This window comes from Vicia villosa, unplaced genomic scaffold, assembly GCF_029867415.1.
Source record: "Vicia villosa cultivar HV-30 ecotype Madison, WI unplaced genomic scaffold, Vvil1.0 ctg.000843F_1_1, whole genome shotgun sequence".
In the NCBI taxonomy this organism is placed as follows: domain Eukaryota; kingdom Viridiplantae; phylum Streptophyta; class Magnoliopsida; order Fabales; family Fabaceae; genus Vicia; species Vicia villosa.
This window is the reverse complement of record NW_026705373.1, coordinates 582,633-654,721: the sequence shown is the minus strand read 5'-3', so window position 1 is coordinate 654,721 and position 72,089 is coordinate 582,633. Positions and strand designations below refer to the sequence as shown.

Sequence of the window (72,089 nt, the reverse complement as noted above, 5' to 3'; positions counted from 1 at the left end):
TGCATAAAAGTCACGAAGTTCGTTAAACTTACATACAATGGTATTTTTGAAGATTTTCGTACGCTATAATACATAAAAATCATGAAGTTTGTTAAACTTGCAAAATTTGGTCTTTTGGAAGATTTTTCGTGTGCTACTACATAAAAGTCACGAAGTTAGTTAAACTTTCAAAATTTGGTTCTTTTGAAGATTTTTGTGTGCTATACTACATATAAGTCAAGAAGTTTGTTAAACTTGCAAATTTTGGTATTTTGGAATATTTTTCGTATGCTATAGTACATGAAAGACACAAAGTTCGTTAAACTTGCAAATTTTGGTATTTTGAAGGATTTTCGTGTTTTATACTACATAAAAGTCACAAAGTTCATTAAACTTGCATACATTATTATTTTGGAAGATTTTTCGTGTGCTATATACTACATAAAAGTCACGAAATTTGTTAAACAGGCAAATTTTGGTATTTTGGAAGATTTTCGTCTGCTTTATTGCATAAGAGTCACGAAGTTCGTTAAACTTACATACATTGGCATTTTTGATTATTTTCGTACGCTATAATACATAAAAGTCACGAAGTTTGTTAAACTTGCAAAATTTGGTCATTTTGAAGATTTTTCTTGTGCTATACTACATATAAGTCACGAAATTCGTTAAACTCTCAAAATTTGGTCTTTTGGAAGATTTTCGTGTGCTACTACATAAAAGTCGCGAAGTTCGTTAAACTTGCAAATTTTTATATTTAGGAAGATTTTCGTGTGCTATACTACATAAAAGTCACGAGGTTCGTTAAATTTGCAAATTTTGGTACTTTGGTAGATTTCGTGTGCTATACTGCATAAAAGTCACGAAGATTGTTAAACTTTTAAACTTTGGTACTTTGGAAGATTTTTGTGTAATATACTACATAAAAGTCACGAAGTTCGTCAAATTTGCATATATTGGTATTTTGGAAAATGTTCACGTTCTATACTACATAAAAATCACGAAGTTCATTAAACTTGCATACATTTTTATTTTGAAAGATTTTCATGTGCTATATACTACATAAAAGTCACGAAATTTGTTAAAGTGGCAAATTTTGGTATTTTGAAAGATTTTCGTGTGCTAGATTGCATGAAAGTCAGAAAGTTCGTTAAACTTACATACATTGGTATTTTAAAAGATTTTTGTGTTCTATACTACATATAAGTCACGAAGTTTGTGAAGCTTTCAAAATTTGGTCTTTTGAAAGATTTTCCTGTGCTATACTATATAAAAGTCACGATGTTCGTTAAACTTGCAAATTTTTAATATTTTGGAAGATTTTCGTGTGCTATACTACATAAATGTCACGAAGTTCGTTAAACTTGCAAATTTTGGTACTTTGGAAGATTTTTGTGTGCTATACTACATAAAAGTCATGAAGTTCGTTAAACTTGCATATATTGGTATTTTGGAAGATTTTTGTTTTCTATACTACATAAAAGTCACGAAGTTCATTAAACTTGCATACATTTTTATTTTGGAAGATTTTCGTGTGCTATATACTACATAAAAGTGACGAAATTTGTTAAACTTGCAAATTTTAGTATTTTGGAAGATTTTCGTGTGCTATATTACATAATAGTCACGAAGTTCGTTAAACTTACATACATTGGTATTTTTGATGATTTTTGTACGCTATAATACATAAAAGTACCAAAGTTTGTTAAACTTGAAAATTTTGGTCTTTTGGAAGATTTTTCGTGTGCTACTACATAAAAGTCACGAAGTTAGTTAAACTTTCAAAATTTGGTCCATTTGAAGATTTTCGTTTGCTATATGACATAAAAGTCAAGAAGTTTCTTAAACTTCCAAAATTTGGTCTTTTAGAAGATTTTCGTGTGCTATACTACAAAAAAGTCACGAAGTTCGTTAAACTTGCAAATTTTAATATTTTGGAAGATTTTTCGTATGCTATACTACATAAAAGTCACGAAGTTCGTTATACTTGTAAATTTTGGTACTTTGGAAGATTTTTTTGTAACATACTACATAAAAGTCACGAAATTCGTTAAACTTGCATATATTGGTATTTTGGAAGATTTCTGTGTTCTATACTACATAAAAATCACGAAGTTCATTAAGCTTGCATACATTTTTATTTTGGAAGATTTTCGTGTGCTATATACTACATAAAAGTCACGAAATTTATTAAACTGACAAATTTTGGTATTTTGTAAGATTTTCATGTGCTATATATTGTATAAAAGTCCCGAAGTTCGTTAAACTTACATACATTGGTATTTTGAATGATTTTTGTTTTCAATACTACATACAAGTCAAGAAGTTTCTTAAACTTCCAAAATTAGGTCTTTGGAAGATTTTCGTGTGCTATACTACATAAAAGTCATGAAGTTCGTTAAACTTGCAAATTTTGGTATTTTGGAAGATTTTCGTGTGCTATACAACATAAAAGTCACGAAATTTGTTAAACTTGTTAATTTTGGTATTTTGGAAGATTTTCGTGAGCTATATTGCATAAAAGTCACGAAGTTCGTTAAACTTACATACAATGGTATTTTTGAAGATTTTCGTACGCTATAATACATAAAAATCATGAAGTTTGTTAAACTTGCAAAATTTGGTCTTTTGGAAGATTTTTCGTGTGCTACTACATAAAAGTCACGAAGTTAGTTAAACTTTCAAAATTTGGTTCTTTTGAAGATTTTTGTGTGCTATACTACATATAAGTCAAGAAGTTTGTTAAACTTGGAAATTTTGGTATTTTGGAATATTTTTCGTATGCTATAGTACATGAAAGACACAAAGTTCGTTAAACTTGCAAATTTTGGTATTTTGAAGGATTTTCGTGTTTTATACTACATAAAAGTCACAAAGTTCATTAAACTTGCATACATTATTATTTTGGAAGATTTTTCGTGTGCTATATACTACATAAAAGTCACGAAATTTGTTAAACAGGCAAATTTTGGTATTTTGGAAGATTTTCGTCTGCTTTATTGCATAAGAGTCACGAAGTTCGTTAAACTTACATGCATTGGCATTTTTGATTATTTTCGTACGCTATAATACATAAAAGTCACGAAGTTTGTTAAACTTGCAAAATTTGGTCATTTTGAAGATTTTTCTTGTGCTATACTACATATAAGTCACGAAATTCGTTAAACTCTCAAAATTTGGTCTTTTGGAAGATTTTCGTGTGCTACTACATAAAAGTCGCGAAGTTCGTTAAACTTGCAAATTTTTATATTTAGGAAGATTTTCGTGTGTTATACTACATAAAAGTCACGAGGTTCGTTAAATTTGCAAATTTTGGTACTTTGGTAGATTTCGTGTGCTATACTGCATAAAAGTCACGAAGATTGTTAAACTTTTAAACTTTGGTACTTTGGAAGATTTTTGTGTAATATACTACATAAAAGTCACGAAGTTCGTCAAATTTGCATATATTGGTATTTTGGAAAATGTTCACGTTCTATACTACATAAAAATCACGAAGTTCATTAAACTTGCATACATTTTTATTTTGAAAGATTTTCATGTGCTATATACTACATAAAAGTCACGAAATTTGTTAAAGTGGCAAATTTTGGTATTTTGAAAGATTTTCGTGTGCTAGATTGCATGAAAGTCAGAAAGTTCGTTAAACTTACATACATTGGTATTTTAAAAGATTTTTGTGTTCTATACTACATATAAGTCACGAAGTTTGTGAAGCTTTCAAAATTTGGTCTTTTGAAAGATTTTCCTGTGCTATACTATATAAAAGTCACGATGTTCGTTAAACTTGCAAATTTTTAATATTTTGGAAGATTTTCGTGTGCTATACTACATAAATGTCACGAAGTTCGTTAAACTTGCAAATTTTGGTACTTTGGAAGATTTTTGTGTGCTATACTACATAAAAGTCATGAAGTTCGTTAAACTTGCATATATTGGTATTTTGGAAGATTTTTGTTTTCTATACTACATAAAAGTCACGAAGTTCATTAAACTTGCATACATTTTTATTTTGGAAGATTTTCGTGTGCTATATACTACATAAAAGTGACGAAATTTGTTAAACTTGCAAATTTTAGTATTTTGGAAGATTTTCGTGTGCTATATTACATAATAGTCACGAAGTTCGTTAAACTTACATACATTGGTATTTTTGATGATTTTTGTACGCTATAATACATAAAAGTACCAAAGTTTGTTAAACTTGAAAATTTTGGTCTTTTGGAAGATTTTTCGTGTGCTACTACATAAAAGTCACGAAGTTAGTTAAACTTTCAAAATTTGGTCCATTTGAAGATTTTCGTTTGCTATATGACATAAAAGTCAAGAAGTTTCTTAAACTTCCAAAATTTGGTCTTTTAGAAGATTTTCGTGTGCTATACTACAAAAAAGTCACGAAGTTCGTTAAACGTGCAAATTTTAATATTTTGGAAGATTTTTCGTATGCTATACTACATAAAAGTCACGAAGTTCGTTATACTTGTAAATTTTGGTACTTTGGAAGATTTTTTTGTAACATACTACATAAAAGTCACGAAATTCGTTAAACTTGCATATATTGGTATTTTGGAAGATTTCTGTGTTCTATACTACATAAAAATCACGAAGTTCATTAAGCTTGCATACATTTTTATTTTGGAAGATTTTCGTGTGCTATATACTACATAAAAGTCACGAAATTTATTAAACTGACAAATTTTGGTATTTTGTAAGATTTTCATGTGCTATATATTGTATAAAAGTCCCGAAGTTCGTTAAACTTACATACATTGGTATTTTGAATGATTTTTGTTTTCAATACTACATACAAGTCAAGAAGTTTCTTAAACTTCCAAAATTAGGTCTTTGGAAGATTTTCGTGTGCTATACTACATAAAAGTCATGAAGTTCGTTAAACTTACAAATTTTGGTATTTTGGAAGATTTTCGTGTGCTATACAACATAAAAGTCACGAAATTTGTTAATCTTGCAAATTTTGGTATTTTGGAAGATTTTCGTGAGCTATATTGCATAAAAGTCACGAAGTTCGTTAAACTTACATACAATGGTATTTTTGAAGATTTTCGTACGCTATAATACATAAAAGTCACAAAGTTTGTTAAACTTGCAAAATTTGGTCTTTTGGAAGATTTTTCGTGTGCTACTACATAAAAGTCACGAAGTTAGTTAAACTTTCAAAATTTCGTCCTTTTGAAGATTTTCGTGTGCTATACTACATATAAGTCACGAAGTTCGTTAAACTTGCAAATTTTGGTATTTTGGAATATTTTTTGTATGCTATAGTACATGAAAGACACAAAGTTCGTTAAACTTGCAAATTTTGGTATTTTGGAAGATTTTCGTGTTCTATACTACATAAAAGTCCCAAAGTTCATTAAACTTGCATACATTTTTATTTTGGAAGATTTTTCGTGTGCTTTATTGCATAAGAGTCACGAAGTTCGTTAAACTTACATACAATGGTATTTTTGATTATTTTCGTACGCTATAATACAGAAAAGTCACGAAGTTTGTTAAACTTGCAAAATTTGGACTTATGGAAGATTTTTCGTTTGCTACTACATAAAAGTCACAAAGTTAATTAAACTTTCAAAATTTGGTCATTTTGAAGATTTTTCTTGTGCTATACTACATGTAAGTCACGAAATTCGTTAAACTCTCAAAATTTGGTCTTTTGGAAGATTTTCGTGTGCTATACTACATAAAAGTCACGAAGTTCGTTAAACTTGCAAATTTTTATATTTAGGAAGATTTTCGTGTGCTATACTACATAAAAGTCACGAAGTTCGTTAAATTTGCAAATTTTGGTACTTTGGAAGATTTTGTGTGCTATACTGCATAAAAGTCACGAAGTTCGTTAAATTTGCATATATTGGTATTTTGTAAAATTTTCGTGTTCTATACTACATAAAAATCACGAAGTTCATTAAACTTCCATACATTTTTATTTTGGAAGATTTTCGTGTGCTATACATAAAAGTCACGAAATTTGTTAAACTTGCAAATTATGGTATTTTGGAAGATTTTCGTGTGCTATACTGCATAAAAGTCACAAAGTTTGTTAAACCTACATACATTGGTATTTTGAATAATTTTTGTTTTCAATACTACATACAAGTCAAGAGGTTTCTTAAACTTCCAATATTTGGTCTATTGGAAGATTTTCGTGTGCTATACTACATATAAGTCACAAGGTTCGTTAAACTTGCAAATTTTAGTATTTTGGAAGATTTTCGTGTGCTATACTACATCAAAGTCACGAAATTTGTTAAACTTACTAATTTTGGTATTTTGAAAGATATTCGTGTGCTATATTGCATAAAAGTCACGAAGTTCGTTAAACTTACATACATTGGTATTTTTGATGATTTTCGTACGCTATAATACATAAAAGTCACGAAGTATGTTAAACTTGCAAAATTTGGTCTTTTAGAAGATTTTTTGTGTGCTACTACATAAAAGTCAAGTAGTTAGTTAAACTTTCAAAATTTGGTCCTTTTGAAGATTTTTCGTGTGCTATACTACATATAAGTCACGAAGTTCATTAAACTTGCAAAATTTGGTCTTTTGGAGTATTTTCGTGTGCTATACTACATAAAAGTCACGAAGTTCGTTAAACTTGCAAATTTTAATATTTAAGAAGATTTTAGTGTGCTATACTACATAAAAGTCACGAAGTTCGTTAAACTTGCAAATTTTGGTACTTTGGAAGATTTAGTGTGCTATAATGAATAAAAGTCACGAAGTTCGTTAAATATGCATATATTGGTATTTTGGAAATTTTCCATGTTCTATACTACATAAAAATCACGAAGTTCATTAAACTTGCATACATTTTTTTTGGAAGATTTTCGTGTGCTATATACTACATAAAAGTCACGAAATTTGTTAAACTTGCAAATTTTTTGTATTTTGGAAAATTTTCGAGTCCTATGCTGCATAAAAGTCACGAAGTTCGTTGAACTTACATACATGTGTATTTTTGAAGGTTTTCGTACGCTATAATACATAAAAGTCATGAAGTTTGTTAAACATGCAAAATTTGGTCTATTGGAAGATTTTTGGTGTGCTACTGCATAAAAGTCACGAAGTTAGTTTAACTTTCAAAATTTGGTCCTTTTGAAGATTTTCGTGTGCTATATATAAGTCACGAAGTTCGTTAAACTTGCAAAATTTGGTATTTTGGAAGATTTTTGTGTGCTATAGTACATAAAAGACACGAAGTTCGTTAAACTTGCAAATTTTGGTACTTTGGAAGATTTTTGTGTGCTAGATTGCATGAAAGTTAGGAAGTTCGTTAAACTTACATACATTGGTATTTTGAAAGATTTTTGTGTTCTATGCTACATATAAGTCACGAAGTTTGTTAAGCTTTCAAAATTTGGTCTTTTGAAAGATTTTCCTGTGCTATACTATATAAAAGTCACGAAGTTCGTTAAACTTGCAAATTTTTAATATTTTGGAAGATTTTCGTATGCTATACTACATAAATGCCCCGAAGTTCGTTAAACTTGCAAATTTTGGTACTTTGGAAGATTTTTGTGTGCTATACTACATAAAAGTCATGAAGTTCATTAAACTTGCATATATTGGTATTTTGGAAGATTTCCGTTTTCTATACTACATAAAAGTCACGAAATTCATTAAACTTGCATACATTTTTATTTTGGAAGATTTTCGTGTGCTATATACTACATAAAAGTGACGAAATTTGTTAAACTTGCAAATTTTAGTATTTTGGAAGATTTTCGTGTGCTATATTACATAATAGTCACGAAGTTCGTTAAACTTACATACATTGGTATTTTTGATGATTTTTGTACGCTATAATACATAAAAGTACCAAAGTTTGTTAAACTTGCAAAATTTGGTCTTTTGGAAGATTTTTCGTGTGCTACTACATAAAAGTCACGAAGTTAGTTAAACTTTCAAAATTTGGTCCTTTTGAAGATTTTCGTTTGCTATACGACATAAAAGTCAAGAAGTTTCTTAAACTTCCAAAATTTGGTCTTTTAGAAGATTTTCGTGTGCTATACTACAAAAAAGTCACGAAGTTCTTTAAACTTGCAAATTTTAATATTTTGGAAGATTTTTCGTATGCTATACTACATAAAAGTCACGAAGTTCGTTAAACTTGTAAATTTTGGTACTTTAGAAGATTTTTGTGTAACATACTACATAAAAGTCACGAAGTTCGTTAAACTTGCATATATTGGTATTTTGGAAGATTTTCGTGTTCTATACTACATAAAAATCACGAAGTTCATTAAGCTTGCATACATTTTTATTTTGGAAGATTTTCGTGTGCTATATACTATGTAACACCCCATATTTTCTAAATTTAATTTAATTGGAAATTAAATTACTATTTGGAATTATTCGGTATTTTGGTGGAATTATTTGGAAAGAATTATGAGATGGGCTATTGGGCCAAGTGTGGTGTTAGTAAAGAGGGGGGTGCTATGTTGGTAAATCCCTTTACTAATTAAAATGTCATTTTCATAAAACATTTTGGAATTTGGGAAAAGAAAGAAGAAAGAACGTGAAAGAACAGAGGTTCTGGGGAACACGAAGAACCGAAGGAGAGCTGAAGATGGAGAGACCAAAGATTGAGCACTCTTGGCTAAGGTAAGGGGGGACTCTCCGGTTACCATCTATTATTGTGTTATTGGATAATGATGTTGATTAGGGATGTTGTTGAGTCAATTGGGTCGTATGATAGATTTAGGGATTGGGATAGAATTGTATGATGTTTGATCCCTATGTTTGAATCCATGATATCTATGTTGTTATGATCTCAATTGATGTGTAATTGATGTATTACGAAGTGGTTTTTGTGTTGTTTGTGCATTCTAATTCTCCATGTTCGCACCGGTATGTGTTGGGGTGTTTGGGATATATGGAATGCTGTTTTTCTGCAGATTGGGGTTTTTTTTAGAATCGCGGTTCGCGCCGCGTACAAAGAGGAGGCGCCGCGAACCTGAAGGTAGAGTTCAGTACGCGCCGCGAACAGGTGACCGCGCCGCGAAGGCGTTGTTCCGATTCGTCCCGCGCCGCGAATGTGTGATGGCGCCGCGTGCTGTGATGTTTTGTGATATTTTATGAAAGTTTAAAGAGGCATAACTTTCTAACCGTTGGTTCATTTGATGCGCCGTTTTGGGCTAACTGAACCTTATTAAACGATCTAAGTGATGATGATTTGATTGGTTTTAGAATGATGATAAAAATATGTTGCTATTCTTGATGATGATGATGATTGTAGCAAATATGTGCTTATTTATATATGATTATTGTTACATGTTTGTATTGGTGATGAGATTATGATATCCATTGGGTGATGTTGGTTTATAACATGTCGTAAATGAATACATGTTTTGTGATTATGTTGATGAGTTGTTATCAATTTATTACATGGTGTGTAATGATGATAGATGTAACAATGTATGACGATGGTAATGATTGATGATTGTGAATATTAATATGTTGTTAATATTAATATGTTGGTTATGGTGGCAATTAACATTACTATGATGTGTATGTTATTGTGATGATGTGGTGTATGTATGCGAATGATTGAATGATGCTTAAACATGTACATACTTGTTGTGACCTTATTGGTAAGAGGTGTTAAGCGATGTTAAGCATCGGAATGATGATGATGTATGAAGATGTAAGTATGTGTCATGTGTGCATTATTCATAAATCATTTGCATTGGAAGGCTAATTCCCATTGTGCGGAGATTAGCGGGAAGTCATCGTGTGCCCATGTGGGGTGTGAGCGATGAAGCAGTAGTCGTGTGCCCATGTGGGGTGTGAGCGAATAGAGGGCAGTATCGTGGAGAGAAGTCCTGTGAATATGATTCACGAATTTTGGTACCACATGCATAGTGTCAGTTCATACATATGCATACTTTTATAACATGATTGGATGTATTCCAGTGTTATAAATATTGATGATGTGTTGTTTGTGTGTTTTGTTGGATTAACGTCGAGTATGATTGTCTGCTTGAAAGATGTGTTCTGTTGATGTTTGTGTAAATGATAGATGTTCCTGATAATCTGAATATGATGAATTGGGTGAATAATATAACTATGATGTGTTGTTATTTAAGATGCAATAATATTTGTTAACTGTGATGAGACTCACCCTTACTTTGATGATTTCAGATTGGCGAGTAGCGGCTTTTGGCTCGGTGAGGATTAGCTCATGAGTCAGTTTGTTTAGTATAGCGTCGGTGTCGTGCTCTGATATTGTAACACTGGGGGAACGTTAGATTAGAGTTTTATGATGATACTCTATATGTTGTTGTATTAGATTATGTGGGATATTGCATAGATGATGTTATGCTTATCCGTATGATGAATTCTCCGCTGTGTAAACATGAGATGTTTGTGTATTATGACAGATTGTTCCTTAGTGAAAGCATGACAATGAATTTGTGATAATTTGTTTTTTAATTAATTGTGACACCCTTGTTTTCATGTTTTACTCTGAATTATTTTATTAATTTCTACGGGGTTTAGAAGGGTGTTACATGGGGCATGGCTAATGGCTAGAAAATCCTACTTACTGACGAAGTAGCTTTAGAAGCTCATCAAAAGAAGAAACATCTCTTACACATGACTGAGATAGCTAAGGTGTACGCGGGGCATAACCCGTCATTATCCCATTTATATGGGGCAATCTAATCAAGATCCATAGAATCTCTCAAAGACGTTGAATAGCCCATGGGGCAAGCCCATTACCTGGGGGCACGTTGCGAAGGTCGCTCAGTATCAGATGATGTTAATGCCACTCTCACACCCTTTCCAGGAACCTTTATAGGATATTTTTCAATCTGTCCATACAGTCTTCTCTAAGACATATTCAAATACTTTTTACCCTTTCTAGGAGCTTTTTCAAACAGTCTTTTAAAGATTCACCTTCTTATCCTTTCTATTTTCAAACCCTTTCAGACAGTCTTCTCTAAGACATATTCCTTTCCAAGAACCTTTTTTAGGTAGTCTTCTGTAAGACATCTCTTAACTTTTTCCAGTTAGTCTTTTAAGACATATTCAAACTTCTCTTACGCTTTCAAGGACCTTGTCAAACTTTGTTTAAAGTACAGAGTCTTTTCTAAGACAGTTCACCATCCTTTCTAGGGTGATCTTCTTCAAGATGTTTTTCCTAAGTTTTGTTTAAAACCCCACGTTCCTTAAAACAGTCTTTATCCTCTATAGGAACATTTTTGACCCTCTGCACAAACACATCCCTTTGAGCTTTGTTTAAAGCGCAATATTATTTAAGACAATTTCCCACTCTTTCCAAGGACCTCTTCAGGTAATCTTATAGAAGACATCATCTCATTCTGAGTACTCAGCAAATCACTGTCCGTCAGGATGCGACCTAAACACATGACTCATTCTGAAAAGCATCTGCTTCACATTCAAATCAACACTTAGCATCAAGGAGACCTCAAAAGTGGTCTAATCAAAGACGATCATTCCTGATAAAGACTCTTGAATGGGGAAAACACATCCAGAGGGTTTTCCTAAAACAGGGACATACAACCAAGGACCCTGCTGACTAGGGGTATATCTTTCAAGAATTCAAACACTGGGGCAATGCATATCAGGCAAGACATGGTGAAACTCGAGTTCCCTTTAAAGGTCCCTCCTTCAGATTAAGGGGCACGTCTCTCAAAATTTCTGATATTCGGGAAGTCACACTAGTATCACACAAGGAGCATTGTTACGTAATTGATATTCCCACGTCTGTGCTATTTACATCCCGCAGTGTGGGATCGGCATACATGCATAATTCTCATTTATTTTGAGAATCTCATTACATGACACATGCATCATGACATTGCATAAAACTAACGCTGCCTTTTCAGGTCACTTCATATTCAAAAGGATGTTATCATCCAATTACAGTGCAAATACGATCGTATCAACGATTCAATCTTAACAGATACATTTCTAATACCTCACTCCAAGTCTTTCTTCAAAGACAATCCAGAAGCAATCTAAGAATTTCTCACCTCTCCAGGTAGTCTTGTCCAAGACAATTATCCTAACCTTTCCAAACAGTCTTGTTTGAGACATATCCTAAACCTTTCTACGTAGTTTTGTTTAAAGCGTATCCTTTATAGGAACCTTTCTAGTCAGTTTTGTTTAAAATGTTTCACGAACTTTATAGGAACCTCTCTAGGTAGTTTTGTTTAAAACTCTTCATGTCCTTTATAGGAACCTTTCCAGGTAGTTTTGTTTAAAACATCTTTTGCCCTTTATAGGAACCTTTCCAGGTAGTTTTGTTTAAAACATCTTTTGTTCTTTATAGGAACCTTTCTAGGTAGTTTTGTTTAAAACATATCGCGCCCTTTATAGGAACCTTTCTAGGTAGTTTTGTTTAAAACGTATCGTACCCTTTATAGGAACCTTTCTAGGTAGTTTTGTTTAAAACACATAATTCCCTTTATAGGAATCTTTCTAGATAGTTTTGTTTAAAACGTATCGTTCCCTTTATAGGAACCTCTCTAGGTAAGTCTTGTTTAAGATATCCTGTATCCTATCTAAGAGCCTTTCCAGGTGAGTCCTGTTTAAGACGTACCATAACCTGTCTAGGTAGTCCTGTTTAAGACGTTTCATATCTTTTTAGGAGCCTTTCTAGGTGAGTCTTATTTAAGACATATCATGCCTTTCTAGGTAGCCTTTTTAAAATGTTTATCCAATCTTTTCTAAGACACACTTAGTTCTTTTAAAGAACCCCTCAGTTAGTCTTCTCCAAGACATTCTTCCTAAGCATTGTTCAAAGCCTAAGCTTCTTCGCATCAACCGTCGATATACCCTATTCAGGAACCTCTTCAGGTAGTCTTATGTAAGACATTACTTTCTCTCTCCTCAGATACAATCAAATGATCCAGGTCTGAAAAGCATATGCTTTAGACAAGTATCTTGTCAAACAACTGGATGGCATCTATAAGCCCATCTCCCACAGAACTCCTTCCCTACGCAAGCAAATTTCAGGGCATTTCAGTGTCCAATCATCTTCTACCTCTTCAGGTTCAAGAAGATTGAACAGGGGCAGCTGTCATACCCCAAAATTTACCTTCCATATTCCATTTACAATGATTCAAAGTTCAAGATTCAATTCCAAAGCTTTGCTCAAACAATCCCAAGATCCACAGTCAACTGATCCAAACCTAAAGGTCAACTACAATCGAAGCATGATTCAAACCTATGCTCATTGGTCAAACATCAAGTATAGAGGTGCATAACCATCATTTGATCAAAGAATGATCATGATTCCATTAATAGAAACTCAGAGATGAACAAATACAAAAAGGTTCAAATTAGGGTTTCTTAAGAGAAAGTCAACCCAACTTTGACTGGGCATAACTTTCACATGGAACATCAAAAATGCCCCACTCAAAGCCTATTTTGAAGGAAATTGGATTCCCTACAACTTTGTCTCTCATAAGCCAGGGCTAGAAATGATTCATTTGAGAGATACAATGCAAAAGATTACATGTCATTTTCAGGCATCCTCCAAAAGCAGTTTTTTCCCAAAGAGGATATGATCAAGATAAAAGCTCCAAATGAAAAATATATTCCAAAGTGGCTTATAGAGGACCTCTTTAGGTTTCCAAAAAGTCTTAGAACTCCCTCATAGCTTAAAAATTGAGTGAGATATGATTGATCAAAGTTGGGTAATTTTAGAGGACCAAATGTGAAATAAAGGAGGTCCAAATTGAATTTCTTGCAAGTGGGCTTATATTTTATGACTCAAACTTGATCCACAAGTTATCCAAACCATGTGCCATGAATTTCACCTTTTATTTGATTTTTATTTGATTTTTATTTCATTTAAAAATGATTTAAAAAGATATAATTGGAAAAATCATATATTATGGTAAAAAGATTCATGTTGATTATTTCCAATCACAATTATGACAAAATAATGAAATATTTTCGTGCACAATTAATTAGGGAAAATTGGTATGATATTGGACAAAATTAGAAAAGCTTCCAAATCAAATTTTTAAGCAAATTTCTCAATATTGCGAGATTTGATTCAAGAAAGATTTTGGAAGTTTTTGTTAACCTAAATCGTTGCCTATAAGTACCTAACATATACCAAGTGAATAGGGGTTGGAAAATTGGATCAGAGCTAAGCTTGCAGGAACGCAAAAACCTTCAAGAAAATTCAAAATCGGATTCAGAGATTGGGAGCTTTTCAAAAGGATTTGAGGATCACAAAACGTTCCTAGGATCACTCTGAAGCTACCTGGCTACTAACTCTACATCAACACCCCCAGAATAATCTCCTATAAGCCGAGGTAGGTCGTTCTAGACTTTGAATCAATTGGCATGATTTACGCATCCACATGATAATTTGTTTGTGCTTTATGACTTGTATGATTGTTATGAACGTTTCCTGAGAAGTAATTGGATTTATGGGCGCTCTATATATGATCTGCCATTGTTGACCGATTTAAGTTTTTAGGGTTTAAATTAGGGGTTTCTTGTGGAGGTGAAATCAGGGCAAAAGGAGGGTATGGTTGAGTTCGTATGGGGTAAACGAAGGGGGTGAGGGGGTCGCGCCATGTTTATGGGCTTGTATTCACGAATCGCTATTTTCCAGGTCTTGGTTGCTACGAAAGAAACCGTAGCAAAATCGTGGCAAATAGTTGCAGGTTTTTGTGAAACTTATGGGGAAGATGATGAGCTGTCATTCCCTGGTTCGCCAGTTTGAAAATTGGCGCGTGTGTCATGTTGCTTTCGCTAGTTTTTTTATTTGTTAATGCAAGCGTTTCGTTAACAGATTGTGTGTTTGGCTGAGTTGGTTGGACGCATGTGCAAGGAGTGGAGGGTCACAGGTTCGAGCCCTCCCTCCAACATATTTATTTTTCTGGAATTTCTAACTTCTGATCCCATACGCCTACAGCCTCAAGCCTCACCATAGTCCCTCAGATCTGGACCTTTAATTCACCACTAAGCCAGATCTAACGCCTCCAAATCTGATGCCTATAACATATGCCCTCAAACCAACCACACTCAATCCTAATCCTAACAAACTAAAATAATTTTAATTAATTATTTGTTTTAATTAATCTCTTTTAATATATTTATTTATGTATTAATAATTATTTTTATAAATAAATTAATACATGATAATAATATTAAAATGTCAATTTGTTGTTCGTTCCGATTAAATCGATTAATCGCTATGGTCAACAATAATTTTAATTAAAATGTTTATTTAATTAAAATGCAATTAAATCATATTTGGTTAAATGGTTGCAACTATTTTATTAGTTGTGATGATTAATCTTTTCTCTTTCTAACTTCAAATTCGTTATTCTTTTTAATCGAATCAATCGATTATGAGGGGTAACGATGCAAACTAATTATTAAAAATTATTAAAAATATCCCAATTCGTTATTAGTAATAATCAAATCAATTGATTAAAATTGGTAACGATGCAACTTCAAATCTTTTAACTATGGCGATTGAATCTATTGATCGTTGCGGTTAATAGTGCTAAATTAAACTCGGGTTGTACGCCCAAACCTCAAAAACACTTTTCAAACCTTTCAAAACCTCAATATCAAACTACGGATTTTCATCCTCATTCAAAACTACGATAGGCCACTCAAAAAGCCTCTAAACTCACGTTCAATCCAATTTCAAATCTTAAGGGCGTACAACCCTTCCCCGAACTACGTTGACTCTGATCCTCCATAAGGAGGTACGTAGGCACTTGGCAACAAGGCGAGTCCCCCTCTTCCAAACTCTAATCATGTTCAAATAATTAGCCTTTAACTCTATGTACTGTCTGTCACCTTTCTTTATAAACCTTGCCATAAACCTTTATCTTTATAATGCAAACCATAGGAAAGGGTTGAGGGTGTCTAACACCTTCCCTCGACCTGAATATAGTATCTTACCCCGATCTCTTAACTGCGTAGGGTTTCCTATTCGCCCTTCAGAATAGGTGGCGACTCTCCATGTTTTAAATTTTTAGGCAGGTTGCTACACCCACCATAGTAATATGGTTTAGTTATTAGATATCTAAATTTTGTTATGTATTAAATTTATAGAGGAGGGATCAAATTACACCCGAAGAGTTACACCACGAGTTACACTCGTTCAATAACTATATCTCGAATTAATATTTTTTAAATTCAACCGTTGGATTGAAACATAATATCATATAGATCATACCTATAAAGTTTGAGCTTAATCTATAATGATTTACTATGTCATTGAATTACATCAAAATTAACGTTATATGAAAGCTCATTTTGACGTTAATCTTTAGATATCTTGATGATATAGTAAATCATTATAGATTAAGCTCAAACTTTATAGGTATGATCTATATGATATTATGTTTCAATCCAACGGTTGAATTTAAAAAATATTAATTCGAGATGTAGTTATTGAACGAGTGTAACTCGTGGTGTAACTCTTCGGGTGTAATTTGATCCCTCCTCAAATTTATATATTTGCAAACCATACTTTTTGAATCAATATTTAAACCATACTTTTTGATATTTTGATCCAATCAGTTTTGCAAACTGATTGTTTAAAGTATTGTTTTAAATTAATATTAAATAATTAGTTGATAAATAAAAGTAGTATTGTTTATATATTGTTTCTATATTTAATAATTAATTGAAGTATACCAATGCTTGTTTATAGTAAGAGAAACTAAAATCCAGAAATCACACCTTTGCAAATATCAAGTGACATCGCTAATTATGTTATATAGAAATTATAATATCAAGTGCTAATTATGTTATATAGAAATTATAATATCAAGTGACATAGATTGTTTAACAGTTTCGCAAACATATATATTTTCAAGTATATGTGCATCTTTATCTCTTTTTCTTTCCATATCCACATAGTTTAGAGAAAACATAAGGTTATTCATAACTACTTAGGGATGTCAATGGGCGGGGCTGGGGATACATTCTCATCATAATCTCCGCCATCGAATCTATTTTCTATCTCCGCTTCGGGTCCCCGTTATGGGGGGATTTTGTCCCCCATCCCCGTCCCCGCGGATCCCCGCGAGTCCCCACGGATCCCCATGCGGAGATCCATAGACATGATTATTATTATTTTTAACCAAATTAACAGTAAAAGCTTCAAAAAGTAACCACGAGAAATTTATAAATTATTCCTTTACGATAAATAATATTTAATCTATAATATTGAGTGTCATGACCACCAAAATTTCAAACTTAAAATAAACTTGAAATAATCATTTAGATCTCACTCTTTTACTAACAATGCATATATATTTTAAATTTGTGTATAAGATTATTTATATGAAATGACAAATAGACTTACATAATAATTTAAAATTATATATATAATAAATTAAGGACATTTGGCTATTTTATGCGGGGCGGGGACTCCACGGGGCAGGGGATATTTACGCCACCTCCGTCCCCGAAGTCCTTCGGGAAGACTTTGTTCCCCATCCCCATCCCCGCGGGGGAAAAATTCCCCGTCTTTGGGATCCCAAATGAGGAATCTCCACGGGGATCCCCGCTAACGGAGGCAAGTTGACATCCCTAAAACTACTACCACACAAAAGATATGAAATAATTTATATTCTTCAGTACCACTTCAACTAACGTTAAGTTAAGTTACATTATGTTATGTATTACGGTAAATTAATTAAAATGTAATTGGTATTTAATTGATTTTAAAAAAGTTGATATTAATTCAAAATAAATAAAATAATTTATGTGAGAAATCTATTGAATTGATATTGAGACAAACCAGTTTAAAATCAAATTTTTTAAAATTTGGTTTTTTTTTTAAAAATCGGTTTAAAACCAAACCGATCCACATGTAAATCGATTTTAAAAAAATAAACCGGTTTTATGAAAATGGTTTTAAAATTTAAACCAAATCATATATATGATGCAATTTGGTTTGATTTTTGATCCATACACACCCCTAAAAATAACTAAAAATCCTTTATAATTAATGTATTAAAATGGAAGAAAAAAATATTTTATGAACAAATTAATTAATCAAAATGCTCGTATGGCCAATCCTTCTAAAATTTTAAGAAAATGTGAGGGAAATATGCTTGTTGCCGTTATTGATTGAACTATTTTATACATAAAAAATTAAATAATTTATAATTTATTAAATACAGGTGATTTTTTCCTTGTATGTTCTATTTTCTAATTTATTAAATTAAAAACTTGTTTAATACAATTTTTTTATTTTATATACGATTTTTAATATTTTATTAATTGTAATAAAATAATTATTTTATCATTTTAAATACTTGTATCATACTTATCATTTTAAATCTTTATTTTCTCTTATAAAAATATTAACAACCATTATTTTTTTTCTTTTTTTACTCAATTGGCCCTTGTTACTTGTTAGTTGGGTTAAAAAAACTGTTCGTCAATACCTAGCAGCAGCATTTATTTGTAAACAGGTTGTTGATAATTTATAAATCAACAACTTTAATTAAAAAAAACAAAGGTTGTCCCGATTTATTTTTCTCAATAAATAAAATTGTTATCTTATTGAAATTAATTTTATAGTTTTTCTTAGAAATTAAAATAAATTTTCACTCTTAATAATATAAAAGGTTTAAATATTAAAACATACTGTATTGTTGAGTTAAAATAAATGAGAAAAGATAAATGTAAAAGAAAAAAAAAGTAATTGTACTTATATCCTAATGTGAGAATAAACCCCACAAACTTGAGAGTATTATTTTGATACACACAACGAAAGACACAGTGAAACATATTCTTCTTACTTGGTACATGAACAACAAGTTAATGCTTATTTTAATGATGATTATTTATTATGGATTTGTTAGGCCAAAATGCTTAAAATCAGGTGGATACATTATAATAAAGTGGAAGATTCATTCATACATTGAACGACATTACAAAAGTAGGGAAATGTCAATTTCAACCCTTAATTGTTAATGCATTGTGGACGGTGGTTATCTTCTTTTATGCACTCTTTTAAAAGTAGATTGTCATTGATTTTATGGATTAATTTATGTGATTGATTACTAATACAAAAGACATGTTGGTGGAGTATAATCACAGCTTTGAGAATAAATAGTTGGTAAGGAGACCACGGACTTAAAATGCACATTGAAAATTGGATAAGAATGAAACATTTAGCATTCATGATTAAGTTTGCAAGGACAAAGCCATGTGAGTGCAAATTGTCTTTCTACTAGCTTCTTTTCCTTTTGTAATTTACTAGCAATGGATCCGTGCGTTCGCACGGGTCACGTAAAGTCGAAATAAATATTAAATAAATATTATATAGTTATAGTAAAAAAAAGATATTAATTTATACGAAGTCATACAAATATTAATTTAATTTATCAAGTTGTAGTAGTTGTTATGAGTATATAGAGTTGGTAATTGCTATTAAACTAAATATATGGTGAAAAACAGGTTTGGCCCGTCAGACATGGTTAGAATTTTTATAATTACTTATAATTTTAATTTTACAATTTCTTAAATCTAATCATATTATTGCTATTAAACTAATAATATGATTAGATTTAATAAATTGAACATATGATCTCTAATATCGGTTAAAAAACACATGTTATAGTAATTGAGAAGTCATTAAACATATGATCTCTAATATTGTTCAATTTAAATAAATATTTTGTCGGCCCGTCAAAAAAATAGGTTCGGCTCGTCGGGCATGCTTATAATTTTTAAATTTTTCTGTATTGTAAATTTATGGATACTATTGATATTAAATGATTTTATCATCTAATAGAAAATAAATTTAAAGACAGTTAAGTTTTATATTGAATCTATGACAAATCTTGAACAAATAACAATTGTTGAAAAACTTAAAAGATTTTTTTTTTTTTAAATGGAATGTGATAAGTAAAATATTTATAACTTAATTCCGTTTATACAAATAATTGTATGAACATTTAAAAATATTTATAACTTTTTTCTGTTTATAAAAATATTTGTAACTTATTCCCGTTTCACAAAAATAATTGTATTAGCAGTTGACTTATTTCCATTTCTAAAAATATTTAGAACTTATTCCCGTTTCACAAAAATAATTGTATTTGTAACTTATTCCGGTTTTTACAATTGAATTAATTAGTATTTTAAATGCATCCCGTAAAATTAAATATGAGTATTCTTGATTAAATAATAATTAAAAATCAAATGAACCAATTAAAAATGCATTATTTACAAATGATATATCTATTTTTGTTTGTTGTGCTAATAAATAAATATGCATTATTTACAAATGAATAATAATGTTGGAATGAATTTTAAAAACGGCAATTGAAAAAAACAAATTTTTTCTCCAAAACAATTAAAATGAAAATCATAAAATATACTTAAAATATTTCGAAAATCTTAAATAATAATGTGTTATGAATGTTTCATGAAGCAAAATCAATTTTCTTATTATCATAGTAAAACTTCTTCTATTTTCAGCATTATGGGACTCCCTATATTTAATCTAATTGAAAATTATTTATCAAAATTTAAAAACATGTTTTTATCATATATTCAAAAATACAAAAGCTATTATAAAAAAATTTATTTATTTTTGAGTAATTTTGTTAATTAATATTTATTGTACTTGTGGTCATATATCTAAAATAACTTAAACATTAATAAATTAATGTTAATTAAAATGTAATTAATTTCATTTATTGAGATCTTAAATTTAGTTTATTAGTCTATTCCACTTACGTATTCAATTTTTTTTATTATAGTATTAAAATGAAAATATTAATAATTTTAATTAAATGGGCTATCATGACTAATAAGTATCTTAATCTTTAAAAATATATACTTCATTGAGTACAAATTTGAGAATGAATGTGATATTTTGAGGTTCCAACACTACAAAAAGAATGATTAAATATTTTTATTTTTAAGGAGATAAGATAAATATGAATACCAATAATACATGCGCTTTTGGAATGATGTAAAACATTATTGGGAAATCTCATTTTATTTAATACACATTAAATAATTTATTTTCACAGTAATTATCAAAATATGACTATAAAGTATATTAAAATAACTGTTTTATTAGCATAATTAGAATATTAAATTACACATTTATAACTATAATGGAAATTCAAACAATTGCTCTTGTCTATTATTACCCACCAATGGATAAAATCGTAATAATAACTTACTAAAATTTCACAAATTCTAAGAAGAAAAAAATACAACTTTTGATTATTACTTAGTAGTAATACTTATGGATGTTATTTACTTAAATATTTGTTAGACTAAATCAAAATACAACATGAAATATTAAGTGTAAAGAATACTTTAAATAAGGTTTCCTATATTCCCCTTATTTATCCGAATCACTTTTAACTCTTTTTCTTTTCAATAAATGTAATTTAATTATTAATTATGATAAATATTATTATAATTTAATTATTGAAAAATATTAATTTAATTGAGGCAAAAAGTAAATTATTATTGAATTATATACTAAACGAATTTTATAAACAAAATGGTCATGAAGCAAAAAAATAACAAATGATTTAACATATTAGTATCTTTGTAAAATAGAATTATCAATCAATATTTTGCACAATTTTTATGTTTTGAAGCAATCAAAATTATTCCAGTAACAATGGTAATATAACATCATTTAGGTACCAACATAAAAACCAATGCACTGCAGTTAACTTTTTGTGGGATTTGAAATCAAGTAAAAAAACATTAAACTTGATAATGTCTTTTTTTCTTTACATGATATAACTATAAAATTCAACCTTATTTGTTCACAAAATAAGGAGGTCAATCTAAAATATATAAATACGGTATAATAGTGTGTTTTGAGTATTTTAAAAACATGTATTCGTACATTGATCTGAAACACATTCATTGGAGACATTAAAGAATTTCGAAGCTCCTTTACTGGTAGTTGAAGAGAGACGAGAAGAAAGAAATCAAATGATCTATAAGATTTCACCAAAATTAAGATATTAGAAACATAATAAAAGTGACACCATTGTAAAGCTAATATATTAGTATCAAGAATACTTGTTTTAAAGTAACATGCACTTGATAATATATTGAACCAACCACCCAATGCTCTTTCAATTTAAAGATGACAAAAACCTCATACCTGCAACAAAGAAGAATAATTAAACAGGAGAGTGAAAGAGCCAAGATGACATAACATGTATTATCTAATTTGCTATTGAGATCTTAAACTAAGATGACCCAAAAACAGAAGTAACGAATGAGATATCAATATCATCAAAAACAATGAAATAGTAATATTGCAAGCATGAAAAAGGATGAACAATGAAGAAGACAAAAAGCATCAAAATAGAAAAACAGAAAACAAATGAAGTAATAAGATCTTAGGTGATGCCAATTGCATGAAAACTAATTTTTTTTTGTAAAGATTAGACATACTTGTGTTCTAAAAAAACATCAACGCAATGAGATAGGAATATTTTAAACATGTAAAAGGATGAACAATTAAGAAGTACCTATAAACAACAATATTAACATAAAACATCATAATGAAAATCAAAAACAAATGAAGTTATTAGGATCTGATGTGAAATCAATCGCAGAAAAATGAAATTATCTTACTGGTGTGCAAAAGAAATCAGTGATATGATGTTCATTACATAAAAAATATATCCAAACAAAAATATAAGAACACTGCATATTATATCATAAACTAACCTTTAAATATAATTATTAGTGAGTTGAGTGAGTATAACCTGCAAAAAAAATTCATTAAAGAAAAAGGGTCAACTTTTTCTTTTTGAGAGAACTTATAAACAATACAATGAAATTTGATTAATTAATCACTTATGTGCACTATAGCATTTTCAGCTTCTTTTCTGCCAAAAACAAAATTAACAGTCCCTTAGAAAGTGCAATCTATTTCAACAAAAGTTAAAAATGTAGAACTTAATATCATAGAGGGTGAGTTATTCAAAAAGTGAAAATTACTAAGCAGACCAACAACAATGGAAGCAAGAAGCAAAGTTCCCTGACACAATCAACCAAAACCAAATTCAGTTTCCTAAACTCAAATCCCCAATCAAGTTTCCAAATCATCACAGCCCTTCATCTGAAATACAAATCAAATCATTAAGACAACAACACTATAAAAAAGATTATAACAATTTAACAAATCAAGAATCTAAAAGCAGAATATATGAGTCTGCGGAGAGCATTAGAGTACATTTGAAAAAACAATTTACCTGATGGCGGTTATTGAACAAAGTTCGCCGTGGGTTTCGGTAACTTGTTCGGCGGTGGATTTGGATCCAAATCCTCTTAGACCGGGCCAACCGATCAAGTATTTAATCGTTTCGAGCATCTTGTGAGTGGTTTTGGCTATGGTTTTGGTAAATTGTTAAACTTGATATTGATATTGATTAAACAAATAATTGGTATTTTGAAATGGATTCTTTTTTGTTGTGAGAAGAGAAGGTTAGGGTTCTGAAAAATTTGGCTTTGCAAGCATTAATCAATCTTTCATAATAAAGTGCATGCAAGAAAGAATCAAAAAGAGAAAAGAAGCAAAATGAGAGAGAAAGAAAATAAAAGGGGAAAAGTAGTGAAGAGAAAGAGAGAAGGACCTTCGGTTTTCGTCGATGTGTGGAATGAAAATATGAGTTTTTATTTATTTAGTTTGTTTGGAATGAAGTTAATTATGGGGAATACAAATAGTTAGTACACACAGTAGAGAGTAGCCGTCCTAAAATTAATGATGGTTGAATCTACTATTAAAATATTTAAATCAGTCAAATTTAGGTAAGTAATAATTATAAAGTTAAAATATTTGCTGTATTCCATGCAGATTTGCACAACTATCTACAAAAGCATGACAATAATATTAATTATGGAAAAGAAATTGGACAATTGAAAAGTAATGCAATGATTAAGGAATATATATTTTTAATTAAATTATTAAAGTATATGCAATTACCGTTGTGTCCCCGATTATCACCCTCAAATTGAATGATTAGAGGGTTAATGATAGGATTTCATATGTATTGTACTTTATTATATTAAAAGTAGACTAGTTTCTTTTCCTTTTATATGACAACAAAACCATTAGCCTTTAAACTAGTTTTTTTTTCCTTCCTAGAAAGGATTAAATATATAAGGTTCCCTTATAATGTTGGTGCAATTTGGTTTATTTTTTTGTAGAAATTTATCTTTTAGATATTTTCTTAGCTCCTCAATTGACAAGTGGTATGAAATTTTCATTTTTGCTTACGTGACATGATCACGTGAATTTTTTTTAATTTTTATTTATTTTTTAATTCCACATGTAATTTTTTTTGAAAATTTTTTATTTTTTTATTTTTTTATTACGGGTGGTAAATTAAAATTCGATAATATTGTAGGAGTAAAATATTTTTTTTCTTTAGATATAAAAAAATTTATTTTTTCAAAAAATAAAATAAAATAAGTCAAATTATATAAAATCCTTTTGTTATTCAAATTATTTTAGAAATTTATACTAGATGTTTTGAGATAATTTATTTTGTGGATGAACCATTTTTTAATGCTTCATATTTTTTAGGCAACCCAAATTCTTGATCTATTATGTTCATTCTATCCTAATCATGAGGCTTACATCCAAACCACAAGGTCCAAAACCATGTGATTTGAATGTAAAACCATGTTTTGAGAAATCATAGAAGAACTCATCAGATTTTATCCTAGATCAGTCCAAAATCACGAGGCTTACATCTAAACCACAAGGATAGCAAAATGACCATGCAAGCTTTCACACACTCTGTCTTTCACAACTCCGAAGTTTCAAGTTCTTTACCAGATAAACTAATTGTATAAGAATTTTACCTGAACTTTGAATTTTTTACTTGATGAAGCTATGAGTTAAAAATATATCACCGCCTATTTCAACAAACATCATCGTAGTCGTCATCAAAACACCAAGATAATCAACAATATTAGGATCAATGATTCAACAACTGCTATATTAGATTCATACTTGCAAGCACGTAGATTCACATTTTTCTCCTTTTTTATGATGACAACACATCTCTTAGAGAAGTAATAAAAGATAAAACAAAGAGATAAAGTTTGAAGTGGTTAAATTACCCCTCACATAAATAGAGAGTATACGTTGTCCTCTTCAGAATATATTTTTTCCCTTTGATATGATAAAAAGGCAGATAAAAAGATATGACAAGGAAATTTTTTTGATGTGGGGTGATAGGAATATCTAAAATTCCCTGGATAAGATGGTCTAAAGTGTGTTAGATAAATGTAAGTTTATTTGAGAGTTTTGAAAGAAAAGAGAGAGTGAATTTAAAAAAAAAAAAAAAGAACTGAGTGAAAATAATTTTAAAAATTAAGCGGAAAAGATTTTAGAAATTTTATTTTTTTTGTAATAGAAAATTTTTCTAATTTGTAGGAACTGAAAAATTGTGTTTAAGGAGTTGTTTGAAAGATTTTGAAAAACTTACATAAATTATTTATATATAATTTATGTTATTATATCTATTTAAAAATTAAAAATTTAATATTTATTTATCATTATATATAAAATTAATTTTTAGAAAAATATTAACTTTTTTATATTTTACTTAAAATTTTATTTCTCTAAACTCTTCATTCACCTTGTCTCCTAACTCATAAACAAAATTAGAAAAATAGTGAAGAAAATTTAAAATAACTAAATTTAATATTTTGTTCCCCATTAATAAAAAAACTTGACTTTTAAATTTGTTCAATTAATCCATAATACTCCTTCAGTCTCGTATATAAGACTCTTTGAAAATTTATAAAAATAAAAAGTTGTAATAATATATTTAATTGTTATGAAACTGAATAAAACAATAGAACAGATAAATAGAAGAAGAGAGTTTATTATATTATTCATATTATGAGAGTAAGTGATTCTGATACAATATGAGTCATATTTATAGGACATATCTAATAAATGAAAAATCAATATGAAATCTCCTAATTGATGGACATTCATAATCATACCATTTATAACATTCTCCCTTGAATGTCCATAAAGAATATGTCTCGTTAAAACCTTACTGGAAAAAATCCAGTGGAAAAAATTCTAGTGAAGAAAAATGAGTACTACATTTTTTATGAGAGAACTACATTATTATTAAACAATACAAATTATTACAAATAAGAAATGAAATTATAGAGAGAGAACCATCCATTAATCATAATAGTCCCCCTTGAATGTTTGTTTAAGATATGCCTCGTTAAAACCTTACTAGAAAAAACTCGGTGACAAAAAATCTAGTGAAGAAAAAAGAGTACAATATCCTTTTAACAAAAATTTATTTTTCCCCTCAGGTGGACGAATTCATTTCTCCCCCTCAGTTGAACGACTATTTCTTCGACGATGAATACCAATCTTTTTGTAATGAAAAATCTGCAAGATATCACATGAACAAATTTGTTGGAACTTCTATCACCACTTTTCTGAAGATCGTGAGTGAAAAGGAACTTTGGATATACTCAAAGTATCTAAGTGTTAGCGGGAAACGAGTGATTAGAATCAATGTATACATTTGCATTCCATTTATAAATTCAAGTTTCCTTTTATTTTCATTGTTTCATTTTCTACAATTACCTTGCATTTTTTATATCGAAATTCTTAGTTAAATGTGTTTTAAACCAATAATTTTTCCATAACTCGTCTTGGGATATCTTTGAGTCTAATCCCTTACGTGAAATCAAACTTGTCTTTGTTTACCAAAATTATCAGTAGATGGAGGCTATGATGGCTCCCTCGAAACCAATAGAGAGAATCCTGGCCTAGGGAACAAGATCTAAACAAATAGGGAACTAATGGTCTATGAAGAGGCGGATAGAGAAAAGTGTAGCAACGGTTTCAGGTGGAGAAAGAAGGTTTACTCGTAAAAGCGATAAAGGAGTAGTCAAATCAAAATATGGGCACGTGTATAAAAGTCAATTCTGGTCCAAAAGGAAACAAAAAAAGGTCTACTCCAAAAGGTGAGTAGTAGAAATTTGTGTGGGGTGGAGAAAGAAACCTTGTCTAATGAATTTCATCCTAGAAGTGAGGAGGGCACCAAGTCCATCATTGAGGAATCCAACAGAAGTCTTGAGATGGGCTACTTGGAGACGCATGCCTTTAATCATTTATAAGCGGGCTTGGTAAATCTCCCAATGTTGGCCTAATCCAATCGATCAACCCAAATCCTAAATGATGCTAGGGATCAGTTGAAGGGGCCTTCTGAGTCAAACAAGAAAAGAGAAGTAGTCAAACCATCATTTTAATCAGCTTGTATGCCTCCTAAGCATATCAAGCAGAAAACCCTAAAATTGCCTACGCAAGCTAATAATTATGAGTTAATAGTGGATAAACTTTTAGGGGGTCGACTTTGTGTTGTGTATCAACTTCTGATTCAAGAAAATAAAAGATTTTGGGTGAATAGGAAATAAGATGTGGCAATTAGGATTTGGAAAAAGGCTTCGAATTTAGGAGTCAAAGGTGTAGATGAAGATATTGTCTATGTTGAAGAAATTAGAGGAATGGAAAAGAGAGACCAAAAAGGGAGAAGGTCGAGAGAAGTCAAATTCTAAGGTGCACTATGAATATATTATCATATAACATTTATGGGTGTGTCAATCATTTTTAAAGGAAAAAACTCAATAATTAATCAACAAAGAAAGGGTTGATGTGTGTTTGTTGCAAGAAACTAAATAGCAACGTGTAGAGGAGTTATGCGTGATCTCACAACGGAACAACAAGGAGATGGAACGGTCGACTAAATGAGCACAAGGAAGGTTTGGTGGCTTAATCATCAAGTGAAAAAAAATGGTATTTTCGATGTTAACTTCAACTTTGTAGTGAAAGAATTTGTAAGGATAACCTGATTCGGCATGAAACATCTTGCTTTATGATTTATATTAAATTATTATTAATGGAACTCGATGTGATCTCTTTTAAACTTTTGCTTTATATTTATAGTAAATTATCATAAATGGAGCTCGACGTGATATCAATCAAACTTATAAATCTTAAACTCTTATTTATATCAATTATTATTGATTATATAATCAACACTTTTATATTTTTTAATTGGCTAAATTACAGTTTTAGTCCCTCTATTTTGGTATTCTCACGGTTTTAGTCCCCATTTTCTTTTTAAACAGTTTTGGTCCCCCATCTCAATTTTGTTCATGAACAGTGCATGATCCGTACATGAACAGTACATGACCGTACATGAACAGTACTGGATCTAAATTGGGATGGGGGACCAAAACTGTTTAAAAAGAAAATGGGGGACTAAAACCGTGAAAATATCAAAACAGGGGGACCAAAACTGTAATTTAGCCTTTTTAATTAATAATAATAACTATTATTGAGGAAAATCACAAAACTCATAAGAATAATAGTAACATTTATTTGTAAAAATAATTATTATAACTTTATTGGTAAAAATTCTTGTTTTTACTTTAAATTTATATATATATATATATATATATATATATATATTTTAAAATATATATTTATAAAAAATATCTACTTTTTTGTTTATTAAAAGAGTTTTAAAATAACAAATTGGAATATCTACACATAGAAATCTTCTTCTCTTCTTTGACTCCTAAGTATACAATCATAAAAGGACTCGTTAAAAATAATTAGTACTAGTAGTTTCCATTGTTGACTTTGACCGAGGTGGTGGAGAGATAAAGTTAACACGTTAGCAAAGAGCAATACTCAAGAAGCAACAAAGAACTACTCTTTCTCCAACCATTTTTAGTTTTTTTACCAATTAAAAATAAAATCAAAATTCTCAAATAATAGCAATTGGCCAACACCAACAACATCAAGTGGACCCAATCAAACTCAATAATTTCCTGGAAAGAAGGCAATTGAAAAAGACAACTAACCCCAAACACACGGCACCGTTATCTTACCTCATCTTTGGTTGTACCCAAACCAAAAAAGGATGACGAAAGTAACGTGTCCACTAACGTCCACCGTTATTCTAGGGTCCCACGTTTACACTTCAAACGTTAATGTTAATGACTCGGTCCGATCAGCAAACACCACCTGTCCTCTGTCAAAACTCAAAATCATTTCTTTCTTTCTCTCTCTTCTTTTTCTCTCTCCTCACGAAAGTCGGTAGGAAAAAAACCCATCAACCATACCAACCCCACCTTTGTCTCCTTTCTCTTTTACTATATATCTCCCTCCTATAACCAAACCATTTTCCTCAATTCATCCTTTCTTTATTTCTATTCTTCTTGTTTCCAAGTTTTTCTATCAACACCCCCTTCTTCTCTTCCTTGTCTTCTCAGAGGAAGGAGAAGAAACCAAACAGAGAAGAATATAATTTATAATAAACTGAATAATAATAATTCTAAACACAACACCGACAAAACGACGCTTCTTTCGTCGTTTTCATTCATTATTCAGATCTAAACGCTCATACCTTAATTTTTCTTCATTTCCTCTCACAATTTTTGAATTTTTTTCCATTCACCATGGGAACGGAAATTTTGCTACCACAGGATTGTTTGCATGAACGCATCAGAGTTCCTCCGGCGAGTTTTTCCCGGCGAAGAACTTATGGAAATTGCCATAATCAATATAACAATTATGGAAATGGCAATAGTAATACTTTTTATGGCGCAACAAACTCCGGGAGGATTAACCGGAGACCGGTTGTTCGACCGGAGCAGAGAAAACGTGAGAGAAGACCTAGCTTCGATGATTTGAAGATTGCGAAAGGTAGTGAATTGGTGATGGAGAAGGTGATGATTCTCCGGAGAGGCGAATCGCTTGATTCGAAGATGAACAGCGAGGGTTTGAAGAAGGAAGGTGACGATTTGGTTGTCATCGGAACACAAAGACTTGGACCCGACCCGAATATGGTTCCTAAACAGATCCGGATCGTTGATTTCAAGACCGGTTGCGAAGTTTACGCCGGATCCGCGTTCGCGATGTCACCGTCGCCGAGCGCCCTTCCGATACCGTCTTTTCAGAGGAAGTTTGCGCCGGTGGCCGTCGACGACTCCGCTACGCGGGATCTGAGACGTCTCCTCCGTATTGCATGAGTCTGAAACGGGTCATTTCCGGGTTTCGGGTCATATCCATATCCACGTCGACTTTTCATCTTCTCTTCCTATTTTGTCTCTCTTCTTAATCTAGAATCTTCTTATTACCCGTTACGTCCCTCTCCCGTTTTTCGAATTCTAACCCAACCGTGATTTTTTTAAACGGAAGGGTTGAATTGAAATATGGGGAAAAACTCGGGGCGGAAATGTGAATTATTAAAAGTTTGGAGTAGTGTTATTGGGATTTATTATGTAAGATCTTGTTAATGGGTTGTTAAGGGTAAAATTTAGGTTGTAATATGAAATTAGAATTGGGAAAAAAATGAAAAAATAAAAAAGAAGAAAGGATGGGAGGAAGACGGGGGTTGATTTGTAAATTCCGGAAGTGTATGTGCGTTTTGAAGAATTTGGAAATTGCGAGAATCTTGTAGGTTTGTTGTAACCCTTTTGTATTGTAAAGTTATAAAAATTAAATAGGGAGATTTGAGCAGATTCAGATTGTATCTTTGTTGTTTTACTACTCTTCATGAAATAAACTGGAAGCAAAACACAACTTTATTATTTAGAACAAATTAGTACATAAATTATTACTTGATTATTGGTTTTGGCTTATTTTGATAATTATTAAGTAAATAAAAAAAAATATATGTAGATGGTGTTTTGGTTAAGGATAAAGTGATGTTGGGGTGGTTGTGAAGAAATGAAGATAGACGGAAAATATTATCCTTAATTTGATGTGTGGTAGAATTTGCAGAAGATGAGGTTGAAGAGTGTGTGGCGTTGGGAAGAGTAGGGTCTTAACTTTCTTGTCGTATTCACCATTCTTTCATCCAAGCAATTGGCCAAAATCAAAGTTTTCTAAACTGAGTTGGATTCCATAAGAGGTAGGGGTGGCAAAACGGGTCGGGGTCCGCCGGGCCGCCCGCGCACCCGCCAAAAATTGGCGGGTTGGGTTGGGATTTTAGGCTCGCCGCTCGCCAAAGCCCGTCCCGCCAAAATCCGCCGCCCGCCATACCCGCCCCGCCAAAACCCGCTCCTCCTCCAAAACTCACTTTTTTTTAGTTAATTCTAGTAATTGCAATACTTGATGGTTTATTTTATACATTTATTTATAAATATATGTAATATTTTTTAGAGTAAATTTGTTAAAAAATTACTTTTATAAAAAATTGTTTTAAAAAATAAGTGAAAAGTTTAATTAAAAGGTAAAAAAAAGCATATTAATCTATTAAAAAAATATAAATAAAAATAGGCGGGTAAGCCCGCCGCCCGCCAACCCGCCACCTTGGCGGGGCGGGCATGATTTTGATGCCCATTTTACTTGGCGGGCATGCCCGCCCCGCTCGTTTTTTGGCGGGCATAATGCGGGGCGGGCGGCCCGTTTTGCCATCCCTAATAAGAGGAACGCTATAATGACTCCCAAAATATTTCATCTTTATGCGTAATAGATGTCAAAAATCAGTGCAAGCCTATCATTTTTCGGAAATCTATAATCTATAATAGTATAAGAAAGTTAACTGATCTTGAAAAACCAAAAATGTCCTTTTTGCTCAATATTAAGCCACGTGTATAGCTTAAACATTCAACACTATGTTTTACAACAACTCCTTTTACGAAAGTTTCACAAACTGTTTCTCTTCCAAATTCAAAAAAAAAAATTCTTACTCATTAACAGAACTATTTTTTTCAGATCCAACACTTCCATGGCAGAGTTTTGATTTTGTTGCCTGTGGTGGTTGGAGTTGAATTGCATACGACGAAGAAGACACCGATTCTCCTCATCTTCTACTTAATTTCTCTCCCTCTACTGTGCCGGTTCCTCTTCTCTCTTTCTTATCTCTTCACTCCATTCCTCTTCTTTATTTATCTTCCATCTCTTCATCTTCTTTAAAAAATTTATTGATGATTTGATGAAAGTTGTTATGCCAGAAAAAGTGAAAGTGCCGAGGAATTTGGTGGTTGAAGAAATGCATCAAATCGAGATTTTTTCCCACCTATTTGCTATGTTTATTTAGGTTATTCTGTTTTAACATTCAGATCTGTGGTGGCGGCAATGGATTTAAGATCGTGAAAGTTTGGGTTCTGGTGTTGTGGTTAGGGTTTTTGTTCACCAGGAGGATATTTATGAACTTTTTTCTGCTTTTTATTTCATATTTTATAGTTGTCAGTTTTAACACTAAAGTACTGATTTTTTTAGACAAAAGTATTAATTTTTCTGATTTGCAAGATTTGTGTGTTTCAGGAATATTGTTATGGTTTGATAATCATTTTTTCTTTTGAATCGGTAGTTTTGCTTTTGTTATAAAAGGAATTGTCTATGGTTAATAATATTTTGTGGTTGATTGCATGATTTTGTGGTTTGTTTTTCAGGATTTAGACTGGATCGAGTTTTACTGCTGAGTTTAGAATCTAACAAGGTATGGCCTTAAAATTAAACCGGCTAATTGATTTTAGAAGCACTAACCAGAGAACTTTTTATCATTTTCATAATATTTGTTGTAATTGTTATGATTCATACTAGGTGAGTAAGATAACGAAGAAACTGCAGGATGTGAACTAATTATTACAGATCTAAAACTATTATTATAGATCTGAAAACTCACTCAGTTGCTTGGTATCAATTCTCTTTATTTGGGTACTTTTTCAATTCATGTGTTACTTGAACCATTCTAATTTTTTGGTTTGTTTTTGTTGTATATATTAATCATGGCAGGTGCAAAAACAACAATAAATGTAAGTTTAGAGACTGTTGTGAAGAAGTTTAGACACTATGTCGGTGTTGGTTCGCGGCGGGCGACGATTACTATTCCGAAACAGATTCGGTTTTAACTTTATCTTTTTTCTTCTGATGTTGTTTATATGTGCAAATTTCAAATTTGGAGTGGCACGTCCTTTTGATTGATACACTGATGGGGATAATATTCGTGGAGAAAGCAATTTGGTAAGAAAATTTCTATTTTTTATATTTGAGTTTTGGATCTGATTGATTTAAACTGTTCTTATTTGTAAGTTTTTCAATAACTTTGTTTTAGTAACTTTTGTAATAAACAATTGATGCTTTTATTGATCCTTGAACTGATTATGTTCTGCATCAACTAGCATAGCTTGAAGAGCTGGTAGTATTATTTTTAACTCTTCCAGAAGTTAGTATTGTAACAAATTTTGTTAAAACTATTTTAATTATCTAATTTTGTCTTTATACTTTATCACTATACACCAGTACTGATCTATTATTTAAAACTAATTATGCAGTATTAATAGACTACATATCAAAGAGGTTAAGCGATTTCGTGCTCGACGTCTACATCAACAAGTTAAAGTGATTACGTGTTTTCGATGCCAAATCTGTTCTTTCTCTACTGGAAAAATCATATTATGGAATTGTTGGTTTTCAAAAGCAACTCAGGATCTGTTTGGATAAGTACTTATGTAATATCAAAGAGGTTAAGCGATTTCGTGCTCGATGTCTACATCAACAAGTTGAAGTGATTACGTGTTTTCGATGCCAAATCTGTTCTTTCTCTACTGGAAAAATCATATTATGGAATTGTTGGTTTTCAAAAGCAACTCAGGATCTGTTTGGATAAGTACTTATGTGTTTCAGGAATATTGTTATGGTTTGATAATCATTTTTTCTTTTGAATCGATAGTTTTGCTTTTGTTATAAAAGGAATTGTCTATGGTTAATAATATTTTGTGGTTGATTGCATGATTTTGTGGTTTGTTTTTCAGGATTTAGACTGGATCGAGTTTTACTGCTGAGTTTAGAATCTAACAAGGTATGGCCTTAAAATTAAACCGGCTAATTGATTTTAGAAGCACTAACCAGAGAACTTTTTATCATTTTCATAATATTTGTTGTAATTGGTATGATTCTTATTAGGTGAGTAAGATAACGAAGAAACTTCAGGATGTGAACTAATTATTACAGATCTAAAACTATTATTATAGATCTGAAAACTCACTTAGTTGCTTGGTATCAATTCTCTTTATTTGGGTACTTTTTCAATTCATGTGTTACTTGAACCATTCTAATTTTTTGGTTTGTTTTTGTTGTATATATTAATGATGGCAGGTGCAAAAACAACAATAAATGTAAGTTTAGAGACTGTTGTGAAGAAGTTTAGACACTATGTCGGTGTTGGTTCGCGGCGGGCGATGATTACTATTCCGAAACAGATTCGGTTTTAACTTTATCTTTTTTCTTCTGATGTTGTTTATATGTGCAAATTTCAAATTTGGAGTGGCACGTCCTTTTGATTGATACACTGACGGGGATAATATTCGTGGAGAAAGCTATTTGGTAAGAAAATTTCTATTTTTTATATTTGAGTTTTGGATCTGATTGATTTAAACTGTTCTTATTTGTAAGTTTTTCAATAACTTTGTTTTAGTAACTTTTGTAATAATTTATTGATGCTTGTATTGATCCTTGAACTGATTATGTTCTGCATCAACTAGCATAGCTTGAAGAGCTGATAGTATTATTTTTAACTCTTCCAGAAGTTAGTATTGTAACAAATTTTGTTAAAACTATTTTAATTATCTAATTTTGTCTTTATACTTTATCACTATACACCAGTACTGATCTATTATTTAAAACTAATTATGCAGTATTAATAGACTACATATCAAAGAGGTTAAGCGATTTCGTGCTCGACGTCTACATCAACAAGTTGAAGTGATTACGTGTTTTCGATGCCAAATCTGTTCTTTCTCTACTGGAAAAATCATATCATGGAATTGTTGGTTTTCAAAAGCAACTCAGGATCTGTTTGGATAAGTACTTATGTAATACTATTTCGATGCCAAATTAATGCTGGTTGTTTATGTAGGTACTGTCATGTATGAACAGGTCTTAAGTTACTATTCGGTTCAAAACTGTGTTGTTAAGTTACATATTCATACTGAATCCTTTGAAATATTTTTCAAATCTTATATATATATATATATATATATATATATATATATATATATATATATATATATATATATATATATATATATATATATATATGGTTAGGGTGCCCTCGCATTTTATACTGTAGAAAACAAAATCTCTACTCAGATAACCAGTGTTTCTACAATGCTTGTGTTTTGAGGAGCAGCGACTACCTCATGGAAAGCATATTGACATGCCTGTAAGTAGTTTTCTCAATCTGAACTCAAGTATGCAATGATATTCATGCTTTTTGATTGTGTGTTTCTTGTGTGTGTTCCCATCATGATCATAGGATAAATGAGGCATCTGTTACAATCATATGATAACTTGAATCTCTAATCTATATTTAGACTTGGCTTATCATATTAGTTTGCTTAGCTGAGATATGGTTTGATGAATATTTAAGTTGCTTGCAAGAAAATACTGAGATCATACTCAATTGGCAAATATCATGTAATAATATTGACTTGCACTCTGATTCATCCAAAAGTGAAGAATATCTACTGTCTGCATGATCTTATTCCATTTAGGTTTTATCTATGCCTACTACTTAAACTGTAATGACTGACATTGTTAATAGAGTATGACTGATGCAACTCATGAAAAATTACAGCCTTTGATTTAATATGTATTTGACTTCTTTTTTTATAAAGAAGTTATAACATGTATCTGGTTTTGGGCAAGTTCTGCCATCCTACCTTCGGGCAATAAATCCTGTCTACTCTAGGCTAACATCACTAAACCTGAGTTATACTGTCATTCAAAGCTCTGATCTTATCAAGCTTGTCGGTCAATGCCCCAATTTGTTGCGGTTTTGGGTATGTTGGATTTATATGATATTTTTCATTGTATTTCCAATTCCATGTTTTGTGTGCATCTCGGGTTCTTTACCCTTAAATCGTGTGGTATATTCATGTGCTAATTAAAGTCCGTTGATACAGGTGCTTGATTACATAGAAGATGCTGGTCTTGATGTCGTTGCTGCTTCATGCTAGGATCTACAGGAGTTGAGGGTGTTTTCTTCTTATCCGTTTGGTTTAGAACCAAATATTGCGTTGACAGAATAGGGTATCTAAAGGTTGCCCAAAGCTCCAGTCCATTCTATATTTTTGTCGTCAAATATATAATGCTGCTCTAAATACTTTTGCGCAGAATATGACTAATTTGACTCGCTTTCGCCTGTGTATTCTGGAGCCTCGAACTCCCGATTATCTTACTCTTCAACCACTGGATTCTGGTTTTGGAGCTATTGTAGAGCATTGTAAGGATCTTCTGCGCCTTTCCCTTTCTGGCCTTCTTATTGATCATGTTTTTGAATATATTGGAACTCATGCGAAGAAGCTGGAGATGCAATCAATTGCCTTTGCAGGAGCTCGTGATTTAGATCTCCATTATTTGTTGTCGGAGTGTGATAATCTTAGGAAGCTAGAGATCAGGGACTGTCCCTTTGGCGACAAGGCTCTCTTGGCCAATGCGGAAAAACTTGAGACAATGTGATCCCTTTGGATGTCCTCTTGCCCAGTGAGTTATGGAGCATGTAAGCTACTGGGACAGCAAATGCCCAGACTTAATGTTGAAGTCATTGATGAAAGAGGACCTCCAGATTCAAGGCCAAATAGTTGTCTTGTGGAGAAGCTTTATATATACAGGAGTACTGCTGGGCCAAGGTTGGACATGCCTGATTTTGTCTGGACAATGAAGGATGATTCCTCCGTACGGATCGAGAAACCTAACAGTGTATAGAGCCAAGGAATCTTTGTGAATTTGATTTGGCAGATTGTTAATGCCAGGTACACACTCAGTTTAGAAATCTCTAATTAATTTTTCTGTTGCCTTGGTGTAGGTTATTGAAGTTTTGATATTTTGTTGAACTATAGGTACAATGGGATTGTGATGAGGGTTTGAGCTCTCATGTTATTAATTTAACAGTTTGGCGGAGCCTTGGGATGTCCATTTACTTATCAATAGAGACCAAAACTATGTTGTTGTATTTGCATTAGATACATTGTTGTATTATTCTTCATACAGTAATGTTTGCAGACGTAAGTTTATATTCATGTCGTTCCCTTTGTTTTTTGTCTAAGATATTAGGCACGCTGATTTATCATTGTTAGCCTTCCAAATAGATATTCATATTCTATTGCAAACTTCGATGCATATTTGTCTGTTATACAATTTTTTTTTCAATTGGATAGAAACTGGCTGGGAACACATCTTTTACAATGGCTGTTGAAAACTGGTTTTGATTGTCTTTATAATGACTCTTGAGGGTTCTAAAAGGCATTCTTCAATGTTTCATGGGCATTTGAAAAATGAAATGAAATCATACATTAAGGTTTCCATCGAATGAAATCAAGTCATACATTAACATTGTAAATTTTGGTTTTAATCAAGTCATACATTAACATTGTAAATTTTGGTTTTAAGCACATCAACACATTAATTTTGGTTTTAAATACAATACAATTTATTTCAGAAAATTGACTATTTTCTAATTAATCTTGATTTATGTTAATTGCTTTCTTTGATTTCATTAACAAAAAAAATTGATTCCTGAAACAATAATTCTATTTATTATAATTCTATTATAATTATATTTATGTCACTCTAGAAATTCTAATAATCAAATTTAAAAATAAATATAAAAGGCAACCTGGAGTTACAGGAATAAAATGATATAAAATAAGAGAAAATGGGTGATGCACTGACAGTGTAAAATAGTTTTATACTGTCAACAAATCACAATTATGTATCAAATTAAAATCCTTTTTATTTTAAAAAACTTTTAATAACATAGCAGATTTATGGTTTTCTATTGGATGACAGTGTAAAACTATTTTACACTGTCAGGGTATATCCATTAAACCCATAAAATAATTTAGGAATAGAGAGATTTCACATATTGATCCTCTAAATCTAAATTATATCTCTAAAAATGTAAAAGTTTTTTTTGTGACCAAAACTTTTTTTTTTTTACCAAAATTGATAAAGATAAATGCAAATGTGTTGGTTTTTAAAATGAAGGAATACTGGATTGACGAAAAAGTATAATGTTTTATTTGTTTTATTGTCTTAGATTATCATGTCCAAGGTTGTTAAAATCTCGATTTAAAACCTAAACTCTATAGATTTCACGTTTTTAGGTCTCTATTTCGTGTTAAATCGTAGGTAAAAACCTTTTTAGGTAAAATCGTATCCTGGAACGATTTTAAGTGATTTAAATCATTCTGAAATCGGTGAAATTGTGTAAAATCGTTGGATTTTACTCTTTGACCTTATTTTACTTTTTTTTTTGTCAAAATTTATAAATCACATTTTATATTTTGCCCCATAAAATTGTTTCTATGATTTTTTAATTTTATTCATATTCATATCTTGGTTATAATATATTAAAGAATCTTTAACATTTGAAGATGGATTTAATCAAGTTAAATATGAATGCTCTAATGAAGACGATGTTGTAGAAGGATTGAACTTTTGATTAAGTTGAAGATGAACATGAAAAAATTTGTTTTAGTGAACTTGATAAACTTATGAAACTATTGTTTTTTTTATAATCTTTTGGATGTTACTTTTTATGATTTGGTGGACAATTTATGTAGTTTGATACAAGATTGTGAATATTATACTTTATTATAATAATATAGTATACTTTTGCTTTATAATTAAGTTAAAATTTTAAATAATTATTGCATTTAGAATATTCTATAAGTATATATATATATATATATATATGTGGTATATATACATTTAATATAATTTTAATATGAGGTAAACTCTACGATTTTACGTTTCGATTTTACCTAGGCAAAACGAGTCAAGGTAAAAACTCGATTCTGACAATCTTGATCATGTCTATGATTTGCTACTTATTTTTTTTGAACTATTAAATGTCTTGGATTATAAAGTTATTTATATAAAAATATATTTTTTTATTTTAAGAATTATAACTTACATATTACAATGATTATTATAAGACATTTTGATTATATAACTTAAATATTAAAAAAATCACAAATATTATTACAACACAATACAATAAAATAAAGTACAATATAGAGTATTATGACTCTACATCAAATAACACTATTTTATTATATTTTACTTATGATGTGACCTATTTTAACACGTCTTGCCGCTACTGATAGGAAGCAATTCCTATCAAGGTTCTAAACTAGGGTTTAAACTAGGAAAGGGGAAGAACAATAAAAGGGACTTAAAATAAAAGATAAAATTAAACTTGATTTCATTCATTGATTTGTAATGTGTCAATGACACTACATCTATAATGTAACTAATGGGCCAATAACTAAAAATGCCCAATTACTAAAATACCAACTAATATAAAACCTTAAATTAATAATTCTAATTAAACTAAAAATATTAAAATATAACTAAATACTCTCTATCATTGTCGTGGGGTTCACTTGAACCTTGTCCTCAAGGTTCTAAAATAACTCCCGGATCCCATTGCTTAAACGGATGATGTCTCCCAAATCTAATATACTCAATTTCCACACCTTCAGTGCCCACACATTGCTTCACCATTTTCAGAACAAATGCAACAATCATTAACTTATCCTGAAGATTCATTGCTAATATTCTTGTTTCACTTATAAAACTTACAGCACGAAGAGAGCCATCCTTGTAAGCTCCAGAACAAGTCACAACCTGACCTTGCCTTTGCCTTTCAAGGTCTACCACACAAAAGTCAACAATGGGCCCCAAATTAACATACCTTTTCAAGACTTCCACATAACAACCTTTTGCATCAGGCTGTAGATTTAGTTTTATGAGCTGTGAATCTCCGTAATTTGAACCCATATAGACAAATGCATTATCAAGGTATGAAATTGTAGATGCAATGGAAGTCTCCCAAAGGGGCTCTATTTTGAGAGCAGTAACCTTTTCTTTCTCATGGGTTATAACAAGTAGACAGAGCGACCCTGTATGGTCACCAAGTAAACAGTTTCTTCTCCAATAATAAGCACACCACAAAGAGGCGAGGGAACCAATATTAATAAGTCATCCCCATTATCAAGATTGTTGTGCGACCATAGACACTCAACAAAGTCTTTATCCTTCAGAGCAACCTCGTATGTTTGAACATGACGGGCGTCTTTGTTATCTTCGTAGAGAACCACAATAGTAGGCTTTGGACAACCATACATCAATTTGATGTCCAAAACTTGGGGCTCCTCAAGCCTGATATTAAAAGCTTCCTTGAGCCGTCCTTTATTATCAAAAGGAATAACTTTAAACAAACCGTCATACAAGTGGAGTCCAACCAACCTACAATCAGGATCTATAATGCCAATCTGACCATTATCCGTAGGTCGTCCTATACGATCAGAAACATCCCCCATTGATCGTGTAACAAGCTCAGAAGTCTCGGTATCCCATTGAAGAACACAAACATACTTCACAACATTAAAAACTGTTGCAGCATACTCTTCTAAACCATGAGCAACAAATATATCAAAATCAGAAAACATTGAACCATCATAATCAATTCCCAAACCACCAAGTGACTTGTCAAACATATGAGCCAACACATTCAGCTGCCCCTATTTGAACCCAACAATGCACACCTGCATACTAGCATGTCCAATGTCAACAAAGGCCATATTCAGTTGATCATTTTCAGGAATATCTGTTTTATAAATCCTATACGCCAATGTAGTAGCAGTAGTCTCCATGTTCACAAGTTCAACCTTATCAGACAACGCCATGACAATCATGTTTGGTAAGCACGGCATGAATGTTATATCAAATTCTCCACACTGGACGGGACCATCCGAAACTACCAATCATGCACTTGTAATGACAAAACGCACTGGAATTTTATGTTGATCAACATCATGAACAACCTGATCACAGGCTCTCTGTAACAAGGAAGATTGTATGATGCAAAATGGCTTCAATCTACCACTTGACAAACCAGAAACCAACGTGACTGCATAATGCTCGGCAACTCCCATATTGAAAATCCTATATGGAAAATTTTCCCGAAACAGTTCAAGTGAAAGTTCTGATGTGATTCCTGCACGAACAACCACGATATCTTTATCTTTTTCGACTTCTGCAACCAAACAAAGCTTAACTTCCTCATCAGGATTTGGAATCCCACCAAACAATTGTGAAGCTGGGGAAGATCCCAAACTGACTTTGTAGAAAAGGGGCATATCATTCAACGCTTGCAAAAACAACTCACCCATGAAATCATCCTGCAAGTCCTTCAAACATATCTCAAGATGAAGCTCACCGACAGCAGCAACAATGTGTTCTCCGGACTCCTCAATGGTACAGACAACCATAGGATCAGACTTAGCAAGATGTTTGAGGCCTTCCACAAGCTTAGGAAGATCTGAAGCAACCTTACACTGAACAGGAACACGCACAAAAGGGGAGACAGAAAACTTCATAGCATGAATAGGATGTGCATCAATCACAGACCACTCCCCTTCAGAATTCTCTTGAATATTCTTCGACTTCGTTAATTTATCAATTGATTCAGCTTTAACCGATTCCTGCGTCTCATGTACCACAATAGTACTCTCGACATCATTAAGTGATAAAAACCCGTTCGAAGTTTCGAGAAGAAACGCTACTTTCTCTGTGAGATAATTAAAAGAGAAAACACTATCATCATCAATAGTGCGATTGAAAATACCATTGCTACCCAAATTGCGGTTGGAGAAGGAAGAGTTCCAATCGGATAAGAATCCACCTTCAACGAAAATGGATTCTCTATCGACAGAATCTCTGTTTCGGATTTAGGGTTTCCACGGATGTTTCCGCTGTTGTTGGATCTTCCACCGCCCATGTTCTTGCTTCCATTGAACAATCGTGGTTGTGGTTTGTGATTGAATCGCTGTTTATTGTCTTTCACTGGCGGTTTTGGAGTGTGTTTGGTTGATTTCTTGAAACGTGGGTGAGAGACTTGGAAATGTTTTGTAAAATCTCTCCTAATACGTGTACGATAGGTAGTTTCTGGACAGTGAATGATGTGGTGCTGCTGAAGATGTGAATGATGATGTGGTGAATATCCGTGATTCAAATACAATTTTGGGGATGATGAACCATGAGTGTAATAAGGTGTAAAAAGTTCCCACGGGAAAGATGGAAATGAAGATGTGGTAGGAGATGTAAAAGAGGGGTTTGTGGGATCGGTAGGAGGAATACTCCATGGATGATATGAAGGTGTGTGATAATGATAATCCATAGGAGGATTTGAGTATATGATGAAAGCACCAATTGATAGGAAGCAATTCCTATCAAGGTTCTAAACTAGTGTTTAAACTAGGAAAGGGGAAGAACAATAAAAGGGACTTAGGCTCTGTTTGGTAAGACATGTTTTCGAGCTTATAGCTTATGTCTTATGTCTTATAAGCTCATATGATAATTTAGACCTGTTTGGTAACGGTCTTTTATCACGAGCTTATAGCTTATTTTACTAACTTATAGCTTATTTTCTAGACGCTATTTTAAATAGAGTTTTAGTTTATGTCTTATAGCTTATTGTTTTTTCTTCCTTTTTTATCCTTATTATTTTAATTAATATCCATTTTTAACCCTTCTAATTTATTTTAATTTAAAATAAAATAATTATACATTAAATATCTTTTATGTTATTTTACATTTATAAGTTAATTGAACTGTTAATTTTACGAAACACTTCAATTAGCTTATAAGTTATCAGTCTCAACCATCCGCTATAAGCTATCAGCTATCAGTCATAAGCTATAAGCTATCAGCTAACTTATCTGTCAACCACTATTTTTACCAAACAGACCCTTAAAATAAAAGATAAAATTAAACTTGATTTCATTAATTGATTTGTAATGTGTCAATGACACTACATATATAATGTAACTAATGGGCCAATAACTAAAAATGCCCAATTACTAAAATACCAACTAATATAAAACCTTAAATTAATAATTCTAATTAAACTAAAAATATTAAAATATAACTAAATACTCTCTATCAATTACTTTTCATCAGTTGATCAGCTCACCTTTGAACTGCTACATGTTTCATCGTCCTCAGGATTAAAAGTAAAAACAAAATTTCTATTATATTGTTATACAAAACAAAAACGAATGCAAATGTTACACAATCTTTAAATTAATATGAATTGATATTATAAAAACTTAAAATTTTATGATAGTAATATTATAATAGTAATATTATAATAAATATGATTTTCATTTGAAGATATTTTTAAATAAAAAATATAATATTCTAAAAAAAAAAAAATAATTTGTTAGTTTAAAAAATCATAAAATTTTAAACAATTGAGTAAATTCATGAATGTTTCTTTGGTTAAACATATTTTAAAATAAAAAATACAATATTTAAAAAAAAAAATTTATTAGTTTAAAAAATCATAAATTTTCAACAATTGAGTAAATTTGTTGGATAAATATTGACACTACAAAAAATGTTCTTTGCAGCGACGTGGATTACACGTCGCAACATGCAAAATCACGTGGCAAACAAAAAGTAGCGACGTGAGCATTTATGTCGCAGGAGCACGCGTGGCAACATTGTAGCGACGTGGGGACCACGTCAGAAAGTAGCGACGTGACTCCCACGTCGCAACAGGATTACATAGGAAACATCCCACTGCACACACAGCAGGTGTGGCAGGTGTGGGGAAGTGTGTTTGTTGACCAATGTAGCGACGTGTTTCCCACATCGCTACATTAAATGCTTTTTTTTTTTAAAAATTTATTCACGCTAGATTTGTTTTATTTTATATATTTTATATAATTAATTAATATATAATAAAATATAATATATAATAAAATATATATAATAAAATTTATATATAATAAAATTTATATAATAAAATCTATAAAATAAAATTTATATAATAAAATCTATAAAAACTAATTTATATAATAAATTTATATAAAATAAATTAATATAATAAACATTATATAATAAATTCAATTAAATAAAATTAAAAATTTAAAACTAATATTTTAATGAATTAAAATGTAGAATATTTTACATTAAAAAAAATTTAAAACAAATAAAATACAAAATGTTTTTAAGAGGCATCATCCGGAAAATAGTTATCCGGATTAAAATCATCAGCCACCCCGTCATCCTCCGGCTCTTGAGGAGGAGCATTACTGTAATTTCCTCCTCCTTGCATAAACCGTCTCATCTGCTCCTCCATCTCAGCTTGCTTCTTCATAATGCCCTCCATCTGTCGCGCATGCTGCTCCTCCATATCAGACTGCTTCTTCCGCATCATCTCGATCTGGGCCTCACTTTCGCGTCTCGCCAATTGCCTTACTAATTCAGTTTGTTCCTGTGTCAGATTTGGTTGACGCGATCCACCCTCTCCATCCTGAACTCTTTGGAACAGATTACGGTCACCAGATCTATAGCTGGACGCCAAATTTCCAGCCCCAAAAAAGCAACCATTAGGCCCTTTATCTTTAATAACGTCACACCAAGTGTAGTGATCAACATCCGCGTTAAGCGGCTCCCCCTCTGCTGGCATGAATTGAGGATTATTTTCCAGAAAAATGGCAAGTCGTCTATCATATTCTTCCTGCACAAATATTCAATAAAAAAAATTAAGTTAAATATTTAAATGCATATTTAATGATACTAAATAAATATATATATATTATAAATTAAAATATATTAAAACGTTGCCACGTTATTTTCACGCCACAACTTATGATTTGCCACATGATTTTCACGTGGCAAATTATCAATTGCCACATGAAATTCACATCACAAACTTTGTATCAATATAAAAAAAATAAACAACGTAAATTTCACTTACAAGATACATCCTAGTGCGCTCGTCGACAACACCTCCCGATCTCCTTGTCCGGGTCCTCGAAATCAGCTCAGGCATCAATGGTCTTCTACCCAACTGCTTAGCCTAAATAATATAATTAAAAATAATTAGTAAATTATATTATGAATAAAGAAGTAACTTAAAAATTTTAAAACTTTTACCAATCGTCGGGCATGCTCGGCGGTGCTAATACTTCCAACTGTGTTGACACAACCGCCCTTTTCAGATGCCCTCATCTTCTTAAAGGTTTCTGATTTAGCCCGGAATTCTGGAGTCCTCCAATATATTACAAGCTCCTGAAAAACCTCCTCGCCTATCCAGCTAGGACGGATGCCGTGAAGCTCATAATTCTCCCTTACTCGCCGCAGCATATCAGACATTCTTTTAGAGCATCTGATATTGAAAACTTTCTGAACACTTTTTTCACTCAAAGGATCCCACACACATTTCTCCTGCAATAATGTTATATGACATTAAAATAAAATGTTAAGTAATTATAATGAGAATTTTATTTAAATAACTATAACTAAAACAATAAATTAAATGCATAACCTACATAAATAACAATACCTTAAACATTCTAAACCATTCATCTTTATTTTTGACGTCCCCATAGCTCTTAAAAGCTGATTTATACATCTGCTGAATTATATAGTTAACAATCCTAGCAGCAATCCGACTCGGCGTAAAACTGAAACAAAAAATGAAATGTTAGATATAAATTTATATAAAAAATGAAAATGTATACATATATTAAAGTTTTTAAATAGGAAACTTACTTGCTTCCTTCGGTATGAATCCAAAATCTACCGTCAACGACATGAATCTCATCGGGATCATCCCTCCCACGAAGATCAGCTCCGTCTATCTCATCAACTGCCTCATCAACCTCACGGGCTGGTACATGTGTGGGATGTGGGGTGCGTGAGCCTCCAACCTGTGTGGGGCGTGGACTAGGAGATCGTCCAGCCTGTGTCGGACGTGGACGGGTAGATCGTCCAGCCTGTGTGGGGCGTGGACTAGGAGATCGTCCAGCCTGTGTCGGAGGTGTACTGCTGGATCCTCCCGTATGCTGAAAGGAGGAAGTCATCTGCATGGGATATGAGAAACCAGATCCTCCAGTATGCTGGAAGGATGAAGGCATGCCAGTATGGGCGAATGGAAAGCTGGGCGGGGGCACACCAGTATGTGTGAATGGAAAGCTAGGTCCTCCCGCCTGCTGGAAGGACGAGGGCACACTAGGATGCTGGAAGGATGGCGGTACCGCTGAGTACTGGAAGGATGGCGGTACCCCAGACGGAAATGTGTGGGAGGAGAGTAATGGGGTAAAAGCCTGAGTACTGGCTAAAGACATAGGATCAACACTCTGAGGGCGGGAAGACACGACCATGGGAGGCGCCTCACATACTACTATCCTCGGACGTTGGGACTTCTTACCACTATCTTTACTCTTAGGTGGCATTTTACCTATTTTATTATTCATCAACACATAAATATTCATCAACACATAAATATTTATTAACACATAAATATTCATTAACACATAAATAGATATTTAATAGATATCCACTAACACATAAATAGATATTCATTAACACATAAATAAATATTCATTAACACATAAATAAATATTCATTAACATATAAATATACATTCAATGTTTAGTTATTCTTCATCTTCGCTATCCACATCATTCTCTTCATCATTCTCTTCATCATTATCTTCGTCGTTCTCTTCGTCGTTCTCTTCGTCATTCTCTTCATTGTTGTCATCGGATTCAAACTCTTCATCATTCTCTTCATCCACATTATTTTCAACCAACAATATAGATGCATCAACTTGATGTCCCTCAACAATTGTATCAGACAAACTTGTAATGTCTTCAGCTGCAACCACTTCATTAATTTGATCAACATCATCAACTTGATAGGCAACATCTTCTACTTGATCGCCATTTTCAATATGACCTTGCGGTTTTGTTTTTATTGCAACACACCATCCTCTTTTACGTGTCACAAATGAAGGATAAGGTACATAATAAACTTGCCTAACAATATTTGACATTATGAAAGGATCATACTCTTTGTATTTCCGGTTCATTTGAATCTCAACAGTACCGTATGACCTGTCTATTTTTGTGCCTCTACTTGGATCATACCATTCACAATAAAACAAGACAACTTTATTTTCTGAATCCATGTAATGGTATACCAACTCGTAGATATGTTTAATAACTCCATAAAAGTCATCTTCACCACCATCTGTAACTCCTTTTACAAATACACCACTGTTTATGGTTTTTTTCCCTTCGGTCCATGCCTCAGTGTGAAACTTATATCCGTTCACGAAGTATGTGTGCCATTCATTTGCGCTTTGGATAGGGCCTTCTGCCAAGTTTCTCAAATGGAGTATTTCTGGAGTTGGTGGAAACACGGTAGACAATCTTTGCTTGAACCATAAGGGAAATTCAGCATGAATGACGCCGGATGTTGACTGTACACCGGTACTATGAAAATAGGCATTGTTAAATTCCCTACAAAATATACACCATAAGTTAAATAAGTTTGGTATACAGACATTGTCAACAAAGGTAAAAAAACTATTGGGTAAACTTACTCAAGGTATTGTTTAACTTCGACGCAGTTGATCAAGACATGGACATGTGCGGATTGCATTTCTTTCTGGGTCAACCAATGCACAGTCTTCTTTCCAGAAGGTCGACCTGGAAGACCGAATACTGATAAGGTGAATTGACTCCTCTGGTTGACATTTACCGGATTCCGTATGGTTCTAGGAGTTAACATCAAGTGATTGAAATAATGACTGCAAAAATGTGATGTTTCTCGATGCAGGTAATGTGCACATATAGAACCTTCAACTCTTGCTTTATTCTTCACTGATCGCTTTGAATCACCCATGAACCTTTCAAACGGATACATCCACCTATATTGAACTGGTCCACCAAGAAAGGCTTCATATGCAAGATGCACAGGTAAATGTTCCATTGAGTCGAAGAAACCAGGCGGAAATACTTGTTCCACCTTACAAAGAATGATTGCAATGTTTTGGTCCAACTTCATGATGTCTTCCACTTTTAAAGCTGACGCACAAATATCTCTAAAAAACTGACTAATTTCAGTCAGTGGATCAAGAACATGTTTGGGTAGCGAGCCAAATGCAATTGGTAACAATTGTTCCATGAAAATGTGACAATCGTGACTTTTCATTCCATGCAACTTCCCAGTGTTAGGGTCAGCACACCTTGATAAATTTGATGAATACCCATCGGGCATTCTCAAATCTTTTAGCCATCGACAAACAGCTTTAGCTTCTTGGGAAGTCAAAGTGAAACAAGCCTTGGGTTTTAATAACTTTCCATTCGGTAGAGGCTTCAACTCCAACTCTCTTCTGTTACACCATTTTTCCATGTCTTGTCTGGCCTTTTCATTATCTTTTGTTTTGCCTTTCACATCCATCACTGTGTTAAATACATTATCAAAAAAATTCTTCTCAATATGCATAACATCTAGATTATGGCGCAACAAGTTATCCTTCCAATACGGGAGGTCCCAAAATATACTTCTTTTTGTCCAATTGTGCGTGACTCCGTATCCTTCAATTCGGCATTCTTTGCCAGTATCTGTAAATTTTGGTAGCTCACTAACTTGTTCCCATATAGCCCATGGTGACAATCGAGGCGGAGGCGAATCTTTCACTCGTACATCTTTTTTAAAGTTTGTCATGTTTCTTCTATAGGAGTGATTTCGTGGTAGGATTCTTCGGTGACAGTCAAACCACGAGCTTTTCCCACCTTTATCCAACGTGAACCCTTTGTTGTTTCCCATGCAATGCGGACAACCCATTTTGCCATGCGTACCCCAACCAGACAACATGCCATATGCTGGAAAGTCGTTGATGGTCCACATCAATGAAGCTCGCATTATAAAGTTTTCTTTACGTGATATATCATAAGTCCATTCTCCAATCCACAATCTCTTCAAATCATCAATTAAAGGTTGTAAATACACATCAATTCCTGCTTTTGGACTCGAAGGTCCTGGAATGACGCACGTCAAAAACATGTATGGTTTTGTCATGCACATCTCAGGAGGGAGGTTGTAAGGGGTTACAATAACTGGCCAACAAGAATATGCGGTTCCCGACCCTTGGACATAGGGAGTAAATCCATCTGAGCATAATCCAAGCCTGACATTTCTAGGTTCTGCGGCAAAATCAGGATGCATTCGATCAAAATGCTTCCATGCCTCGCCATCAGATGGATGCCTCATAGTGCCTGGACTTGTGTTATTTGTGTGATTCCATATCATTTGACTTGCACTGTGCATTGAAGCAAACATTCTTTTTAACCTTGGTATTATCGGAAGATAAAACATGGACTTTACTGCTACACGGTCTTGATTAGTGTTAACGGCTCTACTGGGAACTTTATATCTTGGACTCTTACAAAACTTACATTCCTCCAACAACCCATCTTGAGTACCAAACTCATTGTCGTAGAACAACATACAGCCATTAATGCAACAATCAATCTTTCTTACTCTTAAGCCCAACTTCGACACCAACTTCTTTGCTTCATAAAATGTTGTAGGCAAGTTGTCTTTCATTGCAGTTGAGTCCAACATCATCTTTACGAAGAATTCCAAACACTGATCAGGAACATTCCAATTTGCCTTGGCGGCCAACAATCTCACACAAATTGATAACTTTGACTCAGACGATCCATCAAACAACGGCGTATTCATCTCATTCAACAACTGATAAAATTTCTGCGCTTCCTCATTCGGCAACTCTTCCCCACCAAAATCTTCAGGCTCATCATAGGTCACGTTCACACCAAAAGCATCCTCAACCATGTCACCAATCAGATTAAAGTTTTCCTCATATTCCACAGGCGGCCGACTACTTGAAGCATGAGAGTTGCTAGTCTCTGGTACGTTACTAGGCAGTTCTTCACCGTTAAACGTCCAAACCCAATAATTTGCAATGAAACCCCTTCTATGCAAATGAGCTGTTATTTCCTGTGGGTCACTAATTATTGGTCTACATTCACATTTAAGACAGGGACACCTAACTCCTCCTTCGCTTCGACATAATTCCTGAGCAAACGCCCAACTTATAAACCCTTCAACTCCTACTATAAAATTGGGTTTAAGTCCCATTCTTCCTGGAAATGTTCTATCGTACATCCAACTACGATAATACCGATAATATTCCATACTGCACATTTATACAATCATTGTCATTTGGAGTTAGAATACTAATCAACTTGATATTATTCTTAGACGTATACTAGTTAATATTTACTATTCTTAAAAATATTATTTAATAACAATACTACTAATATTTTTAACTACACATGTTATATTGAACCTATGTTAACCATAAAGTTACTATTTTATTAACTACACATTTTAAGCTACACATATTGAAAATATTCTTTAATAAAAATACTAATTTTAAATATTTACTATTATTAAAAATATTATTTTATTTTAAATTATAATATTTTATTTTTTATTTTTAAATATAAATAATATATTGTAAACATAACTTTTACACTCATTAAGATTAATATGTATATTATTTTTTATAATAATTTCTATTTTTAAAAACAATAATATATATTACATATAAAACATATTCTATTAGAATTTTGTTAATAAAACTATTTTTATCAAATATATATAAAAATGATGTATTTTTAATTATAGTTTGTTTATCTTTCTATTCTTCAAAAAAATAACTTATTTTATATAAACATAAAAAATTCATAACTTATATGTATAAAATTATTTTCTTTTTAATATTTTATTTTCATAATCCATAATATAAAAATATTATCTTTTTATTATAAACATAAAAAGTTAATTTCTATATATGTAAAAATTAAATTTATAATAAAAATTAAATTCTATATAAATATTTTAATAAATATTCTATTTTTTTATAATAAAGTATAATATACCTAATAAACAAAAATATATAATAAACATATCTAATAAACAAATATATATAAATATAGTATAATAAACATATCTAATATATATTCTGTTTTTTTAAAATATAGTATAATATTACTCATTATAATAACTAATATATATAATAAAAATTAAAAATGAAAACTTTATATTATACCTAATAAATAAACATATATAATAAACATACCTCTATATATATATATATATATATATATATATATACCTCTATATATATATATATATATATACCTCTATATATATATATATATATATATATATATATATATATATATATATATATATATATATATATATATATATATATATATATATATATATATATATATATATATATATATATATATACTACAACAAATACAAACACAATATAACAAACACAATATATACAAACACAATATATACTAGAATTTTATAAATTTTATAACAAACACAATATATTTTCAACAAATACAATACCTATTAAACAAATTTTATAAACAAATTAACATATATACCTATTAAATCTATTTAATATATACTATAATACACAAAAATAACTTACCTCTTCTTCAATCTACTCCTCCTTCTTCAATCTACAACCTTCTTCAATCTACTAATTAACCTATACAGAAAAAAATAAAAAATTAACAACAACATATATAATAAAATTATCAGAAAATAAACAAAATATCAAAATAACATTAACTACCTTTGATTCAAAAAAAGAATTGGGATTGAATTGATTTGGGAGAGAAGGGTTGGATTTTAGGAGAAGGGTTTGGGTTTGCAGAGAAAGGGTTTTTGAGTTTGCAGAGAAAGAGTTTGCAGAGAAGGGTTTCGTGAATGGTGGTGGGGGGAAGTGAAATGGTTGAATTAAAAGACAATGTAGCGACGTGGAGTGCACATCGCTAGTTGCCACGTGACATACACGTCGCAACATGGCAACGGTCACATACACGCCTGCAGAGCTGCCACTATGTCACATCAATGGAACGTTGTTTTTGATTTTTAAATGTAGCGACGTGATAATAACGTCACAACCAAATTTTTCATAAATTTGAATATTCCCCCCATTTGAACGTTATGGGGTGTGGTGAATTAATTTATGTAATTAATGTAGCGACGTGTATCCCACGTCGCAACTGTTTTTCACATTACCCCATGTCTGACTTCTAGTCACTTTAAAGCTGTAAAGTTATTTATTATTAAAATATAGGTGGCGATGTTTAGGTCACGTCGCAACAAGAATTTCCTAGCCACGTGTTGTCCACGTCGCAACTTATGTCGCTGGGGAGGAGTTTTTTTGTAGTGTGAATAATAACAATAACTCTGTCTATATATATCTATATATATATATATATATATATATATATATATATATATATATATATATATATATATATATATATATAGAGGGAGGGCATATCATATGAGAATGACATATTTATATGAGAATCTGAGAATGAATCCGAACCATTGGATTTTAAAATAAATGGTGGAGATTATGAGTGAATCTTTTTTTTCTCTCTCCTACTTCATTTATTTCAAGATACAGGAGAGAGAAAAAAAGATTCACTCATAATCTCCACCATTTATTTTAAAATCCAATGGTTCAGATTCATTCTCACATTCTCATATAAATATATCATTCTCATATGATATGCCCTATATATATATATATATATATATATATATATATATATATATATATATATAGGGAGCGTATCCGGTGAGAACTGATATCGTTTATGAGAAATGAGAACTATTAATATCAATCATCAGATTTAATTAACGCTTAAGATTTAATAATTCCACATAAGGAGCACTTTATTGAATCTTTTCTATTATGTTTAATATTTTTATAAAAATATAATCTTACCAAAAATATTTTTCAATATGCTATTTAATTTTACCATTAATATATAAAATTTAATTGCAAAACAAAATCATATTTATATTACTCTATTGCAAAATAAAATCATATTTTTTTTATTGTTATAGAATTTTAATATTATTTATTTTACTAAAATATACATGTATGAAATATACAATTTTATTATATTATTATTTATTGTATTGTTAGGGAGTTCCAGAAATTATTACTTATAAAAAAAAAATCATATTCTATATTTTTGTATTGTTAAAATATTTTTTTGGATATTTTAATTTGATTGATTTATTTATTTCCAAAATTCTTATTTTAACTTTACAAATTTTACCATGATAACTATTTTAAATAAATTTTACTATTGTTATAATATTTTAATAATTGTAGCTTCTTAATGATATTGTTAAACTAGAAATTTTAATCTTATTATTTTTTTAATTTTTTTCTGATATGAAGTTATAATTCGTGCAAGTAGCAGATTGCAAAATATTTTCATTCTTGTAAGGATAATTTTATATTGAAAATAAATAAATAAATAATAAGATTAAAATTTATAATTTGCCAATAGTTAAGAGGAGTCATAACTATTAAAATATTATAACAATAATATAAATTATTAAAATAGTCACAATGATAAAATTTGTAAAAATAAAAATTTCCAAACACGTAAATAAATAAATCAACAGAATTTAAATACTTTTACATTCTTTAATTTTTTTAATAAAACATAAAGAATAAATTAAATGAAAATATTGTTTTCTTATAAAATAATTTTAATCAAATAAAAATACAGATGATAAATTAATAATGTATTTTTATTTAGTAGAACTTGCTATAATAATATTTTCCTAATTTGTAAATAAATAAATCATCCAACCTAAAATATAGGTTATAATTTCAAATTCTTCAGTAGTTTTAATAAATGAATATATAGGTGATAAATAAATAAAATTCTTAGTCAACAAATTAAATAAAGTTCTACACCTTAGACATGTCTATTTTACAGTCATAGTCTATTTCAATAAAATAAATAATATCAAAACTCCCTAACTATAAACAAAATATAGAATATAATTTATTTATTTTTTATAATAAATTTAAAGAATCAAGAGAGTTTTAAAAAAATTATGAAATAACATGGAAAAATTAAAATGATATATTTGATATAAAATTAAATAGCATATAGAATAATATTTTTGGTAAGATTTAATTTTTATGAAAATTTTAAATATTGAGAATAATAGAAAAAGATTCTATAAAGAGTTCTTTATATAGCATTATTAAATCTTGAGCATTAATCAAATCAAATGGTTGATATCGATAGTTCTCGTTTCTCACAAAAGATATCAGTTCTCACCGGATACGCTCCCATATATATATATATATATATATATATATATATATATATATATATATATATATATATATATATATAAATGAGAGATGAGAGGAAGAAATATCATATGAGAATGATATATTTATATGAGAATGTGAGAATGAATCTGAACCATTGGATTTTAAAATAAATGGTGGAGATTATGAGTGAATCTTTTTTCTCTCTCTCCTGTATCTTGAAATAAATGAAGTAGGAGAGAGAAAAAAAAGATTCACTCATAATCTCCACCATTTATTTTAAAATCCAATGGTTCAGATTCATTCTCACATTCTCATATAAATATGTCATTCTCAGAATGACATATTTATATGAGAATATGAGAATGAATCCGAACCATTGGATTTTAAAATAAATGGTGGAGATTATATATGAATCTTTTTTTTCTCTCATGCATCTTGAAATAAATGAAGTAGGAGAGAGAAAAAAAAGATTCACTTATAATCTCCACAATTTATTTTAAAATCCAATGGTTCAGATTCATTCTCACATTCTCATATAAATATGTCATTCTCATATGATATGCCCTATATATATATATATATATATATATATATATATATATATATATATATATATATATATATATATATGTATTATTTGACATATTTTGATTGAGTTATAATTTGCATTTAAGATAATCGATGACAATAAATGGTAGGATTATAATTTTAATTGGAAGATGAATGTTTATATTAAATAGTAAAAGATTAAGGTTTCAAAATTTTAAATATGCACTCATTAATATTAGAAGTTGAATTATATATAATTATTGATATTAAATAACGAGTAATGGTAGTTTTAATGTACAATAAAATGTTATTTTTAAATTTTTTAGACACCGAGTAAAATTTAAATGGATAAATAATCATTGATAATAAACATGTAAAGATCTAAAGAATATAATTTACAATAATATGTAAATAAATATTTACGTTGTTTTTTGAATCAAATATGGAATATATATTAATTCAAAAACAGAAGAAAATACACGGCAATTGCTCACGATCCAGCCAACAAGAACAATTAAACAGGACAAAGAAAAATCAAGCCATATAGGATGCTATATGGAATATTTACGTTGTTTACAACAATAAATGTACAATAAAAAAATTTTGTCTAAATTATTTGTTTATTTTTTATCGATTAACTATTTATGTTTTCTAACAAATCTAAAGAATATGTAAATAAATATTTATCGATTAACTATTTATATCATATGCTATTTTTTTCTTTGGTTCAAAATAAAAATTTTCTTTTCTTTTTATTTTATTTTAAAATTATTTTATTTTTTATTTTTTTCTTTTAATTCCATCAATATTCATTTACAACGACATTATTCTCGGTTTGTTCAACATTCATCCACTAAAGTGTATATCATTTTTTAGAACATAAAAATTGTAAGTTTTGATTTCATCATTGGTATTTTTAAAATTTTCTGATAAATTGATAGAAGTAGATCAAGGTAGTTGTTTTGGAAAGACAAATATTTAGACTTCAGAGTTCAGAGGCTTATAACCAAATTTAAACAATTAACATAGTGATTAAGGAAAGTATTCTCAATAATAAATGAAATATCTATATATCTTATTCATTTTACAATTAATTTAAATGATTGGTTAACTATTGACATTTTAATAATTGATAATGTATTATAAGTAATTAATAAGATTTTTTTTTATTACAAAGAGGGCTAGAGGCCCAGATACGAACTAAATAGACACGAAACTAGAGAAGGAAACACCACAAGAATCCTCGTCTAACAAACTAAATAGACAATTTGACGCTGACCTGTAGAAAACAATATCAGTGCCACTAACACTAGTACACTACTCACACCTACAAGGATATCAACACACTTGTTCGTTTCTTTATAAGCGTGTAACACTCGAACATCTTCCAGATTCGCCATAAGCTTCTTAATTTGGAAAATAATCGGCAACTTACCTCTCTTCATGGAACACTCGTTATTTATGGCTTGTGCCACCATTAAAGAGTCCACGTTCACTTTAACCCTTCGATAGCCAAGGGAAATGGTGAGCTTAAGACCCTCAAACAAACCCCACATTTCAGGCATAAACACCGTATAAAGGCATAAGTATTTTGAGTAACCTCCCAACCACCTACCATTCTCATCCAGAAGGACTCCACCACAACCACCTATACACTTGGACTTGCACGCCCCATCTGAATTTAGCTTCACCCAATTGTTTTGAGGAGGGAGCCAAGTAAAGGTTTTCTTGATCCTGATCTTGTCCAAACTAACCTGCATAGTCTTCATAGCCTCTAATTACTCCTTAAGTTTATTAAGAAGGAACGCTCCCGAATCAAAAGGACGAAGAGCTTCTTCTCCATGACCATCCTTATTCCTCCAAATCCAAATGTAATAACATACCGTTATCCAAATCAGATTCCAATTAACAGATACAATGCCAGTATTGAGAATATTCCTAGTTAGCCACTTAACCAAGTCCTTTTCCCTAAATAAGTTACTGCTAATAGTACCAGCAATACAGTTTTAGACTTGCATAGCTTTCGGGCAGTCACGCAACACATGTAAGGTTGATTCGTTGATATGACCACACAACTTACAAGCCGCAAATCCTAAGACTCTCTTTCTTTTATTTTCATTTGTCATCAACTTATCATGTCTCAGCAGCCACATGAACAATCAAATACACTCCAACATTTTCAACTCCCAAATCATCTTCCAGTATTCATTCTCCTCAATCTTGTAGTGATTTATCAATGCATTATAAATATTTTTGACAGCAAAGGTGCCATCACCCGTTCCGGCTAGGATAAACCTATCAGTACCATTTTCTGGATCAAGAAGCATAATGGCCCTGAAGCAAAGGTGTCATCAACCGTTCCGTCGTTACTTTGTCCACAACTGAAGCAGAGTTTGTAGCAACTGCCTCTTGTGTTTGTCAAGGGATATGGATGAGGAGAGTATTGGAAAAGCTTGGTGATTCTCAAGGCAAGTGTACCACTGTGTTATGTGACAACAGTTCTACCATTAAGCTATCCAAGAACCCAATCATGCATGGACGTAGCAAACACATTGATGTAAGGTTTCATTTCTTGCGAGATTTGACTAGAGATGGAATTGTTGAGCTGAAACACTGTGTTACACAAGAACAAGTTGCAGATATTATGATAAAACCACTGAAGCTGAATGCGTTCTTGAAGTTGCGCGAGTTATGTGTGGTGCCATGAGTAAACTGAAAGCATTACTGCAATCAGTTTAAGGGAGGAATTTGTTAGGGTTATTAGAGTTACAGTAGAAATTGTCGAAATGCAGTCAGTTAATAATTCCTTGTATTTAGGACATAGTGGTAGTAGAGTCTGACTATTTCTTAGTTATTTACCACCTTATTAGTCAGTAAATCGTGGGTAGTTTGTTTCCTATTTTTTTCTCATTGTAGGGCTTATATAAGCCAACTGTTTTGCTTCAAATTGATAACAATTCATTTTGTATATTTTCTGTGAATTGATTTGTGCCTAAGTTTATAACAGAAAGAGATTAAAGTTAAAAGAAAAGATGAGAAACAAGATTTGTCTATGAGAAATTGATATTAACAATCGAAAGTAAAAATTTATTAATAGAGGTTAAAGATTGTGCGCTGTCAGTGTAAATTAGCTTTATACTATTGTCTAATAGAATTATAACATTCTGCCATGTCATATCAATATTTTTAAATTAAAAGTGTGTGACTTAGTTAGATACATGTTCCTGATTGGTTGACAGTGTAAAAATATTTTATACTATGAATGCATACTTTTTTTCTCTTATTAAGATTGACAACTTAAAATAATTGGAAAAAAAATATTGTTAAGCAAAGGAATTATATGATGAAAATCAAAAAATAAATTTGGCGTGAAGAAAAATGATAGTAAAAATCTCTCAAAATATAAAAATCAAAGAAACAAATTTGACATGAAGAAGAATGATGGTAAAAATCTCTCAAAATCTGAATTTTTTCACTAGTACCCAATATGGAAATATCCAACAAAAAGTACTACAATGTAAATTAATAAAAATAGAAATCTTATTTATAACTAATTAAATATAAAAGTAGTAAAATTTATTTTAAGGTAAAAATTAATTTACATATTTGATTACACATGTCTTTTGTTATTAGTGACGCATCATTAGGAGTAATTTACCACTATTTTAGACAAAATTGTCAATATAAATTCTTTGACACCCAAATTTTGTTATTAGTGACACATCATTAGGAGTAAATTACCATTATTCTAGACAAAATTGTCGATACATTTTCATTAAATTTATGATAAATTCCTTGACACCGAAGAGTTTAAGTTGGATACCAATATCTTTAGTGTAAATTGTATTTTAATTTTAATTTATTTTAAAATAAAATAAAATTAAAAAGTGATGTGTATTAAATTTCACAATTCTATTGGAGGAGGGTACTGATACCCAACTAAACTCGGATACCTAAATTTATTTTATTAGGGTTTTATTTTACGGAGAAGTTGGGAAAAACCAGACCGCCAATCATTACTTTTTCTCTCACACACAAAAGCCGTCAATAGCACTCATTTGAAAGAGGTGATTTTCTTACTATTCTAACGCGTCTGTCATACAAATCTCAGTAATTTTTTTCTCTCTTTCCAGATTCACACTTTGAAAGGTAAAAGGTATTTCTTTCTGACTTGCTTCTTGAACTTTTCATATTATGTCCTCTTACTCTATGTTGTCAATAGCGCTATAGTGGAATAACAAGTACACATAGCCATATACAGCACTATAAGCAAACTTGAAGTATAGTAAAAACAAAGGTGAGTTATAGGCTAATGAATCATAACATCTCTACGTCATGTTAACTAAAGTTTTACATATTTTTCAGACCGAAACTTGTTCCACCAATGGCCATGTTTAGAGGACTCGCTTCCGGAGTTTTCCGCTCACTCACTATCAACCACCGCAACTTCAGCTGCAGGTATTTTCATTATTAGTTATAACTTCCTACTCTTTTTTGGTGGCCATGGATATCTGATTCATCGATTTTAACGTAAATAATTGCTTCATTGATTTTGATGATTTTTATTGACCTATGTTTCAAAATGTTTTTCTTTTTCTTTGTTTTTTCCCATAAATATTTAGTTTAGTTTATTAGAAACTTGTTCACCAAGTATTAAGTTGTGTGTACTGTATCTATCTATCTATCTACAGGACCTCAATGGAAGAGTTGAAGAGTCTGAGACTGGTAACTGCCATCAAGACTCCATACGAACACAATGGCAAAATAGATCTTGATACCTACGATAACATGGTGAACATGCAAATTGAAAAAGGTGTGCAGGGTATCCTTGTTGGTGGAACAGCCGGTGAAGATGGTGTAATGACCTTATCTGGCCTATACAGCCTTGTATCACACATAAGGAGATCCTTCGGCAACAAAATCAAGATTATTGGCTATGTTGGATGGAAACCGACATCAGACAACCGGATTAGTTTCTGTAATGACATGGATGCCGCGATGTATATAAACCCTTACCCTCATAATGATAATGTCTCATCAGACGACCGTTTGATTGTTCACTACGATCGTCTGCTTTCAATGGGCCCGGGGATAATATACAGAAATCAACACAACACATCAACTATGTCTTACTATGAAAATCCCCCTAATAAACCTGATAAATGGCGTGTCTCTATATATCGTGGGCTAATGGGGCCGGTTTATATGACAGACAAATATGACGAAAAAGAATACCAATACAGCGGATTACCTATGAGGGTAGTTGAAGAATTGTCTGAAAATCCTAACTTTGTTGGCATCAAGGAAAACAAAAGAGGGAATATCCTAACTTATGCAAGTAAGGGAATTCATGCTTGGACTGGAAAAGATGAAGAAAGCCACAAAACTATATGGGAATATGGTGCCACTGGAGTTTACTCTATTGCTGGAAATTTAGTTCCTGGTCTGATGAAGGAACTCCTGTTTGAAGGTATGAATCCTTCATTAAATTTGAAGTTGAAACCATTATTTGATTGGCTTTTTGATATGTCTGGTTGGAGTGTTATGAACATTAGTACTTTGTTTCACAATCCTTTGAATACTGCTCTGGCTCAACTTGGAGTTATTAAACCAGTTTTTAGGAGACCACATGTTCCTGTTTCTGTTGAAAAGAGAAGAGAGTTTGTGGATTTAGTGGAACAAATTGGCAGAGATAATTTTGTTGGCGAAAAAGATGTTAGAGTTCTTGATCAACGTGACTTTATTACATATTATGAAGAAATCTACTAGCTCAGTCTTGGTGGAAATAGGAAGCAATTTGAACAATTCTTTGCTTAATCTTTTATTTTTGTTTATTAACCTTGCAAGTTGTTTCATAATGAATTACTAGATTACTAGGTAAATTACACTTGCGTGACATGAATTTTATTAGATTACACATTTACTTATTCTTATTCTTTTATTTAGTACATCACTTATTCTTATTCTATTTTATTATAATGATATAAGGATAATAAGGACTTTATTCGAATACAATTTTAATACATTATATTTAATTTCTAATTTATTTATTATATTAGTTATTTTTGAAGGTGCGTGAATCACAAGAAAGAGAGGTTTTGAATTGAGTTTTAAGGTTCAATATCAAATAAAACAAAGAACACAAAAACAAAAATAAATAACATAATTATTGTTATCCTGATTCATTGTTAACAAAGTTAATCCAGTCTACCCGTCAAGGTGACTTTGCCTTCTCAATAAGAATTTAATCCATTATAACCGAGCTAACTATAGAAACGACAACAAAGACCAACCGTCAATGTTGTAAACCACAAAGACAACACGTCAATGTCTTCTTGAGAATCTTGACTAAATTCCTAGTCTCTCAAGGAACTATCAACTCACAAGTTGAATACAAAGGTCTGTGTTTACAAAGTTGCTTCTTGAAAGCAGATTACACAAATTTTAATACAATCAAATAATACAAAAGTGTTAAGCAAGCATATGAACAAAAGCTCACTTGTAGCAAGTTAACGAACAAAAGTTCACTTGCTTACACAACTATACAAAGAGAATTTTGCGGCATTTTAGCATAAGTTTTGTAGAGTTGAAGAGCTATTTATTCAATCTTCCTATTGTAGTCCAAAAAGAAGTCTGTTGAAGGGTAGAATTGAAATACTAAATTCCATATGTTTTGTTCGCAATGGTCAGTGAAGGAGTGGTCGATAACATAGTACTGCAGTATAGTCCTTGCGCCACCAAAATAGGATAGTTGGAACATATCTACCTCGTACTATTTCCTCACGTACACTTATTTTGATCTTATCTTCTAATCTTCAAAGGCTTCTGACAGTAGTTGTTGAAGCATGTTTAAAAAGACCAAAACTTGAGTCACCAAAACCTAACTCTTCAGAGTCTTCAAAACTTGTTCATCCAGAACCTTCTTCAGAGTCTTTAGCACTTGGTCTTTGAATCTTCATAACCTAAGTCTTCAGAGTCTTTAGATCTTGTTCATCCAGAACCTTGTCTTCAGAGTCTTCATACTTGGTCTTTGAATCTTCAGAACCTAAGTCTTTAGAGTCTTCAAAACTTGTTCATCCATAACCTAGTCTTTAGAGTCTTTGACACTTGGTCTTTGAATCTTCAGAACCTAAATCTTCATAGTCTTTAGATCTTGTTCATCCAAAACCTTATCTTCAGAGTATTCAACACTTGGTCTTTGAATCTTCAGAACCTAAGTCTTCAGAACTTGTTCATCCAAAACCTTGTCTTTAGATTCTTCAGCACTTGGTCTTTGAATCTTCAGAACCTAAGTCTTTAGAGTCTTCAAAACCCATTCATCTAGAACCTTGTCTTCAGAATCTTCAGTACTTGTCTTTGAATCTTCAGAACCTAAGTCTTTAGAGTCTTCAGAACTTGTTCATATAGAACCTTATCTACAGAGTCTTCAACACTTGGTCTTTAAAAAGTTTGTCTTCAGAACTCGGACAACAAAATCTCAGAGCTAAAGAAGTTTCCATGAGCTCTTCCACGAGAGTCAAGAACAGAAGTTCTATCACAAACGTTCATCAGAACCGTTGTTATATAAGCATTCTAGAACTTGACTGGGTCTTTGTAAACACAACTGATTTCTTTCAGAGTCGGAGTGTATTGAGTTTAGAACCTGATGACATCACACGTCTTTTCTTCAGATTCAGAATCTATTAGAAAAAGCTACACACTAGACAGATACCGTTAGACTACTAAATTGTTTTCTAAGATATTATGTGATGTTATCATCAAAATCTAAGGTTAGATGCAGAACAAAATCTTGTTCTTAAATTTTTTATATTTATATCCTTAGAAGTTATGTATCAATTATATTTTGATTAAAAAGTAATGATATATCGTTACAACAAAAAGCAATGTTATATATATATATATATATATATATATATATATATATATATATATATATATATATATATATATATATAATTTTTTTAAATATTATTTAATAGTAAATGAAGTTATAAAAATTATTAAAAATATTAGTTGGAAGTTACAAAAATTAATAAGACATTTGAAAGGGGTATTGGAAAATATGAGGAGTTCACAAAATGATAAATGTATTTTAGTAATATATTGATTTAGCTATTTTATTTAAGAAAATATTCAAATGATTTTCTTATATAATAGTTTATTAGGAATATAAACAAATTACATTGAAAAATTAATTTGTGAAAAAACAATTTAATACAACTTCCTCTATTTAAATATTTATTTATAGTTGTTACTTAAATAATCTACTTCCTCTATTTTTGTACAACTATGTATTTAGTTTTTGGGTTAAATATATTTTTAGTCCCTCTAAAATTATTCTTTAAACAACCGTCCTCGTAAACTTTGTTGTCCATAAAATAGGTCCCTCCCGTTAGTCTTACGTGGAACATGTTTAATTAATCAACGTGGATATATTTTTTAAATTATTCGCCAACGTGGATGTTATTATGGTAAGGTTAGGTAAATAATTAATCAACGTGAATCCAAAATTCTTAAACCACTCCATATATTTCTCACGAAAGCCCTAAAACGTCTTTTTCTTCAAGCAGCGTGGTCCCTTCCTTCCCAGTTGCTTGCGTTCTTGTGGTCCCAGTTCAAAATCTTGTCGGTGCCATTGTCCCCTTAATTTATTCAGTTGCAAGAGCTCTTGTGGTCCCAGTTGTTCGCAACTTGTGGTCTTAGGTATTTTAATTTAGATTATCGAGTAATGTTAGGGTTAGATTAAGAATCATTTTATCCGTTTTATTGTGGTATATCGTATGAATTGTATATGTATATAGGTAGTATTTCCTGCTACATGTCGTATTTGACCTAATTTGATAAATTTTAATCCTAAGTGAATGAACTGTACAAGAAATGGGTAAATTTAAGGTTGTGTTCTACACAAAGGGCTATTTTATAAAAGATCCTAACTTAAGATATGAGGGTGGGGATGTTTATTCATATAGTGGTCAAGATCCAGATTATTAGTCTTATTTTGAAGCGTGTGATTTAATCAAATGGGTTGACCGTGAGTTTGATTTTAGGGATGTTAAATGTGGTGGAAACATGATGGTAGTTGTTTGGAAGAAGATTTAAAACCATTTAGGGATGATGAATATGTTTTTGAGTTATCTATTTATGCTTTTAGAAATAATTGTGATGTTGAGATTTATACTGAGTCAAAATCAATTACAAGAGATGCCACCTTTATGGATAAGGTTAGAGAGAAAGGAAAGGGGAAAACACGTGATGATGGACCAAGTGTCAATGAGGAACCAACAATCAATGAGGAATCAACAATCAATGAGGAAATAACTGTCAATGAGGAACCAACAATCAATGAGTAATCAGCAAAAGCTCTAGGTTTGGATAAGTATCTGTGAATGGGACGCTGATACTTTGGAAGCATTGCTAAGTGATTAAGATATTTTGGACATTAAACCTTTAATCATTGACACATCTCCTATCAAGCTAATTTCATTAAACTCAAATGGTGTCAGGATTTTCTTTGGTAAAAATTAAAAGTATGTAAAAACAATCTTTCGAACCACCATGAATTTCTTCACAAACGCCAAGTTGTAGTGATCATGTGAGTGTATATACATTTTCCGTACATAGTCCTTGTTCATTGATTTTTCTAATGCCTATTCATTCTTATGACAGATTAAGATATTTATATCAAAAAAATAGTGAAGAATAATGCTGATGTAAGAGGTGCAAACAAAAACAGTGATAAGTTGAGGACCATAAAAACAAGGAACATAATGATCTAGGTAAAAAGCCTGATGATCCATTGGTGATAAATGAAGAGGAACCCGCAGAAGGAGTCAATGGTAATGGTAGAGTATCAAAAAGATGGGTAAAATTTAGCAATGGGGTAACTCAATGAAGAGTATTTGAAGATCCATTTGAACATGTTTATTTTTGTTTCAGTATTGTCTCCATGTTGTGAAGATATTTATGCTGATATTTATGTTTGTGTTTTGAAGACCAGTTATTGGCTTTTATGTAATGACCACCATGTCGTGGAGAGATATGTATTGTAATATAATGACCAACATGTTGTGGAACATATGTATTGTAATGTAGTGACCTCCATATTATGGAAACTATGTTGTGGAAATATATGTACTGATATTTTAATGGTGAAGATATTTGTGTTTTAACATTTTTGTCCAATTATCAGTTTGGAAAAATATGTCAAAATAATACCAAATTATAACCCATACTAATGCCAACATATAGACCACCATATATCCAAAATATAGACTATAACATGTCAAAATAACATAAACAATTGATATGAATAAAATTACATAACTGAAAGACATTTTATAAAGAATTAAACATCATTACATAAACTATTGAAGGACATTTCATAACCAATTCAACAACATTACATAACTAAACAATAAATTTCAATATATCATTCAGCAACAAGTACATGTTGAGCATAAACAAAAATACAAGACATATCGATTTTAATTTTCCATAAAATTCCTCTGACTTGACCTTCATCTACAATTTCTTGTTCATCTTCATTGAAGATTCATTCAATTCCTTCAACATTTAAACTACTTGTATCTCCGTCTTGTTCTCATCTTTGCTTCAATATTCATCTACATTTTACAAGCATCCTTTCCTAATGCTATATCTGCACCCCATATGAATAAATTGTTTCTCAGTTTGACAAAATGGACACCTCCAGAAAAGTCTCCCTTTATTATGTTCATTCTTGCACTTTAGACTTTTTCCTGATCAAAACTTCTGAACATGCTAGCTCCTTAAATTTATCCCATGGCTGATAAGTGCTTGATTTATGGTAAAATATCACATTATGACATAGCATTTATCTTACTTAAATGACAAGTTTCTTACATAAAAACCCCAATTATTTAATAGAATTGATTTGTACAAGTTTACTTTAGATTTGGATTGCTTTTGTGCAGGATATGGTTGCTAAAGTAAAAACCAGCAATCAAACACTTTGATAAGCGAGCCACAGCGAACTCCAGCGAAGTCAAGGCAAAAAGAAGCAGAATCCAGAAAACAGACACTTCGCTAAGCGGAGGCGCAAGCGAAAGCCCAAGTCACTAAGCGGGCCATATTTCGCTTAGTGAACCAAGTCAGAAGCAAAATCACCGAGTTTCTCCAGCAGCGAGCAACATCGAAGAAAGTTCGCTTAGCGAAACATGGCTTCGCTTAGCAAACTTTGGTGGTTTCTGCAAGATATTTGAAAGACTTAAGGTTGAAGAAAGGAAGTTCGCTTAGCGAGATCAACTTCTCTTAGCGAACTTTGGCGGCTTCTTGAAGGCGGTTTGAATGGCAAACTTAGAAGAGAAGAAACATAGAATTCGCTTAGCAAAGTCAAGCAGCCATAACTGCTATAAAAAGAGCAGAACTCAGCTCAGTTGAGGAATCAAATTTTTTTCATTGTAATATCATAATATACTATATTATATCAGTAGGAATAGAAGAGGTTGTAAGGAGAAGGAGCTGGATACGCATCAAGAGTCGGGAAATCGTCGTTGATGTTCGTTCAACTCAATTCTTCCATTATGCTTCAAGCTACCATGAGTAGCTAAATACCTCCCTTGTTGGAATTGGTTGTAGTTCACCAAAATAGTATGTATTTTCATTAATCATGGCGTCATACGCAATTTACTAATGAATTAGTATTGATGTTATCTTTGTTTTATTATTTACTTTCATGGATTGAATTGATATTGACAAATACGATTCTAATCTCGATCTAAGATAACATCTAGTAAACTCTAAATGCTAGACATAGAGTTAGGTTTAATATTCACCAAAAGTATCGAATATTAATGCTACCACATTATTTAATAGGATGAGAAATCGTCGATTAAACTATAAATTAAAAATCTCATCAAAGTTTTGACATAAACTCTGTTTGTGAGTGATACGTGATGATATTGAAACATGCTCGAGTGGTGTATAACTGATTCGTGGCATTCATATTAAACCGGTGGATGAACACCAATTCCCAACAAGCCTATTGCTCTGAAACTTATCTTTAATATTATCCTCAGTTTTTTTCGTAACCTTTAAACCAGACAATCTTAAAACTTATGCTTAGAATTATAGAAAATTTTGAACGGTTTTGATATCGCCCAAATCCCTGTGGATATGATAGAAATTACTTACATTTGACTCTACTCACCATTAATGGCTCAATGGAGTTGACAAAATTCAAATTTGTTTGCTAAATATCTAACAAGCTAGGAACATCGAAAGCAACTAAAGCTCTGTCCATTTTATGATGCAACTTCTTCATTGGGAGCTATGTCATTAAGAATATCATCTTTGATCCTGTCATTCTCTCCGAAAGCCTTCATGCCCCAATTCTCATAATTATTAGTCGAGGAAGAGATGCCTGTTTGAGGTTTATAGCCATGGGGTTTTTTGTTTGGTAAGGAGATTTTCAAAGAACCTTGAGAATCCTCGGCCAGCTTAATGCGAAAATATTCCCCATCAATATTCACATAGAATATTTCATTCAACACCATAGAACATCTAGTTCTTATCATAAATCTTACCACATACATACATTCTTGTTTGAGCGTGCTATCGTCTGAACAAATATACACTCCCACCGTAGAGGCAATAAGTTCAAAAAACTCAATGGACCATGCATGACAGGGTATGCCATAGCATCTTGTCCACATCACTCTTTCCGAAACCACATCATGAATATTCCATTCCTAAATTTTAGAGAACCATTGAATCCACCAATTTCTACCTTCACGAATGAGGTCTTTTATTTCTCCAGGGTCCTTTTCCTCTAGAAGACAAAGGTTAACTCCTATCGGAGTCACCTTACTGCGAAAATAACCTTCCATGTGAAAAATATTTTGGACATTATAATACATCCCAATGAATAACATCTTCCCTACAAATGGCTTCTTAAATCTCTCCTTGACCTCACTTTGGGATTGAAAGTTTAAGCAGACCGAAGCTCTAGAGGAAAAGAGCTGAGATGGTCCTACATGAGAAAATTTCTTATTCCCTACCACATATGTAAAGGCTATGCATTTGTTCACCTCTTGGTCTACTTGGAACTTTCTGCTTCCATTTCAAAAGGATTTTGGCTGATTCACATCCTTACCTTCTCGATGATGGAAACTGTTATCAAACCTATTATTCTTGTCTTTCTGAAATCGTGGTAAGTTTGCATAGATTTTTCTATCCCTGATGAAAATGTTGTCCAGTTTGACTACTAGTATCCTCACATATACAACATTTGAAAATCTTGCAAATCCAAACCTTCTACCAGACTTATTTCTCCTAGGAGGGATGATCACCTCCTTCAAATCGCCATACTTACAAAAAAAAATGTCAAAGTTGTCCTTTTCTATGCAATTGTCCGAAATCTGAGAGAAGTAAAACGAAATAAAATCTTTAAATCCTTTTTGTTATCCAATGTTGAATGAATATCCCATTTTGTTGATCTTGTTGGTTTGTATTCAGATCTCCTCCTAACCTTCTCCCAATCACCCATGAAACTATGGAAAAAAAATCAACAACAATAAAAATACAAAAAGAAACAACAGAAAGATAGAAAATTTGACAACTCACACCACCAGAGTCCATTAAAGAAGTCCCTAATTCAAAGATTAGGAGTTTAAACCTCCATAATACAAAGCGTGAAAAAAATATTAAAACTAAAAGCTTACACCTTTGAATTGTCATATATGTTAACTTTCAAAACCTTAACATATATTACTAGTTGATTAGACAGGGACACTAAAGCTTTCTTTGGAGCTTGAAGGAGAGGTGAGTGAAAGACTTTCGAAAACCGAATTTTAAAAAAATATAGGAATATAGGAAAATATTTGATATTTTTTAAAAAAATAATTTTGTTTAGAATGATAAAAGAATCATTATCATTACTATATTTTTAATTTTCGAAATACTATAACAACCTAAAAAATATTTGGAAAATTTATGTATGCCATCCAAAATCCTCCAAAATATTCATTCGATACAATTTTTTAGTTTCCCATTTTATGGGATTTTTAGTATGAACAAAATCAAACCCTCCAAAACATTCCTACCCAAAATCCTTTTATTATTTTCACTCCATTCTTATTTTTCAAAGCCCTCTTCTCTTTTCCTCTCTAAAACTCCAGACAAATCTAAAAGACTAAAACAACTTTTATTTTCCTCCAGCTAAATGGAATCAAATTAAACTGCTCTAGAACTATAAAAACTGAACCATACCACATCTAGTTCATATAAGTCACAAAATTTCTAGCCAATGACGTTAATATTGTTTTGTCTCTGCTCCAATTCCTATCCTCTCTTAAACCTTATCTGGCCACACATTAACATGCAACCATATAAAACAAGAAAACGATAAAATTCTTCCTTTGTCTTATCACATTCCACTGCTCCTCCTGCATTCTTCTCCAAATTATTATGATTAACAACTATTTGAAATAAAATATAACTACATTCAAAAGAAAAAAGAGAGAACATGTTGGTGGAAGAATTGAGTGGAACGAACATTGATATTCCAGAGGAGTTGCTGCAAGCTCTACCATCCGATCCATTCGAGCAGCTCGATGTGGCGCGCAAAATCACATCCATTGCACTTTCAACGCGTGTTAACGCGCTTCAATCAGAAGTTTCGGCTCTACGCGCTGAGCTCGCCGAGAAAGATGAGCTTATCGCGGAGCTCCAGGCTCAGTTAGAGGCTCCCCACGGTGCGCTTTCCGAAGCGGCCGATAAGCTTGTTCTTGCCGAACAAGATAAGGTCTGGCTTCTGAACCGTATACAACTAACTAAATTCGGTTCAGTTCGTTCGAATTTTTCCATATTTTAAATTTGTTTTGGTTGAAATGATGAACATTATAGGAGAGGTTGGTGAAGGAGAATGCTTCACTTTCCAGCACAGTGAAGAAGCTCAGTAGAGATGTCTCAAAGGTGCAAATTATTGATTTTTCTACTCAATTCTTAATAAGTATTCATTTTAGGAAATGTGGTTTTATTATTTTTTTTTTTTGTGACAAATTGGTTCATTATAATTTATGAATATGCATGCAGTTGGAGGTTTTCAGAAAGGCACTTATGCAATCACTTCAAGAGGATGAAGAGAAACCTGTAAGTTATTGTTACTCTGAATAGTATGACACTGTGTTTGAATTTACTTTTTTTGAGGATAAATTTAACATGGATTTTTAAAATATAATTTTTTATTAGTTTTATTAAAAAATAAAATTAATAAATAGTAACACATTTATAGAAAGTGTAGTTATTGCTTGATGTGTAAGATTTGGCATGTGTGCTGCAGGGCCAGGGAGGATCGCCCAAAGTTGCGGCTATGTTACATAGTCAAGCAAGTATCACTTCAACATCCCACTTTGGAGGTACTTTCAACTCTTTCATCATTCATGTTCCAAAACAATACAACACTTTTGATAATCAAGTTCTCATTTTATTATTGCAGATGAAAATGCTTCATTGCCACCTAGACCTTCTTCAATGCGAACCAATACTTCTGACGCAGGAAATTCTTCTACAGACGATCGCGAATCCAACGGTATATATGTACTATATATCATTCTTGATCATTGTTTCTCGCATTACTTATGTTTTTGTTTTCCAATTATCAATTGTAGGTGGTGGAAGATCTCAGGTATCATCGATATCATCACATAGCTTTCTGTTAGCATCTCAAACTACCACTCCTCGTTTGACTCCTCCCGGTTCACCTCCTATTGTTTCTGCATCTGTATCACCAACAAGAACATCTAAACCTGCGTCTCCTCGGCGCCATGCAGTTTCCCTTTCAATTGACAGGACCTCTTCAGTGTTCTCATCTCATGGTTCAATGTCTAGCTATACAGGCACAGGTTCACAAACTTGTAAGTTTTAGCTAGTTCAAGCTCATTCTTGAATATCACTTTAATGAATTTTTCTTGCATGTGAATCAAGAAAGATATCTAATCACAAGTTTTTCTTTTTAATTTCTCAGCACGAACTCGTGTGGATGGAAAGGAGTTTTTTCGTCAAGTCAGGTACACACCACCTTGTTCAATAAACAACTTAATTAAGCACTTATAGTATAACTGTTTATGTATAAGTCATTTCTATACAAAAGTTAAAATAAAGTCAAGCTGATTTTATATAAGTTATAAGTTGAATCCAATATTAACCTCTCCTTCTATGATATCATTAGGAGCCGTTTGTCTTATGAGCAGTTTGGTGCATTTTTAGCAAATGTGAAGGAACTGAATTCCCATAAACTAACAAAAGAGGTGAATCTTCATGCAGCTTATTCCTTCTTTTTTGTTATGGTAGCATTTGTATATAAATTTACTTATGTTAATTTTCTTCCTCTATATGAATGTAAAATTGCAGGAGACACTTAAGAAAGCTGATGAAATATTTGGGCCTGAAAACAAAGATCTCTATTCTATATTTGAAGGATTGATTACTCGTAATGTTCAATAATTTATTATTCTTGAAGATGTTTAATCATATAAAATGATTCCTAGCTTGTAATATAGCCTGATATTTTCTCTACTTTCAGCAATTTTTTTTCAACTGAGTTACAAATTTATTATTTTGTGGAAAACTGTATATTCTTTTGATTTTCCTTGAATGTGGTAGCATGAGAACCAATATCACCAATCTCATAGAAAAGTTTGAAGTGCTGAAAGACATATGGGTGGCTTTTGTTGAAGCGTAATTATTGCACATTCAGAGTGTTTTTTTGGCATTGTGTTGGATCTTTAATTAGTTTAGTCTAATATGAGTTTTAGTATATACTTCCTTCCTTCATTCTCTTTTAGAATCAAATTTTACTTTTTAAATTTATTGAGTAAATATTGTATTTAGATTATATATTGACTCGATACATTCAAGGGCGGATCCAAACACTTTCTAGTAAGACATTTCAAAACTTTGTTAGTAGAAATAACATTGAAAATAGGATTGTCTAGCAAGTTTAAACGATTAATAAGATTTGAGAACCGCTTTTGCATTTGAGCAATGGTTTCACCATGTCCCCTGCAAAAGAGTTCGAACTCTTGATTAAGTGTATTGATTCGGGATTGTTTGACCTCATTAGTTTCTTCATAGGTAAATTTTAGAACATCCCACATTTCCTTTGCGATTTGACAATGAGAGATGCGATAAAAGTCATCAACACCGAGAGCGGATACAATGATGATTTTCGCTTTTCAATCGTATGACCACTTCTTATTATTTTCCTCATTCCATTGTGCTTCGGGCTTAGGTAAGGCAACACCATTAAAAACATGTGTTACTGATGTAGGACCATTTTTAATGGCCTCCCTCACACCTTTTTCAACCGAATTCATATGAATTTGCATACAACTTTTCCAATAGTTATAGTTTTCTCCTGTAAAAACTGGAGCTCTTTTATAGTCCTCTTTTGGTTTGTATGCCATTTTCTAATATGTG

The 72,089-nt window shown here is 31.5% G+C and overlaps 3 protein-coding genes and 1 pseudogene across 3 annotated transcripts; all 4 read left to right on the top strand.

The window, feature by feature from the left end:
• Positions 1-29,157: 29,157 nt before the first annotated feature.
• LOC131631569 (uncharacterized) lies at positions 29,158-30,638 on the top strand. The gene has a single exon (XM_058902365.1). The coding sequence runs from the start codon at positions 29,494-29,496 to the stop codon at positions 30,064-30,066; it is 573 nt and encodes a 190-aa protein (XP_058758348.1). The 5' UTR covers positions 29,158-29,493; the 3' UTR covers positions 30,067-30,638.
• Positions 30,639-35,568: 4,930 nt separating this feature from the next.
• Positions 35,569-37,065, top strand: LOC131631544 (protein TRANSPORT INHIBITOR RESPONSE 1-like; annotated as a pseudogene).
• Positions 37,066-59,330: 22,265 nt separating this feature from the next.
• LOC131631543 (4-hydroxy-tetrahydrodipicolinate synthase, chloroplastic-like) lies at positions 59,331-60,401 on the top strand. The gene is made up of 2 exons (XM_058902338.1): positions 59,331-59,758; positions 59,876-60,401. Exons 1-2 carry the CDS (start codon positions 59,331-59,333, stop codon positions 60,399-60,401), a joined length of 954 nt encoding a protein of 317 aa, XP_058758321.1.
• An 8,566-nt stretch (positions 60,402-68,967) lies between these two features.
• LOC131631568 (uncharacterized protein At4g15545-like) lies at positions 68,968-71,326 on the top strand. Its single transcript, XM_058902364.1, has 9 exons — positions 68,968-69,414; positions 69,516-69,584; positions 69,705-69,761; positions 69,952-70,027; positions 70,108-70,200; positions 70,280-70,525; positions 70,636-70,678; positions 70,840-70,918; positions 71,022-71,326. Exons 1-9 carry the CDS (start codon positions 69,136-69,138, stop codon positions 71,112-71,114), a joined length of 1,035 nt encoding a protein of 344 aa, XP_058758347.1. The 5' UTR covers positions 68,968-69,135; the 3' UTR covers positions 71,115-71,326.
• The last annotated feature ends 763 nt before the right edge of the window (positions 71,327-72,089 follow it).

What these genes read in the sequence shown, in the direction of transcription:
- LOC131631568 (XM_058902364.1), top strand. Translation starts at nt 69,136, where the DNA reads ATGTTGGTGGAAGAATTGAGTGGAACGAACATTGATATTCCAGAGGAG. An exon ending in AGACGATCGCGAATCCAACG is followed by an intron (nt 70,201 to 70,279) that starts GTATATATGTAC and finishes TATCAATTGTAG; the next exon opens with GTGGTGGAAGATCTCAGGTA. An exon ending in GAGTTTTTTCGTCAAGTCAG is followed by an intron (nt 70,679 to 70,839) that starts GTACACACCACC and finishes TGATATCATTAG; the next exon opens with GAGCCGTTTGTCTTATGAGC.
- LOC131631543 (XM_058902338.1), top strand. Translation starts at nt 59,331, where the DNA reads ATGGAAGAGTTGAAGAGTCTGAGACTGGTAACTGCCATCAAGACTCCA. An exon ending in CAACACAACACATCAACTAT is followed by an intron (nt 59,759 to 59,875) that starts GTCTTACTATGA and finishes ATACCAATACAG; the next exon opens with CGGATTACCTATGAGGGTAG.
- LOC131631569 (XM_058902365.1), top strand. Translation starts at nt 29,494, where the DNA reads ATGGGAACGGAAATTTTGCTACCACAGGATTGTTTGCATGAACGCATC.